Source organism: Euphorbia lathyris, chromosome 1 (genome assembly GCF_963576675.1).
Source record: "Euphorbia lathyris chromosome 1, ddEupLath1.1, whole genome shotgun sequence".
Taxonomy (NCBI): domain Eukaryota; kingdom Viridiplantae; phylum Streptophyta; class Magnoliopsida; order Malpighiales; family Euphorbiaceae; genus Euphorbia; species Euphorbia lathyris.
Window position 1 is genome coordinate 91,500,304 of NC_088910.1, and position 72,089 is coordinate 91,572,392.

The window sequence follows — 72,089 nt, forward strand, 5'->3', positions numbered from 1 at the left end:
TTCGATAAGATAGGGTATGTACTTGATACATCGATACCCCCTACCCCAGCTGATGATGCTCCCATCGAAGAGATCGATGCTTACCAGAAGCATAAGGCTGATGACGATCATGTGGGATGCATCATACTTGCATCGATGACACCGGAATTGCAGAGGCAACATGAGGAAATGGATGCCTATTCCATCATCATGCATCTGAAGGAGTTGTTTAGGAAACAAACTCGGTGCGAACGCTACGAGATATCAAAATTTTTATATCGTTGCAGGATGCAAGAGGGCACATCTATGATGACACATTGTGTCAAGATGATTGCCTTTATTACCAAGTTTTCTAGTATTGGATTCGCGATGGATCATGAACTAAGTGTGGACTTACTTCTTCAATCCCTCCCAGAGAGTTATTCATAGTTCATCATGAACTACCAGATGAATGACTTGTATGCATCTCTTGAAGAGCTTGCAAATATGCTCAAGACAGTTGAGCCCAATATGAAGAAAGACAAGGCAATACCAGCTCTTGTCATAGAGGGATCAAAGAAGAGGAAAGGGAACCCTCCCAATCCTAAACATCCGAAGAAAGGCAAGAGGGCCATGCCCACTAAGGCGAAGCAAGTGAAGAAGCCCAAAGGAGAGTGTCACTTTTGTGGTAAAGACGGGCATTGGAGAAGGAACTGCAAGGAGTACCTAGCATCCCTCAAGAAGGGAAAAGATGGTGTTTCAACATCTGGTATGTTCTATATCGAAATAAATACAATTTCACAGTCTGAATCTTGGGTATTAGATACCGGATGTGGATCTCATATTTGTATGAATATGCAGGGACTAAAACAGACTAAGGAATTGAAGAAAGGAAGCATAAACTTGCGAGTAGGAAATGGAGCAAGAGTTGCCGCGCTCGCAATTGGAGATTATGTTTTAAGTTTGCCCTCCGGGCTTGTAATAGAATTAAGGAACTGTTTGTATGTTCCAGAGATGTCCAGAAACATTATTTCTATTAGCTGTCTTGTTGACAACGGCTTTCATATTTCAATAAAGAACAAAGATTGTGAGTTTTATAGAAATGGGATTTTCTATTTTTCAGGAATATCATTAAATGGGATTTATGTGTTAGATGATAAAATTTCTGTATTCGCAATTGATACCAAAAGACATAAGCTAGATAATTCAACTTACTTGTGGCATTGTCGTTTAGGCCATATAAACAAAAGACGCATGCTTAAGCTACATCAAGATGGGCTTATAGATTCAATTGATTGTGAATCATTGGAAACATGCGAAGCGTGTTTAAAAGGAAAAATGACAAAGACACCCTTTAGCAATAGAGGTGAGCGTGTATCAGACACTCTAGGATTAATACATTCGGATGTATGTGGTCCTATGTCAGTCCAACCAAGAGGAGGATTCAGATACTTCATTAGCTTCATAGATGACCATTCTAGATATGGTTATGTTTATTTGATGAAGCACAAGTCAGAAGCTTTTGAGAAATTCAAATGCTTCAAGAATGAAGTAGAAAATCAAACAGGAAAGAAAATTAAGATACTTCGATCTGATCGAGGTGGTGAATATCTTTCAGATGATTTTCTGAGTTATCTAACTGAATGTGGGATATGCTCACAATGGACGCCTCCTTATACACCACAACACAGTGGTGTATACGAAAGGAGAAACCGTACCTTATTAGATATGGTACGATCCATGATGAGCACAATGTTACTTCCAAAGACATTCTGGGACTATGCCTTAGAAACTGCCCTCTTTACCCTAAATCGAGTACCAACTAAGTCTGCCAGTTCCACACCATATGAATTGTTCATTGGTAGGAAACCTATATTTTTATTCATGAGAATATGGGGTTGTTCAGCATTTGTCAAACGTATAGCATCAGATAAATTGGATGGTAAATCTGATAAATGTTTCTTCATAGGATACCCTAAGGAAACTTTGGGGTATTACTTATATCATCCAAATGATCAGAAAGTAATAGTATCCAAGCATGCAGTGTTCTTAGAGAAAGAGTTTCTTGAAGAGACACAAACGGGAAGCATGATTGAACTTGATGAAGTTCAAGAAGAAGAAGCACCAACTGAAACAATAGAGGCGATAGAGGAACCCAATACAGTCACATTAGATGAGACTCAAGTGCCAAAACCTGTTGAAACACCTTTCCACATGATTTTGATTTGACAAAATTATTTGAGTATATGTTTAAAAATATTCTAAAACACACTAAGTTTAAATGCTTTGATTTATTACACTAATGTGTTTGTTCAATGTTGAGTTAAATTATTTATAAGACATAAAGACTAAAAGGCTAAAGGCCCAAAGGAAAGTCAAAGGCCCAAGACAACTCGACCCGTGTAAACAAAACACTGTCGTTGTGGACAAAACGCAGCTCAGCATGAAGAAGGATCTGGAAGACTTTCTTTATCTACTTCGGAACGAAGCTGCTGAGTTGGACGACAAAGAGTACAAGACAGCAGCTGAGCAAGAAATAACTTCAAGACAAAGTATTTCTACTTTGGGTAAAGTTAAGAAGACACAGAAAGCTGTCTGGAAGACTTTGCCATAAAAGGCGAAACATTCTGCCTGTCTGTCTAAAAGCTGCTCAGCACTGACCGAAGACAGAAGATACAATAATCTGATTGGCCAACGACACTGAGTGACAACGACATCAAGCCGTTTCCCTCCAACGGTTATTTCGAAATTTAAAATAACCGATACCTCAAGTGTCACTATAAATAGGCCTTTCAGTTGCTTCATTCGATGCACATCTTCAACAAGCCATTACGCTGACCAAATTTCTACTCGAAGAATCTGTGTGAAAAAGCAAAGCAAATACTTACACCAATTTCCATATTACTGTGTAAAAGTCTAGAGTGATTATCCAATCATCTAAAGTGTCTTAGCAATTGTTGTTTAGGACAAACTTATTATCATTTCTAGAATTAGAAAGGAGAGGCTGAGTACTCGGTTATAGTACTCAGCGGTAGAATAGGAGTGAGTAGAGGTATAGAGGAAGGTACTCTTGTCATACTCAGCTTCTAGTTGTAAAAGGTTTGATGCTCTACCTTTAAAGAGCTCAGTAGAGAATTCGAAAGCTCGGAACGTGTTCCGGGGATAGGACGTAGGCATAGAGGCCGAACCTGGATAAATCTGCTGAGTAACATCTTTCTAACCTTAAGCTCCTTTGATATATATATTTTGCTTGCTTAAAAAATGACTAGGTAAAGAGGTCACGCTAAGTTGTGTGCATTGAGTATCTAAGTTCAGGAATAGACTCAAGTGCTATCTCCTGACTCAAGGAAAGAAGCTGACTTAGTCACCAGTTGACTAAGCTAATGTCTTAAGTTCACTCAGCGCGCTGTGTAAACCTTTTTCAAAGAAAAAGAAGTCAGCCTCAACGTACAAAATTTTAAATAGTTCCTAACCCCCCCCCTGGAACTAACTTGTTACGTTATAAGGGACCAACAAGTGGTATCAGAGCTTAAGAGCTCACTGTGCAAGGTTTAACTACCTTGAGCTGATCCCCACTATGGCTGAAAACAGCACTCGGTTTCTCCTAGGAAATCTGACAACTCAGATTCTACCTGAGGGTCTGTCCATAACTCGGCCTCCCCTATTCTTCGGGTCTAACTATACCTTCTGGAAGAATAAGATGAAAAATTTCATTCAGGCTACAAATATGAGTGCATGGCTATCTATAGTCCAAGGCCCATTTGTTCCTGTTGAAACTGTTGATGGCCAAACGGTTGTCAAATCTGAGACCAAATGGACAGAGGATGATCTCAAGAAGCTACAAAATCATGCTTCGGCTATAAACATGCTTCATTGTGCGCTAGATGCTGCAGAATACAACAAGATTTCAGGTTGTGAGTCAGTGCAGGAGATTTGGAAGAAGCTGGAGGTCACCTACGAAGGAACCAACAAGGTGAAAGAATCCAAGGTGAACCAACATATGAGATTGTACGAGCTGTTCGAAATGAACGATGATGAAGGGATCTCAGACATGAATGCAAGATTCACAAACATCATCAACGAGCTCAAGAGACTTGGGAAGATCTTCACTGAGGAAGAACAAGTCAAGAAGATTCTTAGGAGTCTTCCTAAAAGCTGGCAAGAAAAGAAAACTGCTGTTGAAGAATCTCAAGACTTAACCACCTATAAGTATGATGAACTCATCGGCTCACTACTGACCCATGAGATCTCGATGAAGAATTTCGAGGTGAAGGAAAAGTCTGAAGACAAGAAGCAAAAGTCTCTTGTCATGAAAGCTGACTCTACTGATGGGAGCTCAACAGACGATGAAGAGATGACTATGTTTACCAGAAAGATGAAAAGGCTATTCAAAAAGAATGACAAATATTCTAAGAAGCCTTATAAGAAGTTTGACAAGTACAAAGCTGACTCCAGCGACAGCAAGTACAAAAAGGACATCTCAAAGCCCATTACATGCTTTGAATGTCATCAAACTAGCCATATCAAGTCAAGTTGTCCCTCGTCGAGGAAAGAAAGAAAGAACGGCAAGAAGGCAATGGTGGCAACCTGGAGTGATAGTGATGACTCATCATCATCTGAAGCTGATGCCACTGAGTCAGCAAAGATTTGTTTCATGGCTGACGAACTTGCTGAGCCATGTGTTTCTGAGCATGCTGACCCCTCCATTGCATCTGACGATGAGGAGCATTCAACTGAGGTAATATCACTACCCTTGCTTAGAAATGAAATGGTTAATGCCCTGAGTGACCTCTACACACTTGTCAAAAAGTGTAATAAAAGGTTTAGAGCACTCAGCAGGCGATGTGACGAGGTTGAGGAGGTCAAACTGAGTGACCTTCGATATCTTCTTCAGGATAACTCAGATTTGCATAGTAACATTGGAATTATGCAAAAGTTTGTCTCTGAGGTCTAATCAGATTCTAAGAAACTGAGAAAGGACGTCACATCTATTCAGAACCAACTAAAGGTTCCAAACAAAAGAAATATTCCTCTGAATACTCTGTACCGAAGTACGGGTCAGCAGAGATGGAATCCTCAGCGGAATGTCCAGTGTGACTTCTGTGGGAAGAAAGGACACACCACAAAGGTGTGCTGGCACGCTCAGCACTGGGGTGCTGACCAGTCAGTGAGACATCCTAAACAGAAGGTCAGCTGTGACTTCTGTGGAAAGAATGGCCATACTGTCCAAGTATGTAGCCATAAAATAAAATATGATGCTTTACATGTTGAACCTAACAAGCCAGGACCTAAAAAGAATTGGGTACCTAAAAGTAACTAGTTACATTGCAGGTAAGCCTGAGGTGTGCTGAGAAGTAAAAAATGTGGTATATTGACAGCGCATGCTCAAGGCATATGACTGGTGATAAAACTCAGTTCATCACATTTGAGCGTAAACGAGGAGGAAGCGTAAGTTTTGGAGACAACAAAAAGGGTAAGATAGTAGGGTCAGAAACCGTTGGAGGTAATCCTACTATTGAGTCTCTCTCCCTAGTCAGCGGACTCAAATATAACTTACTCAGCGTAGCTCAGCTATGTGACAATGAGAGAAAAGTTATATTTGATGACACTGGATGTAAAATATTCGAGGGTAAAACAAATGAGTTAATTTTAACTGCCCCTCGTATTGATAATGTCTTCATGCTGAACTTAGAGAAAAAGTTTTCAAAAACTATATGCTTAGTTTCAAAGGAAGAAAATTCCTGGCTATGGCACAGGAGACTTGGTCATGTAAGCATGGACCTCCTGGCCAAATTAGCAAGAAAGCAATTGGTTGAGGGACTGCCAGAACTTAAATTTGAAAAAGATCAATTATGCCACGCTTGCCAAACTGGAAAACAAACCAAACAATCCTTTCATAGTAAAAACATTGTCTCAACTAAGTGTCCATTAGAGTTACTACACTTGGATCTCTTCGGTCCAGTCCAGCCGCTGAGCTTGGGTGGAAGAAGATTTTCCTTGGTCATTGTAGATGACTTTTCTCGGTACACTTGGATCATCTTGCTGAGTAGCAAGGATGAGACCTTTGAGACATTTTCAAATTTGGTAAGAAAACTTGAAAATGACAAAGACCTATCCGAAGTGATAATGGTGGAGAATTCAAGAACCAATAGTTTGTTGAATTCTGTGAAACCAACGGCATTGACCATAATTTTTCTGCTCCTAGAACGCCTCAACAAAATGGGGTTGTTGAAAGGAAGAACAAAACCTTGGTTGAAATAGCCAGGACAATGCTGAGTGAGCATAGGCTTCCAAAGTACTTTTGGGGAGAAGCTGTCAACAAAACGTGCTATATTCTTAATAGGGCTCTTTTTAGACCTATACTAAAGAAAACTCCTTACGAACTTTGGAAAGTACGAAAGCCCAATATTGGATACTTTCATGCCTTTGGCTGTAAATGTTTTATTTTGAATACCAAAGATAACTTAGCTAAGTTTGACTCAAAAGCTGATGAAGCTATCTTTTTAGGCTACTCAACAAACAGCAAAGCATACAGAGTTTTCAATAAACGAACTCAAGTTTTAGAAGAGTCAGTACATGTAGAGTTCGACAAAACTAACCCTGCAGGTAGATACCAACCGCTGATCGAGGATGATCCACACTCAGCACCCGCTGACCAAGAAACAACTACTGAGTTGTTTCCTCAAGGGCTGACCAAAGGTAAAGGTGAAACTCAAATTACCTTCACTGACCAATCTACATCTGCAGAGATTGTTGAAACATAGCCAGCACAAGACATCAGTCTACCAAAGGAGATTAGAATACCAAGAGGCCACTCAGAAAGTGCTATTCTTGATGCCGCTGAGAATACCCTGATGATAAGAAATCAACTCAGAAGATAGCTCATCAACGTAGCATTCGTCTCAATCCAGGAACCAAAGAATTTCGCTGAAGCTGAGTATGATGAATTCTGGATGAATGCAATGCAAGAAGAACTTGATCAATTCAGACGAAAAGAAGCATGGGATCTAGTGCCAAAGCCAAGAAGCCAGAAGACCATAGGAACAAGATGGGTCTTCCGCAACAAGCTGGGTGAACAAGGGAACGTGGTCAGAAATAAAGCAAGACTTGTAGCTCAGGGCTATAGTTAGCAAGAAGGTATTGACTACGGTGAGACCTTTGCCCCAGTGGCAAGGCTAGAGGCTATTAGAATTTTATGTGCATATGCATCTTATATGAACTTTAAATTATTTCAAATGGATGTTAAGAGTGCATTTCTTAATGGAGTTGTAAACGAGGAAGTCTATGTTAATCAACCTCCAGGGTTTGAGGACCCTAAGTTCCCAAACCACGTTTATAAACTCAAAAAGGCTCTGTACGGCCTCAAGCAAGCACCACGTGCTTGGTATGAGAGGCTGACCAGTTTCCTGCTGACGTAGAAATTACGTCAGAGGCAAAGCTGATACAACCTTATTCATTAAGAGGAAGGGTAAAGATACCCTGTTGGCTCAGATTTATGTGGATGATATCATTTTTGGTGCCACTAACGAGTCAATGTGCAAGGAATTTAGCAAGCAAATGCAGACTGAGTTTGAAATGTCAATGATGGGAGAACTCAACTTCTTCCTTGGACTTCAAATCAAACAAGGAAAGAATGGCATCTTCATAAGTCAAGCTAAATATGCCAAGGAGATATTGAAGAAATATGATCTTGAAAACTGCAAGCCAATATCTACTCCTATGGGCACTGACACTGTCCTATGTGCTGACGAGAATGGTAAGTCCGTAGATAGCAAATTGTATCGAGGTATGATAGGCTCTCTACTTTACTTAACAACAAGTAGACCGGACATTCAGTTCTCAGTATGCTACTGTGCTAGATATCAATCTAACCCTAAGGAATCTCATTATATAGCTGTAAAAAGAATCCTTAGATATTTGCAAAGCTCAGTGAACGCAAGTTTATGGTATCCCAACACGCATGATTTCACACTCGTTGGATACACTGACGCTGACTATGGACGAGACAAGCTTGAACGAAAAAGCACCTCTGGAGGATGCCACTTCCTAGGGAGCTGTCTTGTATCCTGGTTCAGCAGGAAGCAGGCGTCAGTAGCCTTGTCTACCACTGAAGCTGAGTACATTACTGCTGGAAGCTGTGTTGCTCAAGTCCTATGGATTAAGCAACAGCTTGAAGACTATGGTGTTCAAACAAAGACAATTGAGGTCAAATGTGACAACAAGAGTGCAATTGATCTATCAAAGAACCCAATTCAGCACAGCAGGATGAAGCATGTCAGCATCAGACATCACTTCATTAGAGACCATGTACTCAAGGGTGAGATCAAGCTGACCTATGTTCCAGCAGATGAGCAGCTTGCGGATATCTTCACAAAGCCACTGGCTCGTGAGCAGTTCAGCATACTGAGAGAAGCCATTGGTATGTTCAATCCTCTTCAGTAAATTCCAGTTATAAATATAGATTCATGTTGAGTGAATTACCATGCTGAATGATCTATGCTATTATTTGCTGAGTGAATAGATGTATGCTGAGTGTTTAATGCTAATTGAATGAATATCACATACTGAGCAAATATGCGCACTGAGTAGTTATCTCAAACTGAGCAACCAATTACTTAAACCATCTGTTTGTATAAAACTGACAACTCAGAATATAGAACGATTAGGATTCTCACACTGAGTAAATTGATCCATTGCATTGAATGCAAAAGCACGCGTATAGCCACCTAGGATGACGTATGCGCCGAATGTGTCATAGTGGGAAAATCCCCACCCTTACTTCTTTACGCTTACAGAATTCTCTGCCATTAACACTTTCTCTCTCAAAATCTTCAAATCCTTCAAATCTTCCCTGCGAAAATGACGAACGTCTCTGTAAACATCTCCGATGCCGGTCACCAATCTGCTGGAAACCCTAAGTCTCCTACCCAGCATGATCAAACCAAAGCTACCACACCGAGCAAGAAAACCCAAACTGAGCAAGGTACCTCCTCTAAAGGAAAGAAACCTAAGCAACGAACATATACCAGGGTCTATGAGAACGTCAGGGAATACAAGATTGACTACTCAAGGTGGTTCTCAAAAGAATTTGTGGAAAAAGAGCAACCATTCTGTGAGTGGATTTCGAAGAATGGCTGGACCGAGCTGTTCTCAATAAGCTACAATACCTACCCTGACTTGGTAAGGGAATTCTACCACAACCTGTGTGTCGCTGATGACAACCAGGACCACTTAGTCACCAAGGTGAAGGACAAAACCATCTTCATCAATCCCACCTACCTAGCCAGCCTTCTGAAACTCAAGAATGAAGGAGCCATTCTTAGGAAATCTGGAGATCAGGACATCACTGGGTATTCCACTACGTTCTGCAAACCTACTGGCCATGCTGGAGAAATCTCCAGTACTTCAATGGGCCAACACCAAAAGATGGCACACTACCTGCTGACTAATTACATCTACCTGAAGATAAATTGCACCAGCTCAGCAACAAACTTTGAGCAATGCTTCATATGGCATATGCTGACATACAAGCCCATCAACATGCCAGTATTCTTGATTGCCGGCTTTCAAAGGAGCACTGGCACTCTAAGGCTGGGTTCACTCATTACCAAAATCCTCCTTGACCACCGAGTAGACCTCACGGGGGAAACTAAGGGCCAAGGATCAGAGATTACTGCCGCTGCCCTATTTACTTTAAAGTTTAATCTGCCAATCAAGAAAGCAAAAGGTGCTACTGACCCAAACGCTGAGGGGACGGTAATCAAAAAAGGCAAAAGAACTAAGGCCCTTGCTGACAGGAAGAGGAAAGCTATGCAAAGCACCTCTAAGGAAGTTGTTCCCGCTCCTAAGAAGATAAAGATTGTGTCCAAAGGAACGACTGCACAAGCTGAGCCCAAGTCAGCTGAGAAAAGACCTAGGCAAGATGAGCCTGAGGCAGATGAAAGGGAAAACGTTGATGAAGAACCTCTAAGTAAGAAGCAGAAGAACTCTTCGGAGTTAAGTCCAATCGATGCCATTCCTGTTGGCTTCTTTGTTCCCGACGACTCTCACTATGCTCAGAGTCAAGGTATTGCCGCTGAGCAATAGAACGGTAAAGTTGAACTGGATGATCAGTTCATTGAACAGTTGGAAGAAGAATTAGATGAGGAAGATCAGGATGATGAGCAAGAAGAAGAAGGAGAAGAGAGTGGTTAGGATGACACTGAGGAGACAGCAAGTGAAGAAGATGCTGAGCCAACTCACACTGAGTTGACTACAGAAGAAGGTGCTGAGCAAACAGAACAGCAGGATGCTGATAAAGGAGAAAATTCTCCATCTCATTCAATTTCACGGTGATCCCACTCCTCCAAGGACTCAGGGAAAAAGAAGAAGACTTGTCAAGGCATATACAACAACAATGCTTGACTTCATGGATGATCTAACGCAGAAAAGACCAACCACTGATCCATCGAATATCAAGCTTAAATTCTTCAGAAAACCTTCTACGACTCTACCAGAGCAAACTGAAAAGCAAGCCTCTGTTTCTCTTCCACAGGAACAAGCTGACTTAGATGCTTCTGAGAACCCGACCAACACCGAGCCAATTCTCAATGCAGATGCTGAACCTAACCCTCTGCCGGCTAAGGAAATTCCTGCTCTAGTCAGCACTGAACCTATCCCACCTTCAACGGAAAGTTAGCTTCAGCCTGACTCTGAACCTGCATCCAATGCTGCTGTTCAATCACCTCTCCATTCTACAGAACAAGTGCAGGTTGAAACACTAAGCCCAGTCACTAACCCCACTGGCACTACAAATGATGCACTGAATCTCACTCCTCCACCAGCTGGTCAAACTAATGAAGACTCATACAACTACCTCACTGCCACTGAGTCTGGTAGAAGGATAATTAACTCGGCTCAGGCCTTGATCCAAGACCTTCATCAAACTTCAGACACTGCTGCTGGGTCTTCCGATAATGAGTCTACTCAGCTTCCACAAGTCACTCAACTTCTCAATGAGGTTCGAGGTCTAAAAGACTTGCTGAGTGTAATGATCAATATCCAAGCCCAACAACCAAAGCAGGAGTCCATAACAAAGCTGGCTGAACTCCAGCTGACCATGGTTCAACATATTAACTCCATACAGGGACAATTTCAAGCCTTGTCAGCTGCGAACTCAGGGTATGCAACTTCTGTCAAAGTTCATCAGTTATTCACCCAGCTTCAAACTGAGCAAGAGAAGACAAACCATCAGCTTTCCTCTTACTCCCAATGCTCAGTAGAACAGATCGGCGAAGCTGTTCGTCTTCTGAATCTAAACAAGGCAGAGATGGACACTGACCAGATGAAGCAGAATGAGATTCTCCAGTATACACATCAAATCTTTACCCATGTCCGTCATTCCAACATTCAGCGTCAGTTCTATGACTCATCTCTGCTCAAGATGTTTCATCAAGCTTATGCTGCGCTGACTGATACACTCACTTGGATGGGTAAATCTCAAGCCTACGCACTGAGCATCCTCAGCGCTGCTGAAATTGGTGTGCCTCAAGAGGTATTAGACGATGGTATTGCTATCTTTGATGGCATAAATGAAAGCACCGGCAAGCTGAAGGACTTCTCAGCTCGCATATCTGAAGCTGCTCAAAACAGCACCTTGAGGCCTCCTCCTCCTCCCGATGCTGCCAAAACGGGGGAGAAAGAACAAACAGGAAGAACTCAGCATGAGGCTGCTGGATGTAGTCAGCTTAAGGGAAAGGGAAAACTGATATATAAGAAGAAATAGCGTAGTTAGGATATCTAGTTTCTAAGTCTTAAGTATCCCTGTTATGTATAATGTTGATTACTTATTAATACTATGCTTGCATCAAATTTTTCAACTTGATTAAAATCTTATGTGATGCTGAGCTACTATATGTTGCATACATCAACTGTGTTTATCATTCTTAATGTCTTCTGATTGTATGCTGTTAACATTGTCTTATAAGACTCATTGAACAACAAAATACTCAGCGCTCTCTGATAGTTAAATCTTCCGCTTAAAACTGAGTTAATAGAATATGTTTCATAAGTTGACCTTTATTTGAAAACTGACCTAGGACTTACTCGATTAAACCTTAAAATGTTTAGAGTAAAACTGTGTCAGTAGCTCAACCCTTACGGGGAGTTTATTAAGTTATAAAAGGTCAACTATCATGGGGGAGCTCAAAACTGAGTTATTCACTGAATAGTTTTGCCAACATCAAAATGGGGGAGTTTGTTGAAACACCTTTCCACATGATTTTGATTTGACAAAATTATTTGAGTATATGTTTAAAAATATTCTAAAACACACTAAGTTTAAATGCTTTGATTTATTACACTAATGTGTTTGTTCAATGTTGAGTTAAATTATTTATAAGACATAAAGACTAAAAGGCTAAAGGCCCAAGGGAAAGTCAAAGGCCCAAGACAACTTGGCCCGTGTAAACAAAACGCTGTCGTTGTGGACAAAACGCAGCTCAGCATGAAGAAGGATCTGGAAGACTTTCTTTATCTACTTCGGAACGAAGCTGCTGAGTTGGACGACAAAGAGTACAAGACAGCAGCTGAGCAAGAAACAACTTCAAGACAAAGTATTTCTACTTTGGGTAAAGTTCAGAAGACACAGAAAGCTGTCTGGAAGACTTTGCCATAAAAGGCGAAACATTCTACCTGTCTGTCTAAAAGCTGCTCAGCACTGACCGAAGACAGAAGATACAATAATCTGATTGGCCAACGGCACTGAGCGTGTACTGAGTGACGACGACATCAAGCCGTTTCCCTCCAACGGTTATTTCGAAATTTGAAATAACCGATACCTCAAGTGTCACTATAAATAGGCCTTTCAGTTGCTTCATTCGATGCACATCTTCAACAAGCCATTACGCTGACCAAATTTCTACTCGAAGAATCTGTGTGAAAAAGCAAAGCAAATACTTACACCAATTTCCATATTACTGTGTAAAAGTCTAGAGTGATTATCCAATCATCTAAAGTGTCTTAGCAATTGTTGTTTAGGACAAACTTATTATCATTTCTAGAATTAGAAAGGAGAGGCTGAGTACTCGGTTATAGTACTCAGCGGTAGAATAGGAGTGAGTAGAGGTATAGAGGAAGGTACTCTTGTCATACTCAGCTTCTAGTTGTAAAAGGTTTGATGCTCTACCTTTAAAGAGCTCAGTAGAGAATTCGAAAACTCGGAACGTGTTCCGGGGACAGGACGTAGGCATAGAGGCCGAACCTGGATAAATCTGCTGAGTAACATCTTTCTAACCTTAAGCTCCTTTGATATATATATTTTGCTTGCTTAAAAACTGACTAAGTAAAGAGGTCACTGTTAAGCCCAAAATATACCTAAAATATCATCAATAATTACATCAATATTGCTACGAATTTATGCTATTTATACCTATTTAGAAAGCTTTTACTTTCGAATATGTTTCTTTCATGCAAGGTACATAAATATTTGGTAAAATCCAAATAGGAGTAAAAATAGCTCGAAAATAGAAGAAAAACCCTACAAAAGGAGTCGAAGACGACGAAAATTAATAACGCCAAGTCGAAGACACGAACAAGAGCTGAAAAACCGAAAAATGCTCCGTGCCGCGACCGCGGCTTTCCCTTTTCTCGGTCGCGACACGCGTCGCCAGTCACCTTCTCCCTTCGTCTGAAGTGCATTTGATGCTCCCCCATTCTCGGTAGTGAATTTGATAAATCTCGGTACGAGCAGGAGATTTTAGAAGCATGTAACACATGTTTAATTCCAAGAAACGCGTTCGTTCGGGTGGATAAATACGTCTCTTCACAATGGATATGTCTCTTCACAATGGATACGTCTCTTCACAACGGACACGACACTTCAATCACGACTCTTCAACATCTATAAATAAAGAGTTGATTAAGAGTTGAATGAATATTGAGAGAGTTAGATTAGTGCAGAGTTTATGCAAAAACTCTGACTCATAAATGAGTCAGAGATTAGATTTCGATTCTGTTCAAAAGCAATATGATGTACACACATTGTTTACAAATTAATAACAAATTCAGTAGCGTTTAGACATTGTTCCAGTTTAGTTTTCATTTTGGTAGTAGACCGACCCAGTCTCTATTACGAAGATTCAACGAGAAGATTGAGTAGAGGATTCGCCCCTGAGCCTGACAAACTCGAACGAAACCCAAGGAAATGATTGACAACCCGTTCACTTGCACGCCGTCGAAGAATTCAATGCTCCATGTTCTCTGTAAACTTGTATCAATTTATATTTCATCTAATAAAGTCTGTTCTATTCGATAGATTTTTATGCAGCACTTTGGTAAATGAGCCGAAGTGGATTCATGCTGGTGTTTTCATTAAAACGTATTTAATCCAAAATCTTTACAAGGAAACTTTGTTGAACACTTAGGCAAATTATTATCTCGGTAGAGTTTTAATTTGGTTAAGGGCAATTATCCCGGATAAGGGTTTTGTCGCGTTCAAAGCCAATTAATTAGAGGTTCCGTCATTTATTTCATCCTTATAATTCGTACAAAGTTTAAAGTTGTTTCTTTGCTTAATGCAAACAAATATACCTGTTTACTTTTCTAAAGTAGTAAAACGTTTCTGTTTTGCAAATTCAATCTTAAATCAGATATTTTCTAGCATCTTCATATTCTAATCTAATTCTCATTCTAGCTATTTCAAAACCAAAACCGATTAAACGATTTTTCCATATCATAAACCTAAAAGTAAATTTAACCGATTATAAATAAGTTTTGTTTAAACAAGCGTTCCCTGTGGGATCGATATCTTTTATTACTACAAGCGTATACCGTGCACTTGCGGAAACCGCTCAACAAGTTTTTGGCGCCGTTGCCGGGGAACGCCAAATTTTTAACAAAAATTTTTGTTTTTCGTGTTATTTCGAACCTTGGTTTATAATATATGTATTTATTCATTTTTATTTATATTTATAGTTTTATTATTTATTGAGGATGGTCACTAGGACTAAATCCTCGCTGTTATTTAACGTTTGCAATTAGATGTTTGCAGATAAAAAATTCAAGTTTTTTCAAAGATAACTTGGAGATTTGATTATCAATGAAATTCACAGAATGAGTCTACATAAAAGAAATTCGGCTAGCAAATACATCAGAAGGGAATGGAAATTTTTCAAATTGCATATCAAGTTCCGCAACTGCAGTATCAGGAACAAGACAGATAATTTTTCCCAGAAAAAAAAAATCTTCCCAGAAACCTTTACCTCTTTTCTATACACTTAGTCCTTCACCAAAACATCATATCTCTTTGTTAAGAAATTTATTCAATTCCTATATAAACCCAAATAATTTCCCTTTTTATCATTTCCTTACAAACACCTACATTTATCTCTCTAAGAAATAGCTAATCAAAGAAAGATATATCAGAAGTAGGATGAAATTATCTTATCCGCCAGGAAGGAATTGTATACTTTCAATATAGTTTTGAAAGTTTCAGTTAATGTACGTAGTTTTTTGTTCGTGGCCAGAACTAGAAGTTCGGGAATTCAACCGAAATCATTAGATCCTTAAATTGAGAAAACGCTAAAAAAGAAAGCGCTTAAAAAAAATGTAAAAAAAAAGAGAAAAAAAATATATGTACAATACTAATTTCAAGTTGGGGGTATAGTTCTACTTTTTAATTCCCACTTGAAATTATTTCCAAGTAAGTTTAAATGAACAAGTTCGTATTTAGTTGATAAAAATATTTTGAATAAGAAAGAGCTCCATTTCAAGCAATTGAATTTGCGAACAACTTCTTTGAAAATTAATTCGCTTAGTTTTACGTTTAGATTTTCATACTTCTTATCTATTGTTCATAATTTTTATGTTTATTTGTTTTTAGTTTAATTTATTTTTGTTTTATTTTTATTTCATAAGTTTGATTTGTGTATAAACAAGTTTTATCCAATAAAAATTCTTTAAAATCATCTTTCTAAATGTTTTGCACAAAAATTTTCATTTATGCATATAAACTGTACCTGCACTTAAGAACTTAATTGAAAAACATTAAATGGCATGGTCGGTACCTCTTAAGCAAACACAAAGCAATAAAATACGTACAAGGTTACGGTTGAAACCACCCTTATTCGGGCGTAACCAAGCAAATAAAATCAAGTACTTATTCATTTTAATATATCTTATATATTAGTTTAGGTTTGGGAAAGAAAATTTTAGTGCTTTGAAATGCCTTGAGATGAAAAACTCAATAACATGCGTGCTTATTTCGTCCCGAATGCTTCAATTCGAAATTGGAAATACAAGACGAATGATATATCGTATTTATACTAAGTTAGTTTGATATTTTTCGTATAAATTTGCCATGCGAAGCTAGTCTTTTCGGCTTAACTAATTTAAAAGGTAATACAGAGATATATGTTTTATTTTCATAAAGAGATTAGTTAGAGAATAAATTCAGTGAAATTTTGCTCGGGACTAGCAAAAGATTAAGTGTGGAGATTTGTTAAGCCCAAAATACACCTATAATATCATCAATAATTACATCAATATTGCTACGAATTTATGCTATTTATACCTATTTAGAAAGCTTTTACTTTCGAATATGTTTCTTTCATGCAAGGTACATAAATATTTGGTAAAATCCAAATAGGAGTAAAAAGAGCTCGAAAATAGAAGAAAAACCCTACAAAATGAGTCGAAGACGACGAAAATTAATAACGCCAAGTCGAAGACACGAACAAGAGCTGAAAAACCGAAAAATGCTCTGTGCCGCGACCGCGGCTTTCCCTTTTCATGGTCGCGACACGCGTCTTCAGTCACTTTTCCCCTTCGTCTGAAGTGCATTTGATGCTCCCCCATTCTCGGTAGTGAATTTGATAAATCTCGGTACGAGCAGGAGATTTTAGAAGCATGTTACACACTTTCGTTTTCGACGAAACGCGTTCGTTCGCGTGGATAAAGACGTCCTTTCACAACGGATACGTTCTTTCACAACGGACACGATCCTTCACAACGGACACGACACTTCGATCAAGACTCTTCAACATCTATAAATAAAGAGTTGATGGAGAGTTGAAGATAATAATGATATAATGTGATATGTGTAGAAGAAAGAGATTAGTGTAGAATTTATGCAGCAAGTGATTCAGAAGTTAGATTTAGATTCTGTTCAAAAGCAATATGATGTACACACATTGTTTACAAAATAATAACAAATTCAGTAGCGTTTAGACATTGTTCCAGTTTAGTTTTCATTTTGGTAGTAAACCGACCCAGTCTCTATTACGAAGATTCAGCGAGAAGATTGAGTAGAGGATTCGCCCCTGAGCCTGACAAACTTGAACGAAACCCAAGAAAAGGATTGACAACCCGTTCACTTGCACGCCGTCAAAGAATTCAATGCTCCATGTTCTCTGTAAACTTGTATCAATTTATATTTCATCTAATAAAGTCCGTTCTATTCGATAGATTTTTATGCAGCACTTTGGTAAATGAGCCGAAGTGGATTGATGCTGGTGTTTTCATTAAAACGTATTTAATTCAAATCTTTACAAGGAAACTTTGTTGAACACTTAGGCAAATTATTAGCTCGGTAGAGTTTTAATTTGGTTAAGGGCAATTATCCCGGATAAGGGTTTTGTCGCGTTCAAAACCTATTAATTAGAGGTTCTGTCATTTATTTCATCTTTATAAATCGTACAAAGTTTAAAGTTGTTTCTTTGCTTAATGCAAACAAAAATACTTGTTTACTTTTCTAAAGTACTAAAACGTTCCTGTTTTGCAAATTCATTCTTAAGTCAGATATTTTCTAACATCTTTATATTCTAATCTAATTCTCATTCTAGCTATTTCAAAACCAAAACCGATTAAACGATTTTTCCATATCATAAACCTAAAAGTAAATTTAACCGATTATAAATAAGTTTTGTTTAAAAAAGCGTTCCCTGTGGGATCGATATCTTTTATTACTACAAGCGTATACCGTGCACTTGCGGAAATCGCTCAACAAGTTTTTGGCGCCGTTGCCGGGGAAACGCTAAAATTTTTGACAAAATTTTAAATTTTTCGTGTTTTATTACGAATCTAGGTTTATTCATACTTATTCAAACTTTTATATTTTTAATTATTTTCAATTACTAACATATTTATTTTTCAAATTCTGTTTTGTAGGTAGTTTCTGTTCGTGCGAAATTTCAAGTTCATGCGCAGTTCTCGAAGTTCGGGCACGTCACCAGATCCTATTGACCCAGAAATTGAAAGAACTCTTAAAAAGAAAAAGAAAGAAAAGAAAAAGAAAAACCAAACCCAAATTACCGAGCCAGAAGTAATGGCCACACTTATGGATTACGCTAGGCCAGGAGTGGCCGGTGTAACAAACAATATAGTTAGACCCCAAATCAATGCAAATCAATTTGAAATTAAGCCTGTGTTGCTTAATATGTTGCAAAATAATGTAACGTTTTACGGGTTACCTAACGAAAATCCTAATACTCATTTGACAAATTTCTTGGAAATTTGTGACACTTTTAAAATTACTGATGTAACTGCAGAAGCAATCAAACTTCGCCTTTTTCCTTTTACTTTGAAGGATCGAGCCAAAGAATGGTTAACTTCTATGCCAGCCGCATCAATTGAGACTTGGGAGCAATTAGCCTAAGCATTTTTATCAAAAAAATTTCCTTTAGCAAAAACCGCAAGAGTCATTAAAGAGTTAACATCTTTTTCTCAAAATGATAATGAAACTCTTTATGAGGCTTGGGAACGTTTTAAAGAACTTCAACGTTTATGCCCACACCACCAATTGCCCGCTGAACTTTTAATGCAAACATTTTATAATGGACTAAATCCTACAACTAGAGGTTCATTAGACGCTATGTCTGGAGGGTTATTCATGAAGAAAACATCTGCCCAAGCAAGAGAACTTTTGGAGGAAATGGCAATCAACAGCAGTATTTAGCCCGCGGAACGTGGACACCTACCATCAGCGAAACCATCATCCTCAACAACATCATCAGTTAAAGGTATAGTGAATCTTGATCCAGTAGCGATGTTGCAAGCCCAATTTTCTGCCTTGTCGCACAAAATTGATAGGTTTATGGCACCATGTGATCCTAATGGTCAACCAATCCAAACGGATGTGGATTACGAAGGTATGAGTGAAATTGAACAGGTAAACTTTGTCCAAGGGAAAACCAAACTAATAACCCTTATTCCAATACATATAATCCTGGATGGAGAAATTATCCTAACTTTAACTAGAGAGATATTAACAATAATAATGTTAATGCTAATCAAAAAAATACTACTAATTATCAAAATCAATCAAGAGATATGATTAGCACTTTATCTTCTAAAATCGACAAATTCATTGATGCTATGAGCGGAAAAATAAGTAATCACGACGATGGTTTTAAACGGATCGAGAATAAATTCGATCAGCTTATTAAAAACCAATCATCTAGCATCCATAATTTGGAGATTCAAATTGGACAACTCGCTAAATCAATTCCATCCCGCAAAGAGGGAAGTCTTCCAAGCCATACGGAAGAAAATCCGAAAGAGCATGTTAAGGCTATCACTCTTCGTTCAGGGAAAAACTACTTAGGCCCGGAAATGCCCGGAAATTCGACTTTACCTGGAACTGATTTACCAAAACCCAAAGAAGATACATTAAAACAAAAAGATGCATCGATTGACTCTAGTACAAAAACTTTTGTACCCAAACCACCTTTTCCACACAAAGTCCGCAACAAGGACTATGATAAACAACTTTTAACATTTTTAGACAAACTTAAGAATTTGCATATTAATTTGACGTTTATGGATGCAATTATGCAAATTCCCAACTATGGAAAATTCCTCAAAGATTTAATTTCAAAGAAAATCAGTTGGGAAGTAATTTCATCCATTTCACTTACTGAAGATTGCAGTTCGATTGTGTCAAGCAATTTGCCCACAAAACTCAAAGATCCCAGATGTTTTACCATTCCGTGTAAATTGGGAGATATAGAATTCCCAAGTTGTCTTTGTGATTTAGGAGCAAGCATTAACTTGATGCCATTATCTATATTCAATAAGTTAGGCTTAGAAGAAGACATCAAACGTACCAATATGGTTTTACAATTAGCGGATCAAACCACTAAAAGACCATACGGTATAATTGAGGATGTTTTGGTTAAAGTTGACAAATTTATTTTTCCTACCGATTTCGTTATTTTAGATTTTGCTTATGATGTAAATTGTCCGCTAATCTTTGGTAGACCATTCATGAACACGGGACGTGCTCTAGTTGACGTGTCGGAAGGGAAAGTAGTTTTACGAATAGGAGATGATAAGATTGAGTTTGATATGAATCAAGCGATGAAATATCCTATGGAGGATTTCGCTTGTATGAAACTTGATTTAATTGCAGAATGTGTAAATGACATTGTTCAGAAAGAAGAAATAATAGAACCTATAATGAGTGAGGAACTAGAAGATAAGGACCCAGAACCTTTGATTCGAGAAGATGGACCAGTTCCGCCTTCAATTGTAGTTCCACCTAAATTAGAACTTAAAGAATTACCAGGTCATTTGAGGTACGCTTTCTTAGGCGAAGGTGATTCTCTACCTATAATTATCTCTAACAAGTTGACACAAGTCCAAGAAGAGAAATTGAAAGAAGTTGTTAGAAATAGGATAGGAAGTATGGGTTGGCAAATTTCAGACTTAAAAGGTATTAATCCAAGTATTGTAATGCATAGAATTCACTTAGAAGAAGATAAGCCACCTAAAGCGGATAGGCAAAGACGCCTAAATCCGAATATGAAAGAAGTAGTAAAAAATGAGATTACTAAACTTCTGGACAATGGAATCATCTACCCTATCTCGGATAGTGAATGGGTTAGTCCAATCCATTGTGTACCTAAAAAGGGAGGCATAACAGTTGTAAGGAATGAAGAAGGAGAATTAATACCTACACGAACCACCACTGGTTGGAGGGTTTGTATAGATTATAGAAATTTAAATAAAACAATTAGGAAAGATCATTTTCCTCTTCCTTTCATTGATCAAATGATCGAAAGGATAGCTGGTCATGCTTTCTATTGTTTTCTTGACGGTTACTCCGGATTCTTTCAAATATACATTTACCCGGATGACCAAGATAAAACAACCTTCACATGCCCTTACGGAACATTTGCATATAGAAGAATGCCATTTGGTCTGTGTAACGCACCTGCAACATTTCAACGTTGTATGACTGCGATTTTTAATGATTTCATTGAAGATATCATGGAAGTTTTTATGGACGATTTTTCAGTTTATGGAGATTCTTTTGATTCATGCCTAGAAAACTTGGATAAAGTTTTGTCTATGTGTGAAGAAACAAATTTGGTATTAAACTGGGAAAAATGTCACTTCATGGTTGACGAAGGAATTGTTTTAGGTCACAAAATCTCTGAAAAAGGATTAGAAGTAGATAGAGCAAAAACCTCAGTAATAGAAAAATTACCCCCTCCAACTACTGTTAAGGGAGTAAGGTCATTCTTAGGACATGTTGGTTTTTACAGAAGATTTATTAAGAATTTTTCTGTAATTTTCAAACCACTTACTAATTTACTCATGAAAGATTCAACCTTTGATTTTAATGAAGAATGCGTTAAAGCTTTCGAAACATTGAAAACTGCTTTAGTCAGTGCACCTATTATTGCTAAACCTGATTGGGATCTACCCTTTGAAATTATGTGTGATGCAAGTGACTTAGCTGTCGGATGTGTTTTAGGTTAAAGGAAGGATAAGAAACTTCATGTCATTTATTATGCAAGTCACACACTGTCTGGTGCACAATTAAACTACACCACAACAGAAAAAGAAATGTTAGCCGTAGTTTTTGCATGTGACAAGTTTAGGTCATATTTATTAGGTTCGAAAGTTATTATTTATACTGATCATGCAGCATTAAGATATTTATTTACTAAAAAGGATGCAAAACCACGTCTAATTAGATGGGTTTTATTGTTACAAGAGTTTGATATAGAGATTAAAGACAAAAAGGGAGTAGAAAACCTTGTCGCCGATCATCTATCGAGACTTGAAGATGAAAACGGTCCTATAGGTGAAACTATCGGTATACGAGATGATTTCCCTGATGAACATCTCTATCAAATGAAAAGTTTTATATCACCTTGGTATGCAGATATTGCTAATTACCTCGCAGCCAATATTGTTCCGGAAGGATTAAATTCCCACCAAAGGAAGAAATTTTTCTTCGATATTAAACAATACTTTTGGGAAGATCCTTTTTTGTTTAAAACATGTGGTGACGGGATAATTAGGAGATGCGTTGGTGAAAATGAATTTGAATCCATAATGTCAGAATGTCATTCTAGCTCTTATGGAGGACACAATGGAGTTAACAAGACAGCAGCTAGAATATTTGAAAGTGGTTTCTTTTGGCCTACGATGTTTAAAGATGTCCGTTCATTTATTACTCGTTGTGATAAGTGCCAAAGAACAGGAAATCTAGGAAGGAAAGAAGAGATGCCCCTCACAACCGTATTAGAAGTTGAAGTCTTCGATATGTGGGGAATAGATTTCATGGGACCTTTTCCCCCTTCCAATGGTAAAACTTACATATTAGTTGCCGTTGATTATGTTTCAAAGTGGGTTGAAGCAGTTGCAACCTCGACGAGCGATTCTAAGGTTGTCGTTAATTTTCTTGACGACATATTTTGTAGATTTGGTTGTCCTAGAGTTATCGTTAGTGATGGCGGTACTCATTTTATAAACAAGAGTTTTGAAACGCTTATGAAAAAATATGGAGTACGCCACCGTGTATCAACGCCATACCATCCTCAGTCAAATGGTCAGGCGGAGATATCAAATAGAGAACTCAAATGGATTCTCGAGAAAACTGTTTCATCCTCTAGAAAAGATTGGTCTTCTAAACTTAATAATGCGTTATGGGCATACCGTACTGCATTTAAAACACCAATAGGAATGACTCCGTACCGTTTGGTGTATGGTAAGGCATGTCATTTGCCAGTCGAATTAGAACATAAAGCCTATTTGGCTATTAGAGAACTAAACTTTGACTTACATCAAGCAGGTAAGAAACGTCTGCTCAATTTAAATGAGTTAGATGAGTTACGTCATCTATCTTACGAAAATGCAAGAATTTATAAAGAAAAAGTGAAAAAATGGCATGATGCCAAAATTAAAATCAAACACTTTAATGTTGGTGATAAAGTGTTGTTATTTAATTCACGACTTCGTTTATTTTCAGGAAAACTTAAGTCCAGATGGTTAGGACCATATTTAGTCGTCAAAACATTCGATTATGGTTCTTTGGAACTGGAAGGTCCTAACGGAGTTCGATTCAAAGTTAATGGTAATCGATGTAAAATCTATTACGAAAATATTTCCCAACTAGGAATTGAGTTCGTAACAAGATTATCTGACATATGAATTACTCAGTTTATTTTACACAGTTTATTTTTGTTTTTATGATTTTGTTTATTTTATTTTATTTTATTTTATTTTATTTTATTTCAAAATGCCATTTTTATGATTAGATGACTTTATGTTATGATTTAAATACATAAAATATTTATATTTCATGATTTTAGATTTAATTTTTAGGAAATTAGGATGATTTTGTAGTTTAAGGCAATTCTCTGCCGAGAATTGGAAATTCCCTGCCGAGAATACTCTTTTTCAGAATTGTCTATGTAGATTCGGATTTCTCTATTCATGCCGAGAATTTTTAAATTCTCTACCGTGAATCAGAATGTTGCTTTAATGCCTGATTTTCGCAAGAAAATCAGCGTGTCGCGACCGCGGCTTTGCCATTCGCGGTCGCGACACGCGTATTTCCTGCACTATCAGGCCTGAAACACTCTCACCCTTTCGACGAACCTCTTGGCAATTGAAACATTAAATTTCTTCATTCCAGAAAGGTACAAATTATACCTTTTCATAATTAAAACAATACCTCTTTTCATCCTAAACTCTTATAAATTAATCTTAGAGGATTCAAGTTCTGTTACAATTCTGTTACAGTTTACAATTCTCTTAACTTATATGCATAAATGAAAATTTAAGTTTCATTAATTACTCATAAATCAATTTATTATACTTTAATTCAATTTATTAAGGTAAAACATTTGGTTTTCCTTGCAATTAAGGTCATTTATTTAAAGTTTTTAGTACAGGAACAATTAATATTAAGTTCGGGAACCATTTCAACAAAAACAATGCACAAACCAAGTCAAAAGGAACCAAAATTGGCCATTTCAACCAATTCTCTACCGAGAATTAAGAAATTCTCGGTATGAGCAGCAAGTTTGGACCAATTTCAGGGCAAAAATTGCCTGAAAGTCGCGTGCCGCGGCCGCGGCTATGCCATTCGCGGTCGCGACACGTGTAAAAATTGCCCTATTAAATCCGATTTTGCCACTACTTTTGCCTATTCCTATTCCTATTCTACCTATTCACCTACCTATACAACCCTATATAAACCTACCTCTTACACAAACCTCACATCACCTCTATTTTTACCCAATCCCTTACTCTTAACTCTTCCCCAAAAATCTACTTTTACTCTTCCCAATTTATTCACTCCAATTTCTATCCTATTTTCTATTCAATCAATCCCATATTCCAAACCCCAAACTCATCTTCAAGTTTTGTTTTTTCTCTCAATTTCGTCTTCTTCTTCTCATACCATAAGCCCCTAAACACCATCACCATGGTTAGGACAAAGCGTGTTGGTAACAAGCCCGCTGTTACGGAAGCTAATCGCCTCCGGATTCAATGCGGAGCTTATTTTGACATCTATTCGGAGGAAGAAGCCGCTCGTTTCAAACATTTTTCACAAGCCGACCGCCAATTTGTAGATATGCACTTCTTAGACTTCCATTCGGTAAGAGTATTAAATTTCTCTACTCGAATTGATGCCTTTATTGAAGCTTTGGGTTGGCAAGAGTTCGTTAATATGCGTTTCCCGCGTATTAATGAATATGTAGTGGAATTTTTGGTCACTTTGTCCATGAACAAGAAGAAAACTTCAATTTCTTTTAGGAATAATGGTATACCTTATACCATTGATTATGAAGCAATGGGAAACATGTTTGGCTTCCCTACTTCTGATTTTTACGATAAGCCTAAGGATTTTGATAATGATGCTGTTTGGCAAACTCTCTCGGATCAAGATTATTTTAATTCCAAAAACACTTCAAGCAAGTTGATTAAGGACAATTGTGTGTTCTTCTTTCATAAATATTTAAGTTTCTCCTTGTTTGGTCGTGTTGAGAGTTCAAAGGTCCAAGTTCGGGATTTGTATGTTTTGGATAGTTTGCTTAAAGGTTTGAGGATTGATAGTATTGGTATCATGTTTGACAATTTGTTCCGTGCTTCGAGGGCTAGTACAATTCAAATCCCTCTTTGTAATTTTATCACCGGTATTGTGTTGGGAGCACGGGGTGAATTGGCCGACTATGACATGCCCACCTACCGTGGGTATGTTCCGCTTTTGGACATCTCAGCTCTTGAGCGAGCTCATTTATTGCTTCCCCAAGGACCTCCCGTCTTTATTTCCTATGCTACCCGTATTGCCCATCTTCGTGGCACTATGGGTGGTGGCGCTTCAAGTTCTCAATTTGTAGGTACCGAAGGCGGCAGAGATGCGGAAGGAGAGGAGGATGCACCACCGGCTCAGGCACAACCCCAAGCACCTCAAGCGGAGGATGATCCGGTAGATTTGAGGAGGATTTTGAACCAAATCAATTCCAACAATCGCTCAATGAATCTACGCATTGATGATTTGGTTGAAAACAATATGGTGATGAATGACAACCTCAACCTTTTAAGGCGTGAACATCGATCGACTCGGCATCGGATGCTTTCCTTTTTCCGACGTCGCAATGTGGAGACGTCACCTACACCTCCCGATTCACCACCTCATGCTTAGGTTGTTTTCCTTTCATTTTATTTTTATCTTGTTATATGTTTGATACATTTTCCTTTTATTATGTTTGGTATAATTTTTACTTTTATGTTGAATGTTTCATTTGCTTAATTTAAATCTTTGTTTCGTATGCCTTATTTCGTATTTTCTATTTTCTCCATTCTTTTTGCACCAATTAGGACATGGTCCAATTTAAGTGTGGGAGGGGACATACATATATCAATTTCTACATAAATACGAAATACGAATAAATTCAACAAAGATATTATTTTGCAAAACAAAATAATAAATGCAACAAATGATATTCATGCAAATGCAACACATATATATATTGCAAAACATTTTTTACAATAACTTAACATTTTCATATATATTAATCGTTAGAAATAATATTTCTATACGGGTAATATTTTTTTCAAATCTTTCACAAATCTCCGATACGATTTTAAGTAAAATTGTCTCGAGTGAATGATTTTAAGTAAAAATTCTTTATTCAATCTCTATTTTATATCATGCAATTCATGATACAATAAATCTTATTTTAAATTTTCAATTAGGTTTATAGGCATTAAATTGAACTAACAATTTTAGCTCGGTTTGATTTCGTCTTACATTAACACCAATTGAAGTTTTTAAGGAAACTTTAGCCATAATACATGTTGAATTTTAAGTCAATATAGGATGAATGTGCTATTTTTCTTTTTCCCAAGTTATAATTTTATAATTCATGTTAATTAATCGATTAGTTGAATTCTTAACTTTTGGCCACGATTGAGACCAACCTTATCACAATCGAGGTATGAAAGGGAAGAAAATTAAGTACCGTTTACTTTTGGCCACGGTTGCGACCACCCTTATCACAATCGAGGTATGGAAGGAACGTTAGCAAAAAAAAAAACAAACAAGCGTGTATAAGTTTAAAGTAACGATCGCGTCCACCCATGGCATGGTCGGTACCTCTTAAGCAAACACAAAGAAAAAAAAATAATAAAATACGTATAAGGTTACGGTTGAAACCACCCTTATTTCGGGCGTAACCAAGCAAATAAAAACAAGTACTTATTCATTTTAATATATCTTATATATTAGTTTAGGTTTGGGAAAGAAAATTTTAGTGCTTTGAACTGCCTTGAGATGAAAAAACTCAGTAACATGCGTGCTTATATCGTCTCGAATGCTTCAATTCAAAATTGGAAATACAAGACGAATGATATATCGTATATTATACTAAGTTAGTTTGATATTTTGCGTATAAATTTGCCATGCGAAGTTAGTCTTTTCGGCTTAACTAATTTAAAAGGTAATACAGAGATATATGTTTTAATTTCATAAAAAGATTAGTTAAAGAATAAATTCAGTGAAATTTTGCTCGGGACTAGCAAAAGATTAAGTGTTGAGATTTGTTAAGCCCAAAATATACCTAAAATATCATCAATAATTACATCAATATTGCTACGAATTTATGCTATTTATACCTATTTAGAATACTTTTACTTTCGAATATGTTTCTTTCATGTAAGGTACATAAATATTTGGTAAAATCCAAATAGGAGTAAAAAGAGCTCAAAAATAGAAGAAAAGGCCTACAAAAGGAGTCGAAGACGACGAAAATTAATAACGCCAAGTCGAAGACACGAACAAGAGCTGAAAAACCGAAAAATGCTCTGTGCCGCGACCGCGGCTTTCCCTTTTCACGGTCGCGACACGCGTCTTCAGTCACTGTTCCCCTTCGTCTGAAGTGCATTTGATGCTCCCCCATTCTCGGTAGTGAATTTGATAAATCTCGGTACGAGCAGGATATTTTAGAAGCATGTTACACACTTTCGTTTTCGACGAAACGCGTTCGTTCGCGTGGATAAAGACGTCCTTTCACAACGGATACGTTCTTTCACAACGGACACGATCCTTCACAACGGACACGACACTTCGATCAAGACTCTTCAACATCTATAAATAAAGAGTTGATGGAGAGTTGAAGATAATAATGATATAATGTGATATGTGTAGAAGAAAGAGATTAGTGTAGAATTTATGCAGCAAGTGATTCAGAAGTTAGATTTAGATTCTGTTCAAAAGCAATATGATGTACACACATTGTTTACAAAATAATAACAAATTCAGTAGCGTTTAGACATTGTTCCAGTTTAGTTTTCATTTTGGTAGTAGACCGACCCAGTCTCTATTACGAAGATTCAGCGAGAAGATTGAGTAGAGGATTCACCCCTGAGCCTGACAAACTCGAACGAAACCCAAGGAAAGGATTGACAACCCGTTCACTTGCACGCCGTCGAAGAATTCAATGCTCCATGTTCTCTGTAAACTTGTATCAATTTATATTTCATCTAATAAAGTTCGTTCTATTCGATAGATTTTTATGCAGCACTTTGGTAAATGAGCCGAAGTGGATTGATGCTGGTGTTTTCATCCTTGCATTTAATGTTTTTCAATTAAGTTCTTAAGTGCAGGTACAGTTTATATTCAGTTCAGGAGACAATTAATCAATTAAATCACACAAACCTAGTCAAAATGCACCTAAACAGACGTCTATGCCCAATTCTCTACCGAGAATTTATTATTCTCAGTAAGTCCAACGAAAACAGGCCAAATTCAGAGTGAAAAATTCTCTGAATTTCGCGTGCCGCGACCGCGGCTAGGCAATTCTCGGTCGCGACACGCGACCTGTAGGCGGGGTTTGGCTCGAATTTGAACAAATTTTTACCTTTTTCTATTCTTAACCCCTAAATTCATACCTCTATTAGCCTATCCCTTATACACACATTCCATAAACTCTATTTCAAACACATTTTCTTTTTCACAACTCAATTACACACCATATCACCTTTACTTTTTACCAATTTTTACTTATCCAAAATACATCTTTCCCAAACACCACATCCATAACCTCCACTTTTTCCACACCATGCCTAAACATAAGAAGGTTACTCACAAGGTTTCCTCTACCTCCATTCAACATTATTTTAGATGGGGTTGGGCACATGGTACAAGCACTATTATGGACATCGTGCATAGTGAAACAGACATTATTGTATTATTTACTCTTTCCTACTTTAAAATGGAATGAGAGGATTACATTTAGGATTTCGGTTAATATATGAAGTTGGGGATGACAAGATGAGTATTTGGTTTGGATATCATACAAAATAGGTTATTGTTAAGCCCTTAATTTTCTAACCAATCCGGGTTGGCCATAATTTGCCTAGTTTGGATGCAATTAATCTCAAGTTTTGAAGTGAGGGTATATTTGTTCCTTTTGGATTAAGCAAAGGATTTCGTGGTAGATTCACTTGGATTACTTTTTGACAAATTAGGTCCATGTTTCCATTTTTAACCACTAAGCACGTTCATATGCGTCCTTGGATTGAGGGTTTTGTTTTGGATGCTACGAGTATTATGGACTAGTTTTCTAATCACTTACTCCTACTTATTTTCCGATATTGGATTATACCATAACTTTTACACATCCATAGTGGTTAGCCACTGTTGGCTAGTTTTGCAAGTTCAAAGTTGGTACTTCCAGTTCACATGGTAATAGTATTCAAGAGGATAGTAATGCGAAGACATATTTTTGTGCGGATGACGATATACATTCTGATGATGAAGAAGAAGGTGAGAAAGATGCGCATGTTGATACCTCCACACAAGCACGAGGACATGTTGAGGAAGAGCACAATGTTAATGATCTAGTTAATTTGCCACAAATTTTGAACCATATGCCTCCACACAATCGGCATATGCATTTGCGGTTCGATGCTATTATGGAGAATAATCAAGAGATGAGTTCATGATTAAACGTGGTGGATACACATATCCATACTTTGAGGAGAGATCGCACGTCAACATGACGCCAGTTATTATCAATGTTTCCGTCGTCCAAACGTAGTGACTACACCATCTCCACCGGGTTCCCCTTCTCTAGAATAGGTTTTATCTTATCTTTTCTCCACTCATTTATCCTTTATGTTCTTTTTGCTTACGTTTGGTAAAATTTCTATTTCTATTTCTGATTGGATAAAATCCATTTCATATTTATCTATTTTTATGATTTATTTCGTACACATTTTTCGTGTTTTATCAATTTTTGCACCAATGCGGACATTGTCCAATTTAAGTGTAGGAGGAGATATTGCATATATCATTTTATTTTTAGTACGAATAAATGCAACGAATAATTTTTAAACCAAAATTTATAAACGCAACACTTGTTTTTGTGCAAGTGCAACATATTTTGCAACACATTTTTATATAACATTTTTATATGTTTAATATATTTTAACTTATGATTATTTTTAGGTTATCATTATCGTTAGAAATAATATTTCTGTACGGGTAATATATTTTTCAAATTTTTCACAAATCTCCGATACGATTTTAAGAAAAATTGTCTCGAGTGAATGTATTTAAGTAATAAATTCTTTATTTTTAATCTCTATTTTATATCATGAAATCATGATAGAATAAATCTTATTTTAAATTTTCAATTAGGTTTATAGGCTTTAAATTGAACTAACAATTTTAGCTCGGTTTGATTTTGTCTTACATTAAAACTAATTGAAGTTTTTAAGGAAACTTTAGCCATAATACATGTTGAATTTTAAATCAATATAGGATGAATGTGTTATCTTTCTTTTTCCCAAATTCAATTTTATATTTCATATTAATCAATCAATTAGTTGAATTCTTAACTTTTGGCCACGATTGAGACCAACCTTATCACGATCGAGGTATGAAAGGGAAGAATAATTAAGTACCGTTTACTTTTGGCCACGGTTGCGACCACCCTTATCACAATCGAGGTATGGAAGGAACGTTAAAAAAAATATAAAAAACAAGCGTGTATAAGTTTAAAGTAACGATTGCGTCCACCCATGGCATGGTCGGTACCTCTTAAGCAAACACAAAGCAATAAAAAGCGTATAAGGTTACGGTTGAAACCACCCTTATTTCGGGCGTAACCAAACAAATAAATTAATCCTAAGTACTTATTTAAATTAATATATCTCATATATTAGTTTAGGTTTGGGAAAGAAAATTTTGTGCTTTGAAATGCCTTGAGACGGAAAAACTCAATAACATGCGTGCTTATACATTGTCCCGAATACTTCAATACAAAAATTGGAAATACAAGACGAATGATATATCGTATTTATACTAAGCTAGTTTGATATTTTGCGTATAAATTGCCATGCGAAGTAAGTCTTTTCGGCTTAACTAATTCAAAAGATAATACAGAGATATATGTTTTATTTTCATAAAGAGATTAGTTAGAGAATAAATTCAGTGAAATTTTGCTCGGGACTAGCAAAAGATTAAGTGTGGAGATTTGTTAAGCCCAAAATATACCTAAAATATCATCAATAATTACATCAATATTGCTACGAATTTATACTATTTATACCTATTTAGAAAGCTTTTACTTTCGAATATGTTTCTTTCATGCAAGGTACATAAATATTTGGTAAAATCCAAATAGGAGTAAAAAGAGCTCGAAAATAGAAGAAAAACCCTACAAAAGGAGTCGAAGACGACGAAAATTAATAACGCCAAGTCGAAGACACGAACAAGAGCTGAAAAACCGAAAAATGCTCCGTACCGCGACCGCGGCTTTCCCTTTTCTCGGTCGCGACACGCGTCGCCAGTCACCTTCCCCCTTTGTCTGAAGTGCATTTGATGCTCCCCCATTCTTGGTAGTGAATTTGATAAATCTCGGTACGAGCAGGAGATTTTAGAAGCATGTAACACATGTTTAATTCCAAGAAACGCGTTCGTTCGGGTGGATAAATACGTCTCTTCACAATGGATACGTCTCTTCACAATGGATACGTCTCTTCACAACGGACACGACACTTCAATCACGACTCTTCAACATCTATAAATAAAGAGTTGATTAAGAGTTGAATGAATATTGAGAGAGTTAGATTAGTGCAGAGTTTATGCAAAAACTCTGACTCAGAAATGAGTCAGAGATTAGATTTCGATTCTGTTCAAAAGCAATATGATTTACACATATTGTTTACAAATTAATAACAAATTCAGTACCGTTTAGACATTGTTCCAGTTTAGTTTTCATTTTGGTAGTAGACCGACCCAGTCTCTATTACGAAGATTCAACGAGAAGATTGAGTAGAGGATTCGCCCCTGAGCCTGACAAACTCGAACGAAACCCAAGGAAAGGATTGACAACCCATTCATTTGCACGCCGTCAAAGAATTCAATGCTCCATGTTCTCTGTAAACTTGTATCAATTTATATTTCATCTAATAAAGTCTGTTCTATTCGATAGATTTTTATGCAGCACTTTGGTAAATGAGCCGAAGTGGATTCATGCTGGTGTTTTCATTAAAACGTATTTAATCCAAAATCTTTACAAGGAAACTTTGTTGAACACTTAGGCAAATTATTATCTCGGTAGAGTTTTAATTTGGTTAAGGGCAATTATCCCGGATAAGGGTTTTGTCGCGTTCAAAGCCAATTAATTAGAGGTTCCGTCATTTATTTCATCCTTATAATTCGTACAAAGTTTAAAGTTGTTTCTTTGCTTAATGCAAACAAATATACCTGTTTACTTTTCTAAAGTACTAAAACGTTTCTGTTTTGCAAATTCAATCTTGAATCAGATATTTTCTAACATCTTCATATTCTAATCTAATTCTCATTCTAGCTATTTCAAAACCAAAACTGATTAAACGATTTTTCCATATCATAAACCTAAAAGTAAATTTAACCGATTATAAATAAGTTTTGTTTAAAAAAGCGTTCCCTGTGGGATCGATATCTTTTATTACTACAAGCGTATACCGTGCACTTGCGGAAACCGCTCAACAGTCACGCTGAGTTGTGTGCATTGAGTATCTGAGTTCAGGAATAGACTCAAGTGTTATCTCCTGACTCAAGGAAAGAAGCTGACTTAGTCACCAGTTGACTAAGCTAGTGTCTTAAGTTCACTCAGCGCGCTGTGTAAACCTTTTTCAAAGAAAAAGAAGTCAGCCTCAACGTACAAAATTTTAAATAGTTCCTAACCCCCCCTTGGAACTAACTTGTTACGTTATAAGGGACGAACAAAACCTACTCGTAGATCATAAAGAGTTCGTGAACTCCCAGTTAGATATGGTTTTCTATTAGGAGATGATGAAGAGGTTCCCGTGTTAGACGACGAACCTGAAAACTACGAAGAGGCTCTCACCAGTCCAGATTCTAAAGCATGACTTCAGGCCATGGATTCTGAAATGGAATCCATATATACCAACCAAGTGTGGACTTTGGTTGATCCACCCGAAGGGATAAAACCCATTGGGTGCAGGTGGATCTTCAAGAAGAAGACTGACATGGATGGAAAGGTTAGCACCTACAAAGCTAGGTTAGTAGCGAAAGGATATCGTCAAAAGCAAGGAGTTGATTATGACGAAACCTTTTCTCCAGTAGCTATGTCCAAATCAATCAGAATCATGCTCGCTATTGCCGCTCATTATGATTATGAGCTTTGGCAAATGGATGTGAAAACATCTTTCCTAAATAGAAACCTGCTTGAGGATGTATATATGATGCAACCTGAAGGTTTCATATCGAAGGATGCAACCAAGGTTTGCAACCTTCAGAGATCCATTTATGGACTCAAGCAAGCATTAAGAAGCTGGAACAAGCGTTTTGATGAAACCATAAAACAGTTTGGTTTCGAACAAAACTGCGAAGAAGCTTGTATTTATAAGAAAGTTAGTGAGAGCTCAGTAGCATTTCTCATATTATATGTGGACGATATATTACTGATGGGAAATGACATACCTCTGCTACAGTCAGTGAAAGTATGGTTATCAGGTAACTTCTCCATGAAAGACCTTGGTGAAGCAGCTTATATACTAGGTATAAAGATCTATAGAGATAGATCAAGAAGACTGCTTGGTCTTTCACAGGCTACATACATTGAAAAGGTGTTAAAGCGGTTCAGCATGCTTGAATCGAAACGAGGTAACTTACCCATGGTACATGGGGTAAAGTTAAGCAATCATCAATGTCCTAAAACCGAAGATGATAAGAAACGCATGGCTGTAATTCCGTACACCAGCGCAATCGGTTCGATTATATATGCTATGCTTTGCACTAGACCTAACGTAGCGTTCGCGTTAAGCATAACGAGTCGTTATCAAGGTAATCCGGGTGACGAGCATTGGAATGCCGTCAAGAACATTCTTAAGTACTTGAGAAGGACTAAAGATATGTTCCTAGTGTACGGAGAAGGGGATCTGAAAATAGAAGGATTTTCAGATGCCAGTCATCTCAAGGATGAGAACGATTTTAGATCCCAATCAAGATACCTGTTTATCTTGAATGGGGGCGCGGTCAGTTGGAAGAGTTCCAAGTAGGGAAGCGTAGCTTTCTCTACGACCGAGTTAGAGTACATCGCTGCTGCGGAAGCGGCAAAGGAAGCAGTTTGGATTAAGAAGTTCATTACAGAACTTGGTGTGGTGCCTGACATTATGAATCCCATTACTCTGTACTGTGATAAAAATGGAGCCATTAAGCAAGCAAAGGAACCACGGTCTCATAGTGCATCCAAGCATTACCTTAAGTGATACCACCTTGTAAGAGAGATTGTTGCAAGAAGAGATGTGAGAATAGAAAGAGTACCTACAGAGGACAATGTTGCAGATCCGTTGATAAAGCCCTTAACCCGGAAAGTACATGATTGTCATCTAAGTTCTACTAGGATAAGTTGTAGAAACAATTGGCTTTAGTCCAAGTGGGAGTATGTTGGGGTTTAGTGTCCTATAGACAATTGTTCCAGGATATAAACCTAATGTAAATGAATTGTTCTTTATATCATTTGTTTTAATAAGATATGGTTTCATAACTGTATAAAGGCAACCTCTTTTAAAGAACTAAATAAGTCTAATAAAAGGAAATCCCTAAGTGTAATTAAAGTGATTATAAAGTGTTCATACAAGCATGAAGTGAGACGAAACATTATAATAAACTAATAAACTTAAAGCCACCCCAAGTCAAGTGATATGTTTTGAATAGGGATTGATATAACACTGTTGAGAGTTGCATGTAACAATGTTTTCTGTCGAGACAGAGAGCTGATCTCACAAGCTTCAGATATGCAGATATCTGGACAGTTACGTGGATCCAATGAATGGAGTTCATTAGGATTGGGGACCCGACTTGAGATAACAGGATGGGTAGATTCATCCTTGTCACCTGTTAATCTCATTGGTATTAATAGGTATAAGTAATCCTCAGACTCAAAAGAATGTTAATTAGTGATTCTGGATTATGGAATGTGATGCTTTGATCATGTTGTAACACGATCCATAACAGGGATGACTCTGGGGTGTGTACGGCAGACGTTGGGTATCACAGGAAGTAATTGCAGGATAGTTAACATTGGATTGAGCTTTTGTCACTCCTGATAAATAGGAGATACGTCCAAGGATCGCTTGTGGAAGACTTAACTCTAAATCCTTGCAAGGTGCTAGCTTAAGACTTGAAATGCAGATTTCACTTAACCTATCTAATTTGAGTTAACTCGGCCTGTACAAGTAAAACGAACGTCTCGCTATATATGACTTGACATCATCCATAGTCATAAGATTATGTTCAAGGATGTAGTTGATAAAGGACCGAATTATAATGTAACTAATACAGAAAGGTCACCGACGGAATCAACCTGTCTTCTTATAGCTATGCGGGAATGTTTCAGATCTGCCAATCACAGTTCGCGTACTCATTCCGTTATACAAAGATTAAATATAATTCTGAGAAATTAATTTAATAGTTGTATACGGCTAGAAGCAATAAGAACCTAATGAGTCACACATAAGACTTGGAGCCCAAAAGAGAAACAAATGTTAATTAATTGACGGAAGCCCAACTGAGTCCACTAAGGCCCAGTAAACAAGGGGGGCGATTTCTATGTGTCAAAACACATAAGAAATTAATTTAATTTTAACAATTATAATTAGATTATGATTATGAATTAAATTAATTATAGGATAAATAAGTCAGGAAGTTTAATGAGATTAAATTACTTCTAATTATTATCCTATTAATAAGTTATTATTATCTTTATATTCAGATATAATTATAGATAATAATAATAAGAGTTTTATTCCGAATTAAATTCTTATTCAGTAACCTAATTCTATCTGACTAGGGTTTATTGGAAGAGGTTATATAAACCCCCCTTTAGTGTGAATTTCGACACACACATACCAACCCGGGAGAGAGAAAAATCGACCCCTACTGTAGTGGATCAATTCTTCACCGCTTGCTTCCGATCAATCGATTTTCATCTCTTTCTTTTGCTCTTTGATCTTGTGTTGATTAATTAGAGGCAATCTACTTTGATTGCTATTTTACGGTTGAGTTCTAACTTCGCTGGAATTGTGTTTTGTTTTGTGCTCGTGAACTCGGAGTAAGAGTTGAGGGCACTTCGATTGCAACAGTAGATAGATCTTCAAAAGGTATTTCCTTCTATCCCTCTTTATATGAAATAACGATTAACGAATCTTTATTAAAGGAAATAGGTTAAAAAATTTATATTTCCGTTGCCAAACGTTTGCCTATTTCCCTTCACATTCACCTATCAACAGGTGACATATGGCACATCCCGCTCCTCAACTCTTAACCGTCTTCTACACTTCGATCGCAGTACAAATAGAGTAACCTTGTACACTCACTTCATTCATTCATTACACTTACATTACAACTTTGATTTACTGTTGTGTTCATCCTCGAGTCATACCTCAAACTGACTTAGGCATCGAAACGTGTACACGAACAATAGTCCCCTTTTGATATTGTTTCTGTTCAATTGCAGATCTCCAAGCAGACTCTTAGGATTGAACCACATCAAATTGGTGCGGTGAACGTGGAACAAACAACGACAATGACTTGCTTATGTAGTTCCATCCAACTTTCTTCCTCCAATACACTTCCTGCCTCCGAAGTTCATATTACGACATAAGAAGGAGCACAACGACAATTTCAGACAGATCGTGACCTGACTCTGGATATGGCGAAGGACACTAAGGCCCTAGATTCCCAACAACAAAGGCTCATAACCACAATATCCCGGTGACTGGAAAAAAACCTAGGATCCATCCACAATGTCATCAGTATCATGCGACAAGAGCACGCCATCTAAATGGCCGAAGTTAAAGAAAAATTGGAGATAACAGAAGAGACTCTTATGTACATGAATAAACTTGAGAATACCAACTATTTCAACCAGACATCATACTACCCGAAGCTGCTATCGTCAATGCAATGATCCCCAAGGGATCGGGTAAGGGATTTAGGCCCGCACTTAAGGGGAAAATATGACTCCTGAGTAAGACGTCGCAGATCCTGAATTCCTCTTGTAAGGAAAGCAAAGAATGCCAATAAGCAGTCCCCCGAAAGATCAACCCAATGAGAGAAGAAAAACGACCCTCCCCGAACATGATGACACCAAACACAAACTGCAAAAGAACCCAACACAAAACTGTCTAGTCTAGATTTGTCAGCCAAGAAAGGGTGGTCGAACCCCAAACTCGAGATTGATGTGCGCCTAAGGAAAAAAACCTCCCGCTAAGAGACGAGGATTTCAAGGCAAAGTTTGAGGTAATCCAAAAAGAATTTGATAAACTCAAAAGCACAATCGCCGAAGCGGGGATCGACTTGAAGCATCCTGAGATAACGGAGGTAGAAATACCATTGTGCAGAAAAATCATGATCGAGCCCATGCCATGAGGGTTCAAATACCCACTGCTAAAAGAATATGACGAGACAAGAAACCCCACTACTCATATCAAAAACTTCAAGGGGACCATGGCATTACCACGAGTTGTCTTTCTTGTATTTGCTGTCACTGGACTCAGCTTTATACTTATCAAACTTTCTGTAAGGCTTTTTAGAGTATTTGTCATTCTTTCTGAACAATCTTTTCATCTTCCTTGTGAACATAGCCATCTCCTCATCATCTGTTGAGCTCCCATCAGTGGAGTCAGCTTTCATGACAAGAGATTTCTGCTTCTTGTCTTCAGACTTTTCCTTCACCTCGAAGTTTTTCATTGATATCTCATGGGTCAGCAACGAGCCGATGAGTTCGTCATATTTGTAGGTGCTTAAGTCCTGAGCTTCCTCAACAGCGGTCTTCTTTGCTTGCCAATCTTTAGGAAGACTCCTGAGTATCTTTTTGACTTGTTCTTCCTCAGTGAAGATCTTCCCAAGTCTCTTGAGCTCATTGATGATGTTGGTAAACCTTGCATTCATGTCAGATATACCCTCATCATTGTTCATTTCGAACAGCTCGTATTGTCTCATCTGCTGGTTCACCTTGGACTCCTTTACTTTATTGGTTCCCTCGTAGGTGACCTCCAGCTTCTTCCAGATCTCTTGCGCCGACTCACAACCTAAGATTTTATTATATTCTGCAGCATCGAGCGCACAGTGAAGCATATTTATAGCCGAAGCATGATTTTGTAGCTTCTTGAGATCATCCTCTGTCCATTTGGCCTCAGCTTTAACAACTGTTTGGCCAGCCACAACTTCGACAGGTACAAATGGGCCTTGGACTATGGATAGCCAGGCACTCATGTTTGTAGCCTGAATGAAATTTTTCATCCTATTCTTCCAAAAGGTATAGTTAGACCCGAAGAATAGGGGAGGCCGAGTAATGGACAGCCCCTCAGGTAAGATCTGAGTTGTTTGGTTTCCTGGGAGAAACCGGGTGCTGTTTTCGCCCATAGTGGGGATCAGCTCAAGGTGGTTAAACCTTTTACAGTGAGCTTTTAAGCTCTGATACCACTTGTTGGTCCCTTATAACGTTACAAGTATAGTTCCAAGGGGGGGGGGGGGTTAGGAACTATTTAAAAAAATTTAAGCTTAGGGCAGACTTCTTTTTTGTTAGAAAAAGGTTTGGACAACGGCGCTGAGTGAATAGCAAGATACTGGCTTAGTCAACTAGTGACTAGGTCAGTTTCTTTACTTGAGTCAAGAGATAGCACTCAGAGTCTATTCCTGAGCTCGGATATTCAACGTGCACAACTCAGCTTGACCTCTTTACTTGGTCAGTTTTTGTTTAAGCAAGCAATAAATATATAAAGGAGTTAAAGGTTAGAAATATGTTACTCAGCAGATTTATCCAGGTTCGGCCTCCAAGCCTACGTCCTGTCCCCGGAACACGTTCCGAGATTTCGAATTCTCTACTGAGCTCTTTAACGGTAGAGCATCAAACCTTTTACAATCTTAGCAACTGAGTATAACAAGAGTACCTTCCTCTATACCTCTACTCAATCCTAATCTCTCGCTGAGTACTATAACCGAGTACTCAGCCTCTCCTTTCTAATCTCTAGAAATGATAAGTGTTTGTCCTAAACAATGATTGCTAAGACACCTTAGATGATTGAATAATCACTCTAGACTTTTACACAAAAGATATGAAATTTAGTGTAAGATTGCTTTGCTTTTTTTGCTTGCAGAACTTGCGTAGAAATTTGGTCAGCGTAATGGCTTGATCAAGTTCTGTATTAAATGAAGCTTCTGATGGCACAATTTATTGAGACGTCTTGAGGCATCGGTCATTTCGAATTTCGAAATAACCGTTGGAGGGAAACGGCTTCCTGTCGTTGTCATCATGACTTGCTCAGAGCTCTCGGCCAATCAGATTTGAGTATCTTCTGTCCTTGGTCAGCTTTTCGCCAGCTCGGCAGAGTGTCTCTCCATTTATGGTAATGTCAACTAGACAGCATACTGTGTCGTCTGAACTTTACCCAAAGTGGAAACACTTTGTCTAGAAGTTTTCCTTAGCCAGCTGCTGTCTTGTATGCTTTGTCGAATCAACTCAGCAGCTTTGTTCCGAAGTTGTTCCCTGAAGGTCTTCTAGATCCTTCTTCCGCTGAGTTGCGTTTTGTCCATAACGACAACGTTTTGACATTCACGGGCCGAGTTGTCTTGAATAGTTTGACTTGGGCTTTGACTCTTGTATTGAGCTTGGGCCTTTTAATCCTTATGTCTTATACGCAATTTTTAACTCAACATTGAACAAACACATTAGTAGAATAAATCAAAGCATTTAAACTTAGTGTGTTTAGAATATGTTTTTAATTATACTTAAACAATTTTGTCAAATCAAAATTATGTGGAAAGGTGTTTCAACAAACTCCCCCATTTTGATGTTGGCAAAACTATTCAGCGAAGAACTCAGTATTGAGCTCCCCCATGATAGTTGACCTAATATAACTTAGCAAACTCCCCCGTAAGGGTTGAGCTACTGACTTAGTTTTACTCTAAACAATTGAAGGTTTAATTGAGTAAGTCTAAGGTCAGTTTTCAGATATAGGTCAGCTCATGGAACATATTCTATTTTACTCAGTGTTTAAGCGGAAGGTTTTATCATTCAGAGGGCGCTGAGTAATTTGTTGTTCAATGAGTTTTATAAGACAATGTTTTATAAACATACAAGTCAATGTCAAACATGTTATCAGTACATAATAACTTAATACATAGCATCGTATATAAAAAATAATTCATAACTCAGGGTTTGAATGAAAAGATGCAAGTATTGATATTACTAGAAGTAGTCAGTGTTTACAGCAAAAGATAAAAAAAACATAACATAACACATAGAGACTACAAACACATAGCATAACTGAGCTAGCCTAATTTCTATTTCTTTCTCTTTTGCTTGGACTGACTAGACTCATGCCATGTTTTTGCTTGTTCTTTCTCCCCCGTTTTGTCAGCATCGGGAGGAGGAATTCTAAAGGCGTCGGTTAAGACGGCTCTTGTCAGTTCTGTGGACAGCGCTTTAAGTCTATCGGCGCTTTCATTGACACCATAAAAAATAGCCACTCCATTATCTGAGACCTCGGTGGGTATATTAAGTTCAGCAGCGCTGATCATGCTGACTGTGAAGGCTTGAGATTTGCCTATCTAGGTAAGTGCATCGGTCAGACCAGCAACGACTTGATGGAATGTCTTGAGTAAGGAGGTGTCATTGTATTGACGCTGAATATTGCTGTGACGTATGTGGTTGAAGGTTTGTCTGGTGATAGACAACATTTCATTTTGCTTCATAGCGTCAGTATCCATCTCTTGCTTGTTCAGATTCAGCAATCGAACAGCCTCACCAATTTGCTCCACTGAGCACTGAGAATAGGAGACCATTTGCTCGTTGGTTTTGATTTGCTCGGTGTGAAGCTGAGCAAAGAGCATTTTAACTTCATCAGAAGTAGCATAGCGTGTGTTCGCAGCTGACAAAGTCTGAACTTGTTCTTGAAGAGCGTTGAGATGTTGAACTGTTGTCAGCTGGATCTCAGCCAGCTTTGCGATGGAATCCTGCTTAGCTTGCTGTGCTTGAAAGGTAATGATGAGACTCAACAAGTCCTTGAATCCCTTAACTTCATTGAGAAGCTGAGTTACTAGGGAGAGCTAAGTAGTCTCAACAGTAGAGGACCCAGCAGCAGGAGGAGTAGTTTATTGAAGGTCTTTGATCAATGTCTGCACTGAGTTGATGATTTGTTTACCAGACTCGGTGACATTTATGTAGCTTTGAGAGCCTTCATTAAGTTGTCCAGTGACATCAGTATGACTAGTTGGAAGAGGATTAATTAGGATGACCTGGTCAGTGACTGGAGTTGTGTTTTCAATCTGCACTTGGTTAGATTGGGAAAGAGTTTGATCGGCAGAGATGTTGAGTGGAGAGGAAGTAATCCGGATGCTGTCGGTGCTAACTGAGGCAGGAATGTTCTGAGTGAGCACAATGCTTGGATTGACAACATCGATGGGAATTGATTCCACTTGACTCGTAGAATTTGCGGAAGCATTCAAGTCGGCATGTTCCTTTAGTGAAGAAACAGAGGCTTACTTTTCTAGAGAAGCCGGTGGAGTAGAGGATGGTTGCTTTCTGAAAAATTTCAGCTTAAGTGCAGAAGGGTCCTTGGTTGGCTCCTGAATAACAAAGTCAGGAAGGGTTGGTGGTTGAACAGGAATGTCACTGACTGTCTTCTGACTTGCCTTAACCAATCTTCTTCTGCGAGGAGGAGGGTCAGCTTGAATAGACTCTCCTGAGTGAGATGGAGAAGTTTCTTCTTGATCAGCATTAAGCTGGTCAGCTTGTTTTTGTACTTGATCAACATTGTGTTGGTCATGTTCTTGTTCTTCTCCAGCAGCCAAACTCAGTATTGGCTTGCTCAGCTTCAATCTCACTGGCTGTCTCCTCAGAGTCAGCTTCATCACTATTTTCTTCTCCCTGTTCCTCATCTTCTTCATCCTATGAACTGTCACCATCTAACTCTTCCTCAACTTGTGCAATGAACTGATCATCCAGATGCACCTCATCTTCTTGATGCTCAGCTACAGTTCCTAGACACTGTGTGTAGTGAGAGTCACCAGGAACAATGACGTTAGTAGGGATTGCGTCAATTGGAGTCAGTGAAGAAGACTTCTACTTCTTTTGAGGCTGCTCATCAGCATCTGGTCTTTCCTCAATTTCAGGCTCATCTTGCCTGCTTCTTTTCTCAGCTGAATTAGGTCTCTCCTGACCTGGTTCAGCAACTGACTTAGGCTTCTTTGCCTTAGGCTCAGCCTTCTTTGAAGGAGTCTCAACAGCTTTTCTCTTACGGGCAGCTGGAGCCTTTGTCCTTCTTCTTTGCTTGGGAGCTGTTCCCTCAGCTTGTTGTTCACCAGCAGCAGCGGCTTTTGCTTTCTTTAGGGGCTGATTGAACTTTAACGCCCTCAGCGAAGCAGCTGTGATTTCAGATCCTCTAGCTTTAACTTCATCAGTTAGGTCTATTTGATGATCAATGAGGATCCTGGTGATGAGCGAGCCCAGCCTGAGAGTTCCAGTGCTTCGTAGGAACCCAGCAATCAGGAATACTGGCATGTTGATTGGTTTGTATGTCAGCATATGCCATATGAGGCATTGCTCAAAGTTCGTTGCTGAGGTGGTGCAGTTGATCTTAGGATAAATGAAGTAGGTCAACAGATAGTGAGCCATCTTTTGGTGCTGACCCATAGAGGAACTGGAGACTTCTCCTGAGTGGCCTTCAGGTTTACAGAAGGTGACTTCGTACCCAGTACCATCATGATCTCCAGATCTTCTCAGCTTTGCTCCTTCATTTTTCAACTTCAGCAAATTCGCCAAATAAGTAGGATTGATGAAAATCGTTTTCCCCCTTACTAATGTTGCCAGATAGTCCTGGTTATCATCAGCGACTTGGAGGTTCTTGTAGAATTCCCTTACTAGGTCAGGATAGGTGTGATCCCTAATAGAGAACAGCTCGGTCCATCCATTTTGCGATATCCATTCGCATAAGGGTTGCTCGGAAGTCACGAAGGACTCAGAGACCCATCGAGAGAAGTCCACTTTCCATTCGCTAATATTACCGAAAACCTTGGTATAGGTTCTGGTTTTGGTCGATTTTCCTTTGGAGGAGGTAGCTTGCCCAGTTTTTCCTTTACTCGGCGTAGTGACCTTGGCAGTTTCAGGCACAGAAGTTTGCCTGGAGGGTTCATCGGAGCTGGTCTTAGGGTGACCGACACCGGAGATGTTGACGGAAACTTTAGTCATAGTTTCAGAACAAGTTTGGGAAGCTTTGAGAGTTTTTAGAGAGAAAGCTTTGCCTTAGAATTCGGTAGGTGTAAAGAAAATAAAGAATGGGGATTTACCTATTATTTATAGCGGTGAAGAGTGGATCTTATCGAATCTATGTGTCAGTTTTTCCTTGGGATTGTCAATCGACAAGGATCCTGGCTTTTATGACACATTCGGCGCATACGTCATCCTAGGTGGCTATACGCGTGCTTTTGCATTTAATGCAATGGATCTAACACTCAGCGTATAGAATACTAAGCGTTTTGGATTCTGAGTGGTCAGTAGTATATGAAAGGATGATTTCTCAGTTTAAGATAACTACTCGGTGTGCATATTGACTCAGTATTGATGTGTATTTTGTGTTAAGTACTCAGCATAACAATCACTCAGCATGCATAGCATATTAATTCACTCAGCATTAACATTTTAGAACAGGAATTTACTGAAGAGGATTAAACATACCAATGGCTTCTCTCAGTATACTGAACTGTTCACAAGCCAGTGGCTTTGTGAAGATATCCGCAAGCTGCTCATCCGTTGGGACGTATGTCAGCTTTATCTCACCTTTGAGTACATGGTCTCTAATGAAGTGACGATGCTGACATGCTTCATTATGCTGTGTTGAATTGGGTTCTTTGATAGATCAATTGCACTTTTGTTATCACATTTGACCTCAATTGTCTTTGTTTGAACACCATAGTCTTCAAGCTGTTGCTTAATCCATATGACTTGAGCAACACAATGACCGGCAGCAATGTACTCAGCTTCAGTGGTAGATAAGGCTACTGACGCCTGCTTCTTGCTGAACCAAGATACAAGACAGCTTCCTAAGAAATGACATCCTCCAGAGGTGCTTTTTTGTTCTAGCTTGTCTCGAACATAGTCAGCATCAGTGTATCCAACGAGTGTAAAGCCATGAGTGTTGGGATACCATAAACCTGCGTTCACTGAGCTTTGCAAGTATCTAAGGATTCTTTTTACAGCTATGTAATGAGATTCCTTAGGGTTAGATTGATATCTAGCACAGTAGCATACTGAGAACTGAATGTCCGGTCTACTGGCTGTTAAGTAAAGTAGAGAGCCTATCATACCTCGATACAATTTGCTGTCTACTGACTTACCATTCTCGTCAGCGCAGAGGACAGTGTCAGTGCCCATAGGAGTGGATATTGGCTTGCAATTTTCCAAGTCATATTTCTTTAATATCTCCTTGGCATATTTGGCTTGACTGATGAAGATGTCATTCTTTCCTTGTTTTATTTGAAGTCCAAGGAAGAAGTTGAGTTCTCCCATCATCGACATTTCAAACTCAGTCTGCATTTGTTTGCTAAATTCCTTGCACATTGATTCGTTAGTTGCACCAAAAATTATATCATCAACATAAATTTGAGCCAGCAGGGTATCTTTACCCTTTCTCTTAATGAATAAGGTTGTATCAGCTTTGCCCCTGACATAGTTTCTAGTCAGCAGGAAACTGGTCAGCCTCTCATACCAAGCACGTGGTGCTTGCTTGAGGCCGTATAGAGCCTTTTTGAGCTTATAAACGTGGTTTGGAAATTTTGGATCCTCAAACCCTGGAGGTTGATTAACATAAACTTCCTCGTTTATAACTCCATTAAGAAATGCACTCTTAACATCCATTTGGAATAATTTAAAGTTCATGTAAGATGCATATGCACATAAGATCCTAATAGCTTCTAGCCTTGCCACTGGGGCAAAGGTCTCACCGTAGTCAATACCTTCTTGCTGACTGTAGCCCTGAGCTACAAGCCTTGCTTTGTTCCTGACTACGTTTCCTTGCTCATCCAGCTTGTTTCGGAAGACCCATCTTGTTCCAATGGTCTTCTGACTCCTTGGATGTGGCACTAGCTCTTATACATCATTTCTTCTGAATTGGTCAAGTTTCTCTTGCATTGCGCTCATCCAGAATTCATCTTCCTCAGCATCAGCGAAGTTCTTAGGTTCCTGAACTGAGACGAAGGCTACATTGCTGAGGTACTTCCTGAGTTGATTCCTCGTCATCAGGGTATTCCCAGCAGAATCAAGGATTGCACTCTCTGAGTGCCCTCTTGGAATCCTTATCTCTTTAGGTAGATTGATGTCTTGTGTTGTCTGTGTTTCAACAATCTCTGCAGAAGTAGACTAGTCAGTGAAAACAATCTTAGGTTCACTCTTACTCTTGGTCAGCCTTTTAGTGAATGACTCAGCAGCTGGTTTTTGGTCAGCGGTTACTGAGTGTGGATCATCCTCGGTCAGTGGCTGGTATCTACCTGCAGGGTTAGTCTCGTCGAACTCAACATGTACTGACTCTTCTAAAACTTGAGTTCGTTTATTGAAAACTCTGTATGCTTTGCTGTTTGTTGAGTAGCCTAAAAAGATAGCCTCATCAGCTTTTGAGTCAAACTTTGCTAAGCTATCTTTGGTATTCAAAATAAAACATTTACAGCCAAAGGCGCGAAAGTATCCAATGTTGGGCTTTCGTCCTTTCCAAAGTTCATAGGGGGTTTTCTTTAATATAGGTCTAACTAGAGCCCTATTAAGAATATAGCACGCTGTGTTAACAGCCTCTCCCCAAAAGTACTTTGGAAGCCTATGCTCATCCAGCATTGTCCTGGCTATTTCAACCAGAGTTCTGTTCTTCCTTTCAACAACCCCATTTTGTTGAGGTGTTCTAGGAGCAGAGAAATTGTGGTCAATGCCGTTGGCTTCACAGAATTCAACAAACTTTTGGTTTTTGAATTCTCCACCATTATCACTTCGGATGTGAGCCAATTTTAGGTCTTTATCATTTTCAATTTTTCTAACCAAATTTGAAAATGTCTCAAATGTCTCATCCTTGCTACTCAGCAAGATGACCCAAGTGTACCGAGAGAAGTCATCTACAATGACCAAGGAAAATCTTCTTCCACCCAGACTCAGCGGCTGGACTGGACCGAAGAGATCCAAGTGTAGTAATTCTAACGGACGCTTAGTTGAGACAATGTTTTTGCTATGAAAAGATTGTTTGGTTTGTTTTCCAGCTTGGCAAGCGTGGCATAATTGATCTTTTTCAAATTTAAGTTCAGGCAGTCCCTTAATCAATTGCTTTCTTGCTAATTTGGCCAGGAGGTCCATGCTTACATGACCAAGTCTCCTGTGCCATGGCCAGGAATTTTCTTCCTTTGATACTAAGCATACAGTTTTTGAAAACTTTTTCTCTAAGTCTAGCATAAAGACATTATCTATGCGAGGGGCAGTTAAAATTAACTCATTTGTTTTACCCTCATATATTTTACATCCAGTAGCATCAAATATAACTTTTCTCCCATTATCACATAGCTGAGCTACGCTGAGTAAGTTATATTTGAGTCCGCTGACTAGGGAGACTGACTCAATAGTAGGATTACCTCCGATGGTTCCTGACCCTACTATCTTACCCTTTTTGTTGTCTCTAAAACTTACGCTTCCTCCTCGTTTACGCTCAAATGTGATGAACTGAGTTTCATCACCAGTCATGTGCCTCGAGCATGCGCTGTCAATATACCACATCTTTGACTTCTCAGCACACCTCAGGCTTACCTGCATTGTAACTAGTTACTTTTAGGTACCCAATTCTTTTTGGGTCCTTGCTTGTTAGGTTCAACAGGTAAAGCATCATATTTTATTTTATGGCGGCATACTTTGACAGTATGGTCATTCTTTCCACAGAAGTCACAGCTGACCTTCTGCTTAGGTTGTCTCACTGACTGGTCAGCACCCCAGTGCTGAGCATGCCAGCACACCTTTATGGTGTGACCTTTCTTCCCACAGAAGTCGCACTGGACATTCCGCTGGGGATTCCATCTCTGTTGAGTACCTTGGTACTGAGTTCTCAGAGGAATGTTTCTTTTATTTGGAACCTTTAATTGGTTCTGGATAGTTGTGATGTCCTTTCTTAGTTTCTTTGAAACTGATTGGACTTCAGAGACAGACTCATGTATGATCTTCATGTTGTCATGCAAAGTTGAGTTGTCCTGAAGAAGGTATCTGAGGTCACTCAGCTTGACCTCTTCAACCTCGTCACAGCGCCTGCTGAGTGCTCTAATTTTCTTATTACACTTTTTGACAAGTGTATAGAGATCACTCAGGGCATTACCCATTTCGTTTCTGAGCTGGGGAAGTGGTATTACCTCATTTGATTGCTCCTCATCATCAGATGCAATGGAGGGGTCAGTATGCTCAGAGATGCACGGCTCAGCAAGTTCGTCAGCCATGAAGCAAATCTTCGCTGACTCGGTGGCCTCACACTACACCATAGATTGCCTATAGCAACCAATTTTCAGAAATTGTTGCCATAAATCGTTGCATTACCAATTGTTTTTTTGTTGGTCATGTTTATGTAAATCTAATGCAAGGATTATGCTTGAAATGTTGCCTTTGATGCATTTTTCATTGTTCAATTTGAATGAAGGCAACACTAATATGATATTTCCGATATGTCGTTGCCTTATTTAACTTGATAATTAGATAAAGCAACGATGTACCATGTTAAAGTACTATCCCGGTGTTGCATTTAATAAAATAAAATCATTATACCTAATTAATTTGATAAATTTAGTTTCAACACTTATTATTTAAGGATTCTATATATATAGTTTGTAAATAATTGCATTTATTGACTAAAAATAGTGTAAAATAATGTAATAATATTTCTTATATAGTCATATAAAAAACTAATAAAAAACCAACTATAAAATTAAATTAATTAATATATTAAGAATTTGGTCCAATTAATTAAGAGCTGGTCAAAAAAAATAATATTCATACTTATCATTAAAAAATCCTACCAAATTAATATTTCTATTTCTCACCATTATTTTTTACCAAATTTCAAACTTAAATTTTCATTTCGCCCCAATTATCAGTTAAACACTTTTCAAAATTAACATTTTACTTTCCCCTAATTTTCACTTAAACACTTTTTTAAAATTAATGATGTGTCACGTTTCGTTATTGAGATCTAATTAATACTATTTTTTAAACGTTAAGCTTATATTGATGTTATTTTGTACGTGAAATCTAAATTAATACTTGTTCAAAAACTATAGACCTATTTTGATAGCTTTTAAAAAAATAGATTACAAACTAAAAATTAATAGAAAAATTATACTTTTTTAACTAAAAACTTTTTATTGGAATTTTTAGTATTCCCACCAAAGGTTTTTAGTTTGTCAAATGTCAATTTCGTTTCCCTCCAAATGGCGCCTAGACCTTTCCTTAAAATTTCATCTCCCTCCAAATGTAATTATTCAACTTTTTTCTTTTCATTTCCCCCGAAAAGAATACACCTAGCCTTTCTCACTTTCTTGTATCTTTTCAGTCTCTCTGTGTGGTTTGGTTTCCATTTCTCTCTTCGTATTGACCAAAGGCCTCCCCTTTGCTAACCCTCCTTCATCTTCACCAAAGGTTTTCTGTTGCAAACCCTCCTCCATCTTTACAGTCTATCCCTTTGATAACTGACAAACCCTACTCCATCTTCACCAAAGCACGATTTCCCTATTTGAGAAATTTCCAATTTGCAATCATAGGCAACCGAGGCAACGCTAAAAAACCCTCCTCCATCTTCACGGTCGATCCCTTTGATAATCGGCAACCCTACTCCATCTTCACCAATGAACGATTTCCCTATTTGAGAAATTGACGCCACAGAGGCAACGCAAAAACAGCAGCCTCCACCAGTCTTCGCTGCTCTCACTGATTCGGTTTACCATTGCTTAGTGAAGATCCCCTTGCGAGTCTCTCGTGCTAGTTAACTAGTATATTGTCTCCTCTTTTCTCTTTTCTCTTTAGATTGCTTTCTTATTTTTTTTCAGGCTGTTATTCCACTTCTTAGGAAGAACAGGTTGGACGAAATATGTCTTGAAAGGTTCCAGCAATACAACCGAACATTTATGCAGTCATGGATTTTGTAAGGTTAGCTGGGTTCTTCAATATATGTTGATGGTTTTGGAAATGTATCTATGCCTTCCATGTTGGTCATTATCTCAGTTAGTAATACTCGTATTTCCTGTATTTGAATTTGTCTTGATGCTGTAATTGGATGTATGTAATAATGTCATCTTGAGCCACTTTGTGGTCTGAATTGCTTACTTGTCCTTCATCAGAAGTAATAACATAACAATGTTTTATGTTACGTGTTCACTTAGTTGTTGTGTGCATCCTTACTTAGGGAAAGTATTTGTGAATGGGAAGGTGGTGAATAGAGCAGGCAGACCTATTTCTGACATAGGCTGAAGTTCCAAAATATGTATGTAGGTGATTTACTGCATTGTAATTGGCAGTGTAATGTCCAAACATTCGTTTCTTAGTTGTTGGTTTCTTAGTGTTGGTTGATGGTATTTAGTCATTAACTTTTTCATCAGCTAGCAGACAAAGTTCACCGAGATTAACATGTTAATGTGGTAGAAAGGACAAATTTAAGACAACTCCATGGACTCCCCCAAACCGTTGATTTGGTGACGACTAGATCTCTCATTCATCTCAATACTCTTGGTAGACCTCCTCCTAGCATTGGATATATTCATGTTGCCTTGTTACAAACATTTGACTAGTAGTCCAACCATTCCTTTTGCTGAATTGTCTTCTTACTCAACCTTTTTTATCAAAAGATGTTACCCTCTTTATGTTCCTAGATCTAAATCTGTACTTTCCAATAGTTTGTTCATATTGTCCATTTAATTTGGTACAGTTCATGTCTGCTGTTGTTAATATTATGAAGGAAGATGCGACACTAGTCAGTCTGATTAAGCCCCAATTTGAATCTCGTAGAACACAAGTAAGAATTTTCTTTTAAATAATTATAGAATGACCTTGCTTGTATTTTTTTGCTGTCCCTTTCTGACCATAACAATTGATTTAATTAGTTACTGAAAGTATAGTAGACTACTAGATTATTGAAAACCAAGCTTCACTTCGATCATGACGGGTTAAACTGACAAATTTACCACTAATCAATTAACTGCAATTGTAAATTATACAATGAATTTATAAATCTAAATTCATCTATTCCAGGTATCATTATATCCATGCAATTATTCTAAAAAAGAAATTGAAAAAGTCTTATCTGTGAAATTTATTGGGTTAAATCAAAGAAACACCAGATGTGCTTGGGATTCGATAGAAAAGGAAAGCACTTGTTATATATAGATATATGAGTATATATATATGGATGAATATATACATTTTGTTGCACAACTATATATGGATCAAATCTGAAAGTGTGAAATTAATTATTGAATGCAGTGGAAGAGGATTTGATGAAACTTAAATATATATGTGATTCCGATGAAGAAAGCTGATCATATATAAATTAGGAGTAATTCTGTCAAAAGTAAATTAAATCAGATCCCATTATGTATTGGATAGAAATAAAAGGGTCCACTAGCAATTATATACTTATAGTAATCTTGTTGAGTAATAAGAAAGAAGAGATGAGATGGGATGATATTGAAAAAAGAAAGGCAAGTGGAAGTGGCAGCACAATTTTGTTTTTCTGCTCTATAATTATAGTAATCAGGTTTTCTTTAAAGAGGAAGCTTGCTATGCCTATTATTTTTCCTATTTTAAACACATCCCCATTGTCTTCCTACCATTCACAAACTCATAACCATTCACTACTAGGCTTTGCTGTTGAGGGTGGCCTTAGTAAGGCTATAATCGAGCCAACAAGAACTGAGCTGAACATGTTTAGATCATTAATTTTTTTAATGAGTTTGAACTCGAGTTTAACATTATATATATGAGCTGTTCATGAGTAGCTTATTAATTTTGTTCATGAGTTTGATTATAAACTTATAACAGATCTTGCTGGCAGGTTTTCGAGTCGAGTTTGCAATTCTCAAGTTCAACTTCTTTATAAATCAAGTCGAACACGGTCGAGCTTTTATCGACTTGAACGTTAAGCTGCTCATGTGCGGCTCGACTCATTTACAGCCTAGGCCTTAACTGTAAGAAAACAACTCTTATCGTATTCCATCCATATTCGATTCTCGTTGTCTTTGTTGGAGTCCTCGTATAAATAGAGTGATATGTAAGCTCTTCCATAAATTGGTTGTGTCTTTGAGACTTTCCTTCGCTTTGGATTGAACTTAAACCTTCTCTACTGAACTTTTATGATAAAAAAGTCACTACTCGGAGTTGTTTTATCTTTTTACAAAAAACTATAAATTCTGATATTTTTTTAAAATTTATAAATGATTAGTGCTGCTGCTCTGGAGTGCATCATTGATAGAGAACGTGTGAGAAGAAATTCTCAACCATACTTCAGCAACAACAGGTCCTAGAGAATTAAAGGTTTACTATAGGAGAAACAAGGCCAAGGGCAAAGAGGGAAATTGATATGTTTTTACTAGACAGCTGTACGGTCTCCGCTATGTGATCTTGTGGCGGGAGCTCCCACAAATGAAATTGTGGTTCCGATAAAGAATGCTTCCACAGTCCAGCTCCGGTAGATGACCCGGAATAGTCTTTTTTGTTCCTTGTGTTTTGTTGTCTGCCTTTTGTGTTGCACGCCAAATATAGCTTTTATGTCTTTCTATTGAAGTTATTTCTTAATATTGTTTAATCATAGTATTGACTTGCTTCATTTTGAGAAGCCTGTGTATGCATATTATTTGTTCATTCCTGATTTAATATTTGAATGGAGGAAACTGAACTTTGATATGTTGTGGTGTTGTAAAACAGAACAAAAATGGCTTCTCACATTGTTGGATATCGTCGTATGGGACCTAAGAGATAGCTTAAGTTTGCTTTGAAATCTTTTTTGGGATGGGAAGACCAGTGCTTAAGATTTAGAGGTGTCAGCTAATTTCCGTGAATCCATCTGGAAGCAGATGGCTGGTGCTGGGACCAAGTATATCCTAGCAATACTTTCTCCTACTATGATCAGGTGTTTGACACCACAACAATGCTTGGAGCTATTCCACCTAGGTATGGCCAGAGGAAATGCCTTTGTGCCTGCTATAGAAATGACCAAGTGTTTCGACACCAAGTAGTAAGTGGCCACTCCAGCAATGAGTCTATCTAAGCAACTTAAGAAACCCGATCAAGTGGAACTGTCAAAGGCAAAACTTTTTGTAGCAACTTGGAAAGAAAGGAAGGCCATCAATATAAAGATGAAGACAATTCAACTGCAGACAAACTTGTAAGTCAATGATATAATTAAAATAGCATCTTTAGGTATTGTTATGATTTTTTTGTATGAGTGTTAACTAGTAGGATTATTTGAATTTTTAGGTTGAAATTGCTATTCAAAGATTTGATTTTAAGGTTGAACAGAAACTACAAAAGCTAAAGCACATGTAAATTGGATTTTAGGAGTATTGAATCTTTTGCTTTGTCAGACCGCGTCTATTCACATGAAAAAGCTAAAACACTCCACTCCATATGATACCCATTCTTTCTCCAATTACAATAATAAGCTTTGTTTATATCTAAAACTATAATTTGCAATGATATTTTGGCATCTTTAGGCATTGTTATGGTTTTTAGGTTGAAATTGCTATTCAAAAATTGGATTTTAAGGTTAAACAACAACTGCAAATTAAGGATTTTCAGGTTGAACAGTGTACTTTGGTTTTTTCATTTTAGTTCTTACATATTGTTAGATATATTCAGGAAATAAGTGTAAGGATATATATTTAGATTTAAATTCTAACTTGAGTGATAATTTTTGCATATGATAACTTAAGTGGTAACTTGAGTGATATATTTAGATTTAGGCACTAAGTTCTTGGTTTGCACCATAAGGAAATCTCTGTGAAATTTATAGTTCATTTGTAAAGTATATACTATATGATTGGTAAAGTTACAGTTCTCTGAAAATTAAGAGTTTTTATTATTTGGATTATAGGCAAGGCTTGAAGAAAAGTTGTCATCTGGAGGCGAAAACACTCAGATAGTTGAGGAAATACTTCGTGAAGAATCATCTCATGGTCGCTCATAGCTTGTTGGTAGGATATGCCACATCAAGAAAAGAAAAGGCACTCCTGAATCTTGAGCTTCTATAAGTAAGAAAAACATTTCTGATGAGACAATTGAACAAATAAAAGCCGCAATTAGAGAGGAGATGAGGAATGAACTAAAGATTGAAGTTAGAGATGAAATGAAAAAGACTATGAAAGCTTAAGTTGGCACTATTATGCAAAGGTTGGTCCAAATGAACCCAACAGTAAATCTAAATTCGGATGGGTATTTGCATCTCCAAATACTAAGGACTCTTTTCCTTCAGAAGCATGTTAACGAAGGAAAAATGATTTATTTATGCTTATGGTTGTTAGATATTGTACTCTTAAATTGTAATGTTAGGTACTTTTGATTGATAGTTGGGTTTTTTTATAAACGAATGTTATGTTCCCATTTATTTGATAATTGTTGCCTTTTGGATTAACAAGTGTTGCGTTTCATATTATAAATTGTTGCTTTTTTTTATTAAGATATGTTGCAATAACAATTGAGAAATGTTGCTCATGAATAAGAAAATGTTGCATTAAAAATAAAATATTATTGCATTAATAAAATAAAAAGTGTTGCTAAAAATTGTAGTGTTGTCTTTACTGTAAAAAAATTGTTGCTTTACTGACAAAAAAGCGTTGCTATTACAATATAATGTTGCCTCAGCGTACTTATGGCAACACTTTTGTTATCTTAAATATGTTGCTTTTAGGGTTCGAAGAACGTTGCTTTTTATATTCTGAGATATTCTGTTGCCTTTGTTGTAAAATCGGCAACGGTTTTTGTGGCGTTAGTAAGTAACTGTTGCCTTTGACAGCAAAGGCAATGGTGAAAATACCAACGCTTTTAGAGTGACCAAAAGTGTTGCCTTAACCCATTTTTTGGCCAATTGTAACACTCTTAGACTCCTAATGCAACACATTCTTTCCACAGAAGTCACAGCTGACCTTCTGCTTAGGTTGTCTCACTGACTGGTCAGCACCCCAGTGCTGAGCATGCCAGCACACCTTTGTGGTGTGACCTTTCTTTCCACAGAAGTCACACTGGACATTCCGCTGGGGATTCCATCTCTGCTGAGTACCTTGGTACTGAGTTCTCAGAGGAATGTTTCTTTTATTTGGAACCTTTAATTGGTTCTGGATAGTTGTGATGTCCTTTCTTAGTTTCTTTGAAACTGATTGGATTTCAGAGACAGACTCATGTATGATCTTCATGTTGTCATGCAAAGTTGAGTTGTCCTGAAGAAGGTATCTGAGGTCACTCAGCTTGACCTCTTCAACCTCGTCACAGCGCCTGCTGAGTGCTCTAATTTTCTTATTACACTTTTTGACAAGTGTATAGAGATCACTCAGGGCATTACCCATTTCGTTTCTGAGCTGGGAAAGTGGTATTACCTCATTTGATTGCTCCTCATCATCAGATGCAATGGAGGGGTCAGTATGCTCAGAGACGCACGGCTCAGCAAGTTCGTCAGCCATGAAGCAAATCTTCGCTGACTCGGTGGCATCAGCTTCTATTGATGAGGACTCATCACTGTCGCTCCATGTAGCCACCATTGCCTTTTTGCCGTTCTTCTTATCCTTCCTCAGCGTGGGGCAGCTTGACTTGATTTGGCCAGTTTGATGACATTCAAAGCATGTGATGGGCTTTGAGTTGTCTTTCTTGTATTTGCTGTCACTGGACTCAGCTTTATACTTATCAAACTTTCTGTAAGGCTTTTTAGAGTATTTGTCATTCTTTCTGAACAATCTTTTCATCTTCCTTGTGAACATAGCCATCTCCTCATCATCTGTTGAGCTCCCATCAGTGGAGTCAGCTTTCATGACAAGAGATTTCTGCTTCTTGTCTTCAGACTTTTCCTTCACCTCGAAGTTTTTCATTGATATCTCATGGGTCAGCAACGAGCCGATGAGTTCGTCATATTTGTAGGTGCTTAAGTCCTGAGCTTCCTCAACAGCGGTCTTCTTTGCTTGCCAATCTTTAGGAAGACTCCTGAGTATCTTTTTGACTTGTTCTTCCTCAGTGAAGATCTTCCCAAGTCTCTTGAGCTCATTGATGATGTTGGTAAACCTTGCATTCATGTCAGATATACCCTCATCATTGTTCATTTCGAACAGCTCGTATTGTCTCATCTGCTGGTTCACCTTGGACTCCTTTACTTTATTGGTTCCCTCGTAGGTGACCTCCAGCTTCTTCCAGATCTCTTGCGCCGACTCACAACCTAAGATTTTATTATATTCTGCAGCATCGAGCGCACAGTGAAGCATATTTATAGCCGAAGCATGATTTTGTAGCTTCTTGAGATCATCCTCTGTCCATTTGGCCTCAGCTTTAACAACTGTTTGGCCAGCCACAACTTCGACAGGTACAAATGGGCCTTGGACTATGGATAGCCAGGCACTCATGTTTGTAGCCTGAATGAAATTTTTCATCCTATTCTTCCAAAAGGTATAGTTAGACCCGAAGAATAGGGGAGGCCGAGTAATGGACAGCCCCTCAGGTAAGATCTGAGTTGTTTGGTTTCCTGGGAGAAACCGGGTGCTGTTTTCGCCCATAGTGGGGATCAGCTCAAGGTGGTTAAACCTTTTACAGTGAGCTTTTAAGCTCTGATACCACTTGTTGGTCCCTTATAACGTTACAAGTATAGTTCCAAGGGGGGGGGGGGTTAGGAACTATTTAAAAAAATTTAAGCTTAGGGCAGACTTCTTTTTTGTTAGAAAAAGGTTTGGACAACGGCGCTGAGTGAATAGCAAGATACTGGCTTAGTCAACTAGTGACTAGGTCAGTTTCTTTACTTGAGTCAGGAGATAGCACTCAGAGTCTATTCCTGAGCTCGGATATTCAACGTGCACAACTCAGCTTGACCTCTTTACTTGGTCAGTTTTTGTTTAAGCAAGCAATAAATATATAAAGGAGTTAAAGGTTAGAAATATGTTACTCAGCAGATTTATCCAGGTTCGGCCTCCAAGCCTACGTCCTGTCCCCGGAACACGTTCCGAGATTTCGAATTCTCTACTGAGCTCTTTAACGGTAGAGCATCAAACCTTTTACAATCTTAGCAACTGAGTATAACAAGAGTACCTTCCTCTATACCTCTACTCAATCCTAATCTCTCGCTGAGTACTATAACCGAGTACTCAGCCTCTCCTTTCTAATCTCTAGAAATGATAAGTGTTTGTCCTAAACAATGATTGCTAAGACACCTTAGATGATTGAATAATCACTCTAGACTTTTACACAAAAGATATGAAATTTAGTGTAAGATTGCTTTGCTTTTTTTGCTTGCAGAACTTGCGTAGAAATTTGGTCAGCGTAATGGCTTGATCAAGTTCTGTATTAAATGAAGCTTCTGATGGCACTATTTATAGAGACGTCTTGAGGCATCGGTCATTTGGAAATTTGAAATAACCGTTGGAGGGAAACGGCTTCCTGTCGTTGTCATCCTGACTTGCTCAGAGCTCTCGGCCAATCAGATTTGAGTATCTTCTGTCCTCGGTCAGCTTTTGGTCAGCTCGGCAGAGTGTCTCTCCATTTATGGTAATGTCAACTAGACAGCATATTGTGTCGTCTGAACTTTACCCAAAGTGGAAACACTTTGTCTGGAAGTTTTCCTTAGCCAGCTGCTGTCTTGTACGCTTTGTCGAATCAACTCAGCAGCTTCGTTCCGAAGTTGTTCCCTGAAGGTCTTCTAGATCATTCTTCCGCTGAGTTGCGTTTTGTCCATAACGACAACGTTTTGACATTCACGGGCCGAGTTGTCTTGAATAGTTTGACTTGGGCTTTGACTCTTGTATTGAGCTTGGGCCTTTTAATCCTTATGTCTTATACGCAATTTTTAACTCAACATTGAACAAACACATTAGTAGAATAAATCAAAGCATTTAAACTTAGTGTGTTTAGAATATGTTTTTAATTATACTTAAACAATTTTGTCAAATCAAAATTATGTGGAAAGGTGTTTCAACAAGCATCACCTATCCTCCTAAGATGAAGAAATCGTCCGCGTATAAAAATAGGGCATACTGCAACTTCCACAAAAGTGAAGAGCATAATAAAGGATTACAAACAGCTTATTGTCGAGCTGGAAAAGCTAGCTGCTCGAGGAAAGCTAGACTATTTTTTAAAGAAATTTGGATGAAGTTTGGCACTCGAGCAAAATTAGAGAAGTAACACGGGCAAAGCCCCTCGAGGTGTTATCAATCTTTGGAGGACGCAGCTGGAGGCAACCATCCAAAGAGGAAGATCCCCAGATAAGGATAGAACCGATACATTGTCAACTTTCTCATTTGGCAGGACATGGAACATCCCTAAAGGGGCACACGATGATGCACTTTTAGGATTTGGATTACGCTACATAAATTTTTTTTTCTATACTTTAAAAATAAAATATAATTAGCTATAATTTACTCTTTCCCCTTTATTCTGTTTCATCGCTGCTCAATTTGTTCTAAAACTATTTGTTTCGATCTCAATCTTTCAAATCTCATTAGCTTTAGGATTCTCAATCAGGAAAAATTATCGAGATTTTTGTAAATCTTTATCTTTTGGTATAGCAAATTCAAGCCATACTAGAAAGCTATAATCTCTGGTTTCATGACTTCTCTACCATCTTCTTCATCTTTTGAAGCTTTGATATTGAATCGGGGTGGAAAACAATTGAGAAATACTACCATCTCACCTTAAAAAAAATCATCCCCTTCCCTCAACCTGGGTTAGAATTTTTGCAGTCCATCATCTAATTTCATTACTAAAAAATTATTAGATTAAACAATTTTGTAGCATCACATAAATGGTGTTGATAAATGGGAAAGAGAGAAAAAAAATGAGAGAGATGGGAAAAGAAAGAGAAGAGATAGAAAAACACACCAGAAAAATATTAAGGATGTAAACGGGACGGGGCGGGAAATGTATTCTCCATCATCGTGCCCCGACTAGTTGGGGATTCCCGTCCCCGTTCCCGCGAGTTATACATGGATAGATTTGTCCTCATCCTCGTCCTATGGGGAATTCGCATTCTCCATTTACAGATTCCAAAAACTTTATCTTCATTCTTTATTCCTCATCCTCTGTTTCTTGTGGGGAATTAACGTTTATGTTAAAAAAGACAAATAAGTATAAGCCCATTTAGTTTTATAAACATATATAAGTATAATGTCATTTGGTTTATAAGGCTCATGAATTATAAGCTCATTTAGTTTATCAATTATCACGGAGAATAATCGAGGATCTGTCGGGGATCCCCATCAGAGATTCACGGGTGGAGACGGGGATCCCCGTCACAGAGGACACAAATATCTCTATCCCCGTCTTGTGGTTTTCTTATCGGGGACGAAGAATTCCCGTCCCATTTACGTCCTACAGGATATAGAAAAGATAGATAACATATAAAATTATTAAATAAAATTTATTATGAAATTTAATCCTAACTCTTGAAGTTGAATCAGGGTCATGATTAAGTGAACATGACCTCTCAAACAGGTGAGGATCCTGATCGTTGTTTTTCAATTGGGGCATAATAAAACAAAATTATAAGAATATTATTATTATATGGTGAAGAATTTAAACATGCAAATCACTACTAATCACGGTCACAACATGCTTCTCACGTTCTGACGTTGTTTATGCCCTGCTATAAATAGCTTAGCGCCAATTTCATCCTCCAAATCGCGCGCTTCTCATATTCTTCTTTCTTAATCAAGAAATTGCTGAGCTCAAATCCATGGCCATGGCAGCAGGATCCCACTCGACAAACCAGAATATGCAAATTAAGGAAAGACAGATATCGGTGGATCCAATATCTTTAAGAGAATCATCCAGGAGAGAACCTAGCTTCAATTTAATGTTGCCGCCGGTAGTAAGTCCTCCGGACGGACCACCACCTCTGAAATCACCAGTCATAAGCTACAGCCTCCCAAATTCCCCTAGATTCAGGTTGTCTCTCTTAAGAAAGAAATGGAAACATGAAAGCCAAGCATCCCCTCGTCAAATCGACCGTCTAGGTTACGGGAATTCAGTTATTGCAGAGCAAGATGAATTAGATTTGCGGAGAAGCAAGTCTTGCGCAGAAGGACGGTGGTGGTCGTCGTCTTCACCGGTGGATGAACTTGATTTTCAGTTCACCAAACCAAATAATGTTCAATTTAGGACCAAATCACCAGAAGTGAAGAAGATCATGAATGGAAATCATCATCATGAGGAGGAATTCAAATGCAGTGCTCTTTGTATTTACCTCCCCGGATTCGGAAAAGTAAAACCGGTGAAATCAAAGAAGGAATTACAAGAGATAGAAGTGGAAGAAGTTGGAGCTGTGATTTCAAGGACTGTATCATTGGAGAAATTTGAATGTGGTTCTTGGGCATCGTCGGCGATCATGAATGATTATGAAGGAGATTCTACGAATAATCTGTACTTTGATTTACCGCTTGAATTAATTCAAAACAGTGAGAATGATGCAACTTCGCCGGTTTCTGCTGCTTTCGTATTTGATAAAGATAGAAAAGGAGTGCTCAAAACTGGATCGAGAAGAGCATGTGAATCATCTCGTCATGTTCGGTTTTCAACTTCATCTCCAACGTCGCCGCCGTCTTCTTGTATTACTCCTCGCCTGCGCAAGGCTAGAGACGACTTCAACGCCTTCTTGGAAGCTCAGGCTGCATAAATCTTACATATATAATAAGCTTCCTTGCACCTCTTTTTATATGCATCGATGGGAGTTGATTTGCTTTGAATTTGTCACTGTATTATTATCAAAATTAATTTGATGGATAGGAAAAATTCCACATCTGTCAAGGAATAATTCTTGATTTTTCTACCATACTGTTTTTTTTTTTAAATTCTAACATGTCAAGTATCCTTTTTTGACTGGTATAAGTTCTCTAAATTATATATTATAGAGATGCAAAAAAAAAAAAAAAAAAAAAGTCATTATATATACATGTTATGAAAGTGCAAGATTGAAAGGTTGGATGGGCTGCATTGTGCAGAAGAATTTTGCTTTTCTTCTGAAAATTCAATCAATGCTTTGATTATTCGTAATCTCATACAAAGTATTTTCTCACTGTGTTTTTTTTATTAAGATTCAAAGTATGACTTAAGATTTTAATAAGGGTAAAGTTCAAATAAAACCCCTGTGGTTTCACTAATTTTCAGATAAAGGACTGTGGTTTACTTTTTGTCAAAACGAGTACTGAGGTTTTCAACTTTAGCAAAATAAGGACTGTGGTTTACTTTTTTCGATTGATACTATTAAAATCACCCTTAACAACTTCAAAAATGACATATTTTAAGAACTACTAATATTCTAAGCAACTTTAATTCTTCCACTTTTTTATTTCGAGATTATTTAGATGATGTTTGGTAAAGAGAGAGAAAGTTAATGTTTAGAAAGAGAAAGTTCCAAAAAAGATGATTTTCTAAAATCGAAAATGTAGTTCCATAGAAAATATGACATTGAACAACTTTAATTCTTGAAAATTTTCATTTTCAGGTCGTTAAAGATAGTTTTAATAGCATTATTAAAAGTGCGAAACCTCAGTCCTCGTTTTGACAAAAAGTAAACCACAGTCCTTTATCTGAAAATTAGTGAAACCACGGGGGTTTTATTTGAACTTTTCCCTTTTAATAATCCATGTTATATAGAATCATCGGAAACAAGGAAAGAATTCCAAAAGGAAATGAAGATAACACTAACTAACAAGGAAAAGCAAAAATCAACTACACATAAAGGATTATTGTTAAGCCGATCTAATTTTTGTATATTATAATTGCTTAACAATAATCCTTTATGTGTAGTTGATTTTTGCTTTTCCTTGTTAGTTAGTGTTATCTTCATTTCCTTTTGGAATTCTTTCCTTGTTTCCGATGATTCTATATAACATGGATTATTAAAATCTTAAGTCATACTTTGAATCTTAATAAAAAAAACACAGTGAGAAAATACTTTGTATGAGATTACAAATAATCAAAGCATTGATTGAATTTTCAGAAGAAAAGCAAAATTCTTCTGCACAATGCAGCCCATCCAACTACATAAAGGATTATTGTATATCTACTCTTCCATTATATCTACTCTTCCATTATTGTATATCTACTCTTCCATTAGTAAAATTTCATCTGCCATTATGTTTTTTTTTATAGGGCCCATATTTTGTAAGTTTTGAAAATTATATAGGTCTTGATTGTTTTTGGAATTTAGAAAGTGTGATTTTACTGTAGTTTTTTTTAATAGAAATTGGGACAAGACAGAACTTGGCGGAGGTGAGCACTCATGATCCAAGAACTGATAAACCCGCAATATATTAATAAAAGAAAAAAGTGAGTGTTTGAACAAGAGAAGAGGAAGGAAAACAAACAAAAAGAAGGGGAAGGAGAAAAGATAGGAAAAGTCAAGAAAAAACGCAACTGTGAAATACTACAACTGTCATCATTGATAAACATGTGGCAAAAAGCAGGAGCTGAAGGCCACCAATTGATCACTGAGGAAGAGACTCCAAACCTTGTCAATGCATCAGCAACTCTATTTCCTTCCCTAAAGATGTGTGAAAAGAGAATGTTCATCCTAGAGCAAATGCTGAGACAATGCAACCACTCTTGTCGAATACTCCAAGGAACATCTATGGAACGATGTCTAAGCAGATTAACTACGTACATTGAGTGTGACTCAACCCAAAGCTGATGCCAATTTTTCTCCCAAGCAAGTTCAATTGCAAAAATAGCGGCTCTTAATTCAGCCATATAAGCAAAAGGAGGGGTAGAAAAAGCAAAACAACCTTTGAAAAAGCCTCGATAGTTGTGAAAAATACCTCCCGCTCCTGCCTCGCCAGGAGTGCCAAAAGCAAAGCCGTCCACATTGACTTTAACCCAGCCCGGAGGAGGTTTAAGCCAATGGACCAGAATAATGTTGGGAGCAGGAGGCGGCCTAGGAGAAGCTAGAAGACGGGATAAGATAACAACATCTCTCCACGAAGAGCAAAAACCTTTAGAAGTGGCAAAGGACTCTCGAATCATTCGAAAGAGGGTGATCTTCGAGTGCTGAATAGAAGGAGAAACTTCCTTAAAAATTGCTTCATTCCTGCAATGCTAGATTAACCAGATGCAAGTGACAGCGGCAACATGCTAGATCATCGACACATGTGAGCCAAAATGAATGCTACGAAGAGTGTTGAAGAAGTGGATGAATTGGGAATGACGAGACAAAGAGCAGTCAAAATGAATCTCAAGGGCTCTCCAAAGAGAATCTACAAAAGAACAACTAATGAATAAGTGGTTAATGGACTCAGCATCCCTACCACATAAAACACAACGAGAGGCAATGGAGAATCCTAGACGCTGCAGGAGGTCGTGAGTCGGAACCCGGTAATGCAAAACTCTCCATAAAGTGAAGGAACGAGAAGGGGGAGTGTGAAAATTCCAAACAAATTTATACCAGTCCACCGAGGAGGAACTAGGACTGATAACCGAATAGTACACTTTGGCAGAGAAAATACCCTTTGTAGAGGGCTGCCAAGCGCAGAAATCAATATCATCTCTACCCTGATGAATAGATCGAATACTGTCTTGAACAACCGAAGGTAGAGTACCTAAGTCAAGCCACTCTGAATTTATCAAAAAATCATCAACAGAACTATATCGAGAATGCTTATCCTGATGATTAAGACCTAATCTGTCCGCCACCGATGGAATGATCCACCTATCTGTCCAGAAATTGAGTGTTGAAGACTGGACAATCCACCAAAAGATCTTGTCCCAAATGGATGAATAAACAAACTTACAAAAAGACCAAATCGAGGAAGGAGCAATGGTAGCTTTAGGCAAACCAGAGACAACCAGAAATCTAGACTTCATCAGAGAAATAGCTAGACTGGTGCATTGAATTAATTCCCAACACATCTTACCCAAGAGAGCCTGGTTAAAGATCCTAAAGTCCTAAATGCCCAAACCTCCACCCTCCAAACTTTTACAACAAGTTTGCTAGGGAACCGTGATTAGCTTCCTCTGATCAATACAACCCGTCCAAAGGAAATTCCTAACACTTCTATTGAGCTTATTCAACAATCCCACTGGCCACTTATAGATCAAGAATGAGTGAACCAGAGATCTAGTAATAGCAAACCTAATTAGAGTTAAACGCCCTGCAAAGGAGAGAGAGCTACCTTTCCACTTGCTAAATTGAGAGAGAAATTTGTCTGCAATGCTGCTGAGATGACGAGCCCTTAGAGCTCATTTAAATAGAGGGGCTCCTTGTTGAAACACCTTTCCACATGATTTTGATTTGACAAAATTATTTAAATTAATCCATGATTAAGAGGCAATTAATTTTAAGTGCTTTGATTTAATTTTACTAATATGTTTGTTCAATGTTGAGTATAAATATAGATGTAAACGGAAATAAAAAGTAAGACAGGACACAAATAGCACAACACGAGTTGAGTAAAGAGCAACTCAGCATCGTAGAAGATAAGTCACCTTCAGAACAGAAGTCTGAAGATAAATCTAGATAAAGAAGCTGAGTGGAACGCAACTCAGTATCAAAAGAATAAAGTCTTCTATACAAATAAGGCATGCAGACCAAGCTGACCACGGAAGCTGAGTAAAGGTAACTCAGAAAGAAAGAACAAGAAGCTACGATAGAGTCAAGCTGAGTGTTCTTCAGGACATCATGATTTGTCCGTTTACTAAAAGACAAATTCTGACATCTGTCTGCACCAATAATAGAAACCTCGGAATCTTGCAAGGAAACGGTTTCGAGAGACATGGGTCAACTGGCCGTTTGCTAAAAGACAAACTGCCACTAGAAGACAAACCTGCAGAAAAAGACAAGCCTGACATCTGCCTGATTCAGACGACAAGATTGGCCTGCACACTGAAGCTGACCAGAACGTTGTCTGAAGATAGAGCCGTTTGGATTCAACGGAAAGATCCAAATTCAAATCATTTGAACCTCTGATCTCAACTATAAAAGGACGAAGATCACTCTTGGATCAGAAGCACAACTACAATAGACAGTCGATCATAGAAAGCCAAAAAGAGCTAAAGCCAAAGCACACAAATACAAAAGAGAGATCTTACACCAACTTTCATATTCTGTGTAAAAGCTAGAGTGAATTTGTATTCATCTAAAGTGTTCTTCTTCTAGAAAGAACAGTTTTTGTATCAATTGTAAAGATTGAGAGAGTCAAGCTGAGTACTCGGTTTTTGTACTCAGTAGTAGAGAAAATCTGAGTGTTCGGTTATAACATTCAGTAGGATTGAGTAGACGAATAGAGGACGGTACTCTTGCATACTCAATTGCTTGTAAAGGGTTTATGCTCTACCTTTAAAGAGCTCAGTATTGGATTCTAAAAGCCGGGAGGAGTCTGGGGACTGGACGTAGGCGAAGAGGCCGAACCAGGATAAGTCATACTGAGTAATTTCTAACTCTCTTAATATATATATTTATGCTTGTGTTGCTTGTTATATTTACTCAGCATATAAACTGTTTAAAGCTGACACTGAGTAAATTAGAGTGCTGAGTTGGAAGCTGACCACAAAAGTGTCAATTCCCAACTCACAAGTGAAACAGTTTTAGTCAACATCTGACTAAAGTTGTCTTACACTAAGATCGGCCAAGCTGACCAAAGCCGAGTTAATAAACTCACTAAAATTATCAAGTCAGCAAGATTAATTAACGAAAAAGTTACATTAGTTCCTAACCCCCCCCCCCCTTGGAACTAATCACACGGGACCAACACTCCTAAGTAACTGAAAGGAAGAGACTCCAAACGGATGCCAAGACAGTGAGCAAGACGAACCCTCCTCGAAGGACTCACCTGAGAACCAAAAAAAGACAGCAGATTTGTCCCAACTAACCTGCTGACCGGAGATCTGTCCATAGAGCAGGAAGAAATCCTTGAGTGCATGCAAGTTGCTCAAGGATGCCACTCCAAAAATGAGCATGTCATCAGCAAAAAGAAGATGAGAGGGAAAAGAATTTCCTCCAGAATAATACATCGGAGAATAAGTACTATCCCTCACCATCTTAGCAAGCCAACGAGAGAAAAAATCCTCAGCAATGTCAAACAGAAGAGGAGAGAGGGGGTCCCTTTGTCTAACCCCTATAAAACAAGAAAAGTAACCCTTTGGAGAACCATTAATCATCACAAAAATACGAGCAGATGTCAGAATGTTTAGGATCCAATCCCTGAAAGTGAGAGAAAAACCAAAGGAATCCAACACAGCCAAGAGGAAGTTCCAATCTAAAGTATCAAAAGCCTTACGAATATCAATTTTTAAAGTCATGTGTCCACGAAAACGTTTTCTGTCAATCATATTAACTCCCTCAGAAATTAAGGCAATGCATAAGGTGCAATACAATTTTAAAATCAAAAAGAAATTTTATATCCACATGCAATGTCTAATTGAATTGCATTATAACATAAAATTGATCCTCTAAAATATAAGCTGCTTATAATTTGTGAAATTAAGAAAAGGATATAAAAAGTTAAAAGGAGTAAATGTAAAATGCAATGTCTAATTGAATTAGATTACAACATAAAATTGATCTCTAAATATACAAGCTTCTTATAATTTCTGAAATTGAAAAAAGGATATAAAAAATCTACGGGAATAAGTGCAAAATCTGCTTCCATTCCATCTTTTTAATAAGGATAAATTTTAGATAATGAAATTGGGAAAGAGATAAAAAAGTCTAGAAAAATAATTCGGTCATTTAATATTGGATATATATATCTTCGAACTTGAAATGAATATCAATATTATAATATTATAATATTTAGGAAAAAGTATAAAAATAAACTCTGTGGTTTGGGTTAGTTTTAAACATAAATTACGTGGCTTAAAAGTTCTCCTATCGTATTATATGTATGAAAATCCAATTTGAAATCCAACTTCACAACACTATGAATGTACTATGAAAAATTTCATGTTTATTAAATTTTCTCATCTCCTTCTTCCCATTACTCATTTCACAACAAACCCTTTTTTTCTTTATCTTCCCTGTTTTGTCACTAATATGTAATTATGTTGTGTTTCCTTATTCTTCCGGATAGGCATTATATCTTTGCATTATTTATGAAATGTGGTAGAAACCAATTGATAAAATCTGGAAACACAACATACTATGTATGTCTTTTTTTCAAAAGCGAAATATATATTCCAATTGGTGATTTAAGTAGGTCTTCGACTAATATGTATGTCTACTTATATATTGAATAATTTTTTTAAATGATAATATTTAATTTATTTATAAATTATCAAATTCGTATACACTCTGTGCATAGCATGGGGTTAAAGGCTAGTATTGTATAAAACTGGATGACAAACTACACATAATGATTGCCTTTGGATCTTTACGAGTGCGATAAACCTCTTGTAAACGTCCATAATATTTTATTTTCTGATTTTAATGGCTCGTGTCTTCATCGAATGACACGGATCTTGTTGTAAGACCTTTTGCCTCGATGAAGACACGGATCTTGTTGTAAGACCTTTTGCCTCCTGGTTATAAAAAAAAATCTCTTAAATTTGAAGAAACGTGTTTAGAATAATGTCTCACACCTCTTTTTCCTCTATGTAGTTTTTGATATAGTATGTTTTTTATATAAATTTTCACTCTCTCTTCTGTCGGTCCAACATTTTTCTTGTTTATAATTTAAAAAACACATCAAATTGATATTTAATTTAAAATTGATACTTATTTTGGTGTTTAATTCATTTTACAATGGTCCTGATTTATAAGGATGTGATGAATGATAATAATAGAAATAATAATAAATACAAAGAGAGAATGAGTTGTGTAGTTACTTTCAGTCTGTCATGTAGCTGTAGCAGAAATCGTACATACAAAGTAACACAACTATCCATTCCTTGCTAATAAATATCAAACTTGTAATTCTTCTGCTGTAACAAATACATCCATTATTTTATTTTTATTTTGAAACGATCCATTATATAGCTATTATTTCCAGATTCCACTATTTAATAACACCCCATAACTTATTTAATTTGTGTTCTTTTACACGTGAATTTAAGGGACCACCCTCCATATCATATAATTTGCCTATTATCTCTTATTTACTAATTATATTTCTTCATTTCATTCACATCCTTCTACATCTTCCTTCTATTATTCACGGGACGGGATTTTTATATAATTTTGTATAAATATGCTATTGAGATTTTGATTCTTTGAAAGTTTTTTTTTTTTTTTTTATTAAGTTTAGTTTTATTAGATCTTTAATTTGTTAGTGAAATAAATAGTGGAGATTTTATTATCCTTAAAAATCTGCTTTCTTTGTCGCATTATAAGTCTATAAGAAGACATGAATCTGTATCTTGAATAAAATTGCTTGCACCATTTTCTTAGTTTCTTTTGTATTTTTCTCAAAAAATCCAACAATTGGTATCAGAGTCTTGGTGATCTTTAAGGGATCTGTGAGTTTTTTTTTTTTTTTTTTTTGAAAGAAAACCCAACCATGGCTTCCAACCACCCATCAATTCTTTCTCCTCCAATTTTTAATGGCAAAAATTACCAAATTTGGGCTGTCAAAATGAAAGCTCATCTGAGAGGGTTGAGTTTATGGCATTGGGTTGAATCTGAGAAGGACATACCACCCCTTGGAAACTATCCAACACTAAATCAAATCAAAACTCACGAAGATTAATTAACAAAGGCTCCAAGAGCTTTATCAATAATTCATGTTGTTGTTTCAGAATCAATTTTCACAAGAATCATGATTTGTGAAACAGAAAAAGAGGCTTGGGATAAGTTAAAAGAACTTTACCAAGGCAATGAAAGAACAAGGAGGATTCAAGTCTTGATTCTCAAAAGGGATTTCGAGACTCTAAGTATGAAAGAAAAAGAGTCGATTCATGAGTATTATGATAAATTGATGGCGGTGGTGAATAAGATTCGGCTGATGGGAGAAGATCTACCAGACAGTAGAATTGTAGAAAAATTGTCTATGAGCTTGCATGAAAGGTTTGAGGCAAAACTGTCATCTCTTGAAGATTCAAGAGATATAAGTAAATTATTTTTATCCGAATTAATTAATTCTTTGCAGGCTCAAGAACAAAGAAGGACAATGAGAAATGGAAAAATGAAAAAGTTTGAAGAAGCTTTTTTTTGCTAAAACTTATGGTCATTGTGAGAAACATGGTTTTGGGCATATTTAAAGGAATTGGAGAAATAATAAAACAGAAGAACATGTCAATTTGGCATATGATTTTGATGATGAATTACCATTTTAATACTGGAGAGAAGTGCTCCAATAATTGAAGGTGGGTGAGAAGTGCACCCAGAAGCCATTTACGGTGAGAAGTGCACCGAGAAGCAATTTGCGGGGAGAAGTGCTCCGATTAGAAGACGATAATGGGAAGTACATTATATGTAAAAAAAAACTTTGAATCAGGAGGGAATGTTGAGATTTTACTCAAAGTTTGTTTTTTGACTAAGTCTAGTTTTACTGAGTCTGTAATTTGTTAGTGGGATAAATAGTGAGTATTTTATTGTTCCTTAAAAATCTGCTTTCTTTGTTGCATTATAAGCCTATAAAAAGACATAAATCTGTATCTTTCATTTTGTGCAGAAATTGACAGATTGAATAAAATTGTTTGCACCATCTTCTTATTTTCTTCTGTATTTTTCTCAAAAAATCCCAACATATGCCTCATGTGGTAACAAATATTATTTGTTGAATTTCGACTTGGATCTTGAATTAGATGGTTCAAGCCCGGATAATTGAAGGATATGGGTCTTGCGTTAGCGAGAATAATCCCACACCATGAAATATTCTACAATGGATTGTATCAATTATAGTCCTTCCATTCAAATGATGTCACATGAATGAAGGACGACTACTAGTTACGGTTCATAGTAGAATATCTCCTCACACCATACACTTTCGAAGTCCAAAAGATTCCTACAAAGACGCAGGGCCGACTCTAGAGGGAGGCCGCCTAGGGTCCGATTTACGGGGGCCTCCGATCGAATTTGTTTCAAATTTGATAATTATTAAGATCTCTATGGTTAAAAAGTATGTAGACTTGAATTTATAATAAAATATATTATTAGGATGAATGGTAAAGACATGGTGGAGTTGTTTATGCGGGTGGAAGTTTGATCCTTGGATATATATATTTTGGTTCTTATTTTTTTTTTATTCTCGATTTTCTATATAATTTTTTTTTCTCTTTATTTTTCATACATGTTATTATTATTATGATTATTATTTTTATATAATTTTAATAATTATTTTCTTAAAATCTTAATTTTTTCCTTAAACCAAAATGTTAATATATATATTCAATCTAAAATGACTAATATATCATATATTGATTTACTTGTTATAATATATTTTAGGACACAATTAATTTTTACTAATTCACTCATACTATTGAGCTAATTACATAACAACCTGTATCGATCAATTTTTTTATGGTGAGTATTTTTACAAAATCAAAATCAAAATCAAAATTATAATCTAGTAGGACAACAATTTATAAGAAGGCACAAATATTTATTGACCACCGTAAACCATTTCTTATCCTTAAAAATAAAATATGTATTTTTTATAGGCTTATATGGGTTGTGTTCGGTATTTGAGTTTTATAACGTGATTTAATAAAAAATGATTTTTTTATAATATAATATATTGAGCTAATTACATAACAACCTGTACGGATTAAAAAATTTATGCTGAGTATTTTTACAAATTCAAAATGAAAATTATAATCCAGTAGGACAATAATTCATAAAAATGCCCAAATGTTTATGGACCGGTCCTGAGCATAGACCATGAGTGCGACCGCCTAAAGCCTGAGCCAAAAGGGGCCCAAATTGTTTTTTTTACTGTATATATAATAAATTTTTTAAAAGTAGTTATAATACTCGTTCATAACTAGAAAATGACCAAATAATATGATATTAAAATAAGCCTAAATTTCTATTTTAAACTTTTGAGTACAATTTCTTTTTATTAAGAGCTTCTTTATATATTTTTTCGTCTAAAACTCATAAAAATATCAGAACCGGCTATGACTAAGGCCTCTAAACGGTGGGCTTATGATAACTTCATAGCACATTGAGTAAAGTCTTATCCCATTGAAGACTTTTGTGTGGACTATATAAGGTGGGGCTCAGTGAGCCCTCACGTATGTTATTACATCTTCTTGTCTATTCGTTTGCTTGGCTTTTTAAGAAAGACACTGATTTAGATATTGGAGAATCCTTATCGGCTAACAACGTCTCTTCATCAACACACAGTTTATTATTGATACAATGAGAGTGGAGTTGAGAAATAATATGATTTCATCATCTCCAAAAATGGCGACAATAGCTACAGTGGATATGGCAAGAAAATGTCATCGACTAGATACCCAGAAGTATTTATTTTAAAAATTGTATTTGAATGAGAATTGAGATTCTAGTAAATTGAGCTTCAAATTGAGAGATGATTAATTATAAATTTAATAATTGAGAAAATTTAAAAATGAATGAAGTATTTATTGAAGAAGAAGTGGTTACGTTACCGACAAACAAATACTTTGGTGGTATTTGTCTTACAAGTTTTGATGTCTCTAGTTATAGTAGACAGTAGACATGCATGCATGGAGGAGGCTACGCAGACATATATATACACTTAATTTTGTGGTTTGAATTCTGTTCATGTTCAGCTTGGCCATTCGATCTTAAATGAATAGTTATGTTGGCTTCTCTCTCTCTCTATTATCTTATCTGATCTTAATCCACTTCCTGATTCTGATATTCCTCCACCAGCCCATGTCTTTCTCATTCATACCACATCTGCCTTCTCTCCTTCATTTTTATGTTCAGGATTTGCACACACATGACATGTTACGTATCACGTTGAATTATGATTGGGAGCTAAACTTAATTTTTATGCTCGCTCCGGTTAATACACTGTATAGTCGATGTCTCCTCTTGTCCATCTCCATGCTTATTTTTAGTGGCAGAGTCCGTCTAACCACCGGCTCCACCTTTGAGTAACAGTAGTTTCTCTTCTTGTAGTCTCCTAAAGTATTGGTTTATATTTAAACTTGTAGCTTCCTATAGTATTATTTCAATATTTTAAAATGGTTGAGTTGGTTTAATATATATATATTTTAATATAAGAAATCATGGTTCAAATCTCGTGAATTTTATATTATAAATAATTAACTAAATTTTGGAAAATTACTTTCAACGGTTAAAATTAGCCCTACACTAGATATGAATTTCTAACTCCACCACTGCCTATGGATCTTCTAATAATTGAAATAGACTAATAAAACTCAAACTGTGATATTTGAGATGACAATCTTAAAGTTAGATTTAGGTGAGTCGTTATTATATTTTTTTCTCTTATTTACCTATCTTGGAATGAATCATATGTATGTTGTTGTCCCTTAAGTTGTTTAGGAATCTTGTTGTTCACTTATGTAATAGGTCCCAAGCTCATATTTATGTTCGTCATGGGTCGATTTTTTCATCTTCATTATGAAAGCCAATTGTCGAAAATGGATTCGTCGGTTTTCTACTCAGCATTTTTAAATGTAATTTTATGCATTATTGAATTCTTTTTAAATTTATGATAGCTGAGATAATTTATCATTTGCATGTTAGATATGGTACATTCACATTTAATATAATCA

At 37.2% G+C, this 72,089-nt stretch overlaps 1 long non-coding RNA gene and 1 other non-coding gene across 5 annotated transcripts; one reads left to right on the plus strand and one right to left on the minus strand.

The window, feature by feature from the left end:
* Positions 1-18,628: 18,628 nt before the first annotated feature.
* Positions 18,629-18,735, minus strand: LOC136215974 (small nucleolar RNA R71). Its single transcript, XR_010682975.1, has one exon. It is a non-coding gene; the product is annotated as a small nucleolar RNA R71 (small nucleolar RNA).
* A 30,035-nt stretch (positions 18,736-48,770) lies between these two features.
* On the plus strand, positions 48,771-53,885 carry LOC136206635 (uncharacterized). 4 transcript variants are annotated; one of them, XR_010676358.1, is made up of 6 exons: positions 48,771-49,403; positions 50,179-50,265; positions 51,291-51,436; positions 51,691-51,936; positions 52,173-52,632; positions 53,341-53,885. It is a non-coding gene; the product is annotated as an uncharacterized lncRNA (long non-coding RNA). The 4 variants fall into 4 exon arrangements; XR_010676354.1 differs by having other exon boundaries at positions 51,304-51,436; XR_010676367.1 differs by lacking the exon at positions 50,179-50,265.
* Positions 53,886-72,089: the final 18,204 nt, after the last annotated feature.